This window comes from Pseudophryne corroboree, chromosome 4, assembly GCF_028390025.1.
Source record: "Pseudophryne corroboree isolate aPseCor3 chromosome 4, aPseCor3.hap2, whole genome shotgun sequence".
Lineage (NCBI taxonomy): Eukaryota > Metazoa > Chordata > Amphibia > Anura > Myobatrachidae > Pseudophryne > Pseudophryne corroboree.
In genome coordinates this window covers 332,029,790-332,101,878 of record NC_086447.1, presented here as the reverse complement: position 1 = coordinate 332,101,878, position 72,089 = coordinate 332,029,790, and the positions used below count along the sequence as shown (strand labels likewise).

General features: G+C 45.7%; 1 protein-coding gene across 1 annotated transcript; it reads left to right on the top strand.

Moving 5' to 3' along the window:
• Positions 1-20,720: 20,720 nt before the first annotated feature.
• LOC134909491 (carboxypeptidase N subunit 2-like) lies at positions 20,721-40,929 on the top strand. Its single transcript, XM_063916415.1, has 2 exons — positions 20,721-20,812; positions 37,855-40,929. Exon 2 carries the CDS (start codon positions 37,862-37,864, stop codon positions 40,394-40,396), a length of 2,535 nt encoding a protein of 844 aa, XP_063772485.1. The 5' UTR covers positions 20,721-20,812; positions 37,855-37,861; the 3' UTR covers positions 40,397-40,929.
• Positions 40,930-72,089: the final 31,160 nt, after the last annotated feature.

Sequence of the window (72,089 nt, the reverse complement as noted above, 5' to 3'; positions counted from 1 at the left end):
ACATACCACATGATAAAGGAATATCTGTAGTTGATCACTATTTAAAACAAAGTGATCTTGCGGACTCTCTGCGTGTCTTTGTTCTAAGTTCAATTAAATTAATTTTATCACATAATTATTTCATGTTTGACACTCAATATTATTTACAGACACGGGGTGCGGCCATGGGGGCCAGATTCGCTCCGAGTCTCGCGAACCTATACATGGGCATGTTTGAGGAGGAACATGTGTGGGGTAGTGAGCTCGGGGCGGATCTGATCTACTATGGCCGATATATAGATGATTTGTTTATTGTTTGGGGAGGCACATTAGATTCACTTCACTTATTCACGAACAGTTTAAATAATAATGAATACGGATTAAAATTCACGTCTAATTATAGCAAAAGCAATATCAGTTTTCTTGATATAGAGCTAATAATTGAACAAGAGAAATTGGTCACAAGAACATTTATTAAAGAAGTAGATCATAATAAATATTTGAATTATAAAAGTTCCCACAAACAGTGTTGGAAGGATAATATCCCCAGGGGCCAATTTGTACGTCTAAGACGAAATTGCACCTCTATCACCACTTATAAAATGCAAGCTAACATACTTATGGAATCATTCTCTGAACAAGGATATCCTCAAGACTTATTAGAAAAAGCATACACAGAAGTTGAGAAAATGCAAAGAGAACAATTACTTATACCCAAGATTAAGAAAGGAAAAGAACACGTTTCAGATATTAATAAGAACGATAAAAGCATGGCATTCATTACACAATATAACAATTGTGCACACAAAATCAGTCAAGTAATAAGGAAAAATACTTCATTGTTACTCTTGGATGATGTATTAAAGCCACTTATAAATCCGAAGGGCTCCATGATCTTTAGGAAGGCGGATAATTTACGCAAAAAATTAGTACCCAGTCACTTTGTTAAGGAAAAGAAATTCAGTTCCAAAATACAGAACACATGGCTCCCTGTACGACCAATAGGATATCACAGGTGTGGCAAATGTAATTGTCAGTCCTGTATTAATATACCTAAAAAAAGTGTGAATTTTAAATCCCATACAACAGGGGAAATCTATCCTATTAAAGACTTCATTAATTGTACGTCCACATTTATTATATACTTAATTTCCTGTCAATGCGGAAAACAATATGTTGGGCGTACTACGAGAACCCTGCATGTTAGATACATGGAGCATAGGAGGAATATAATTAGAGGAGCGAAACATCCCCTGTCAGATCATGTGATACAGTGTCAAAAGGCAAGATGGGAGAACATGACCATGATAGGTATTGAACATATTAAAACAACAAGTAGAGGGGGTGATCGGTTCAATAGGCTCCGCAGGCGCGAAGCTTATTGGATCTTTCTGTTAGACACCATGGTTCCCTCGGGCCTGAATGACACTGTAGAATTAAATGGAGTATAGAAAGGATCAGGAAATTGTTTTGAGCAATTGTATACATATTCAACAATATGTCATTCAGTCCCTGAGTAAAATAGGGGTTAAATAATGTGGACATGCATTAAGTGCATGTACCACATGTGTATACATGCATGCACATATGTATGTGTGCATGCATGATACACCCATTGGGGAAATGTACACATTTAAATATTTTTGGGTTATATTAGAATCATAAGACTGAGTGTGGATATGTGTTGAATGGATATACATCTGTAAGAAAAAATTATTATTGATATATATTGTCCACTATAGTAGGTTAAGACAATGAATAAGAAGGGTATATAAATATTAATAATAGCAACAAAAGAATACAGTGGAGTTCGACAATAGAGGATTGCGTGTTACGCTTTTTATGATAATTAAACTACAATTATTGGAGAAATTGTTATATATATACATTTCTATTAAAAAAATAAAATAAAAAGGTAAACGAATGTAATTATCATAGGTATATATTAATACACGTCGTATTGGCAATATAAAATAAGGGTTTATTTTGTTTGCTTAGTAAAATATATATATTTTTTAAGCATTTTTAAATTGCACATTATTATTATTTTTTATATATACTATATATGCATATTTAAACTGTTTCCTAGGCAATATATAAAGTAATAATGAATGATATTAAGATAGGACTCATGCCTGTGGAGAGAGGGAATGATTAATAAATTGAATACACATGGATCGTTTAATTGAATGGCTATTTAAAAAGGAGCATTTAGTAAGGAAAGATCATGACACTGAGGAAGCCGCCGATACCTGCAAGTAGGCGGAGAAACGCGTCTGTCAGCATCTCCGGTCACACTGCATTGTAGACCGAGTTCACCAGTCAGCCAGCGGAGCACAGTCCTCGTGGAGAGGAGAAACTTTCACCATCACCTGCTCACAGACTCCGGATAAGGCCGAGGGGAGTGCTTACCGGCCGGGAGGAAAAACTGAGCACAGTCCTTGTGGAGAGGAGAAAACTCTCAAACATCACCCATTCACGGACTCCGGATAAGGCCGAGGATAGTGCTTACCGGCCGGGAGGAAAGAGAGAGTACACCGTGGATGAAAGCCGTTTAAACTCCAAACAAAGGCGTTTACGGGACAACAGCCAGGAGGAGCATCATAACCATTGTGGTTTAACAGAGACATCTGCACGGTACTTTCATTTATCATCCACACAGTGGTATAATCATTATCCATGCACTAACCTCATATATGAACTGCCTTTAAACACTTTTAAAACATACCCACTACAAGTTTGTCTGTGAATACATGCACTCCATTAATACAGGAGCCATGGACATCTGTATGGTCTAAATATTGTTACAAAGGCAAAGGATCAATATTTGTGTAGCTACAATAGTAACAATATACTCATGTGAGAAGATTACAAGGTTGTTACATTTTGTCATAGTATAGATAGACCATAAATTAAAGTCATTATACTTATAACATACAGGTGAAAGGATATATCCTGAATATTATTACTGAGTTTATTGTAATATACTAATATATCTATTTTTATTGTCTGTGCATTGCCGGCCGGCATTTGAATATATATAATGTGCTTTTAATGAAAATTGTTAATTAAGGAAAAATAAAAATCCACATCAAATGTGAATAGCGCTTTCTCTCCTTTTTTTTGGTTTTTCTGTTTCAATTTCAGGGGCGAAATACCAATTGCCCCTAAGAGAGCTGCTTACGCACTTGTTTAAATCATAGCGCCTGGAATTTTTTCAAGTAATAAAAGAGAGATACTGTATTAGCGGTATATAGACTATATGTTACAATGTCCACAAACTGTCAAAAATTATGATGTCAACATTGTTAAAATGAACTCTAACATGTTGACACCTGGGAAATAGACAGGATGGCATTGGTTCTGTTTCATACCACTATGTCATCCAACTAACAAAATGTAAATGTTACAGGTTACAGATAGGTGTCTGAATGATCCAGTTACTGTAATAAGTTCATTTAGAGCACAAATAGAAATATTATTATCCTTCTGCTTGTAGTTACTTTATGCTGAATGTATAACACACAACAGCATTTCCCTTATTCAAATCTAATCAAAAATCACGTGGGTCGTTATTTGCTAAATATTTACTACACTCACAAACAGACAGGGACCAGTGCAGAGTGACTGCCAGGCTGCCTGGGATACCTCACATGAAGCCAGGAGCAAATTGCACTTATGTTTTATACTTTTCATGCAAATTCTTAAAGATGCCAAATTCAATACTACAGTATCTCAGTATATAACTAATAACAAAATTATACTTTGGATTATTTATTTTTTCCACCAAGTTTACATATACACTACAGTAAAACTACTTGTTTTACTTGTGTGATAACCCACTCTTGGGGTATCTCTTCTTCTAGTTTACACCAGCTGCAGCCAGACACTAGAAAAGGGCTAAAACCCTTTTCATCTGGTTGCTAAGCAACAATGGCACCCGGGAGAAAATGTGTACAGCACTAGGACCCAGCAGGATCCCTGGCAGAGCAGAAAGCTGGGAGCGCTCTGATTGGCCGTGGTCGAGTGTGGGGAGAGGCAGGAAGGAGAGCTGCTGAGAGAGGAGGGTGATCCCTGGTAGAGAGAAGCCTGATGGTGGCAAGATGCAGTAAACCAGCAAGAGCTGGCCTGAGATGGGACATAGCCACACAGGATCAGCAGCATGTACCGCAGGAGGGGAAGACGCTGCACATCGGGAGGCTGTCACCCGGCAAAGCAGCAGTGAGGAGAAGTGACCGGCAGGAGCCGGCAACAGCAGCAGACAGTACAGATACTCTACCTCACCCCAGACAGCCCCCACCTATGGGCACCCAGGCCAACAGTGATCACCCTGCCAACTTTCCAAGTCACAGCCCCTCTTGGGACAGATCACAGCAGGGCTCTATTTACAAGGAGACGGACACATGTGATTTATTTGGGCCTGCCAGCAGTGGTGCCGAGAGTGGGGGGAGAGGGTACAAATTACCCGGGACCAGGTCTGATGGAGAGGCCCAGTGAGGGTCCAGTAGGGGCCCAGGCCACCTCCCCCTTACCTTGCAGCAGCAGATGCAGCTCTTTTCTTCAGCCCATCACACACCGCTGTGTACTGGTCTGCAGTGTGGCCATGGAGGTGCTTAAAATACTATTTTTTTCCCAGTATTTTTTTCTAAAAAAAATACACACCTCCTATAATTAGGCCATGCCCCTTGAAAAGTACCTGGGCCCATCCTGGCTCTTTTTTTTTTTATAATCTGTTTATTGAACAGCCAAAATTGTATATGAGAAAACAATCAGACATCTAGAGAATACATAGAGGCATAATATCAAAGGACAAATTAATAATATAATCCCAGAGATCAACAAAGCAATCATAATGGCTGAATTTTTTTTTTTTTTGTAATTATTTCAAAGAAAGAAAAAGATAGACCAGAAAAAGAAGAAAGGAGGCAGAGAGGGAGGGAATGAAAAAAAGAGACATGTGAGGAGGGAAGAGTAGGGAGCCGGAGTATCAATCAATATAAAGGGTTTAGATAATATATTGGTACATCTGAAATATGGTAAAAGCAGTCAGGCAATACTACTGTAAACCGACATAATGTTAAACGCAACCATTAAGGGAGGGAAGACGGCTGCCCACGCCTGAAAACCAGTTCAAAAAGCCTTTTCAGCTGCTCTCGGGTATGTGGAGACATATTACTTAGAGTTAAACCCCATTTTTTATAGAAAAGGCTAATACCACTAGTAGCATGTAAAGTAGCCATGCGGCGTTCATGATAGATAACTTCTAGCAAAGCAATTTCCCATTCCTAAATCGTTGGAGCCGTCGGGTATATCCAATGGGAAAGTATTACCTGTTTTGCCACAGTCACCATGACCGTCAAGGCCGGTACTATAGCTGAAATGTCTGAGATCCCCAACCAGCCTGAGAAATCAGCAAATAACAGTGCTTGAATATTTAATGGTAAGGCCAAAGCAAACAGTTTGTTTAAATAGGTACAAAGTTTGTGCCAAAATTTCTTAACCTTACAGCAAGACCAGAAATTATGGGTTAAATTAGCATTTAACATAGAACATTTGACACACAACCCTAATTCAGAAGTGTTGAAATGTTTCCTCTGAGCCGGAGAGACATACATTCTATTAATAGTCTTAAGATGAATCTCTTGTAGCCTAGCCGGTTTCAGGTGTTTAAGAGTCCGTTTTGTATTATCTAAGACATATGTGATGTCTGGGAAGTCAGGCACCTCCTTCTTCCAAGCTAATGAGAGCGAGTCCCATGAGGGAGTATTAGCTTCTACTAAGTCAGTATAGAGGTATTTAATTTTAAATGAATGAGAACGGCAGAGAGCTAGGACATTCAGTATTATGTAGGGTGAGGGAGACTGACTCACAGGGACTTTAAGAGCAGTAATATAGTGCCTAAGCTGAAGGTACATGAAGAATTGCCTCTGTGACAGGGAATATTTATCTTGTAATTGGGAAAAAGAGAGAATTTGGCCACCCGGGTCAAAAACATCTTTGATTGCGGTAATGCACTGTAATTTCCATGTGTAGAACAGTTTGTTTTGGAGTGATGGTATGAAATTGGGATTACCCCAAATAGGGATGTAAGGAGTAACTTAGGGGTCGGACTTAAGATTTTTATGGACCGAAACCCAAGCTCTATAGGTGTCATTAAATAAAATATTAGTTCTGATTTCTTTTGGGACATCTTTCAGGCGGGTGTGTAGAAGCGCAACCGGAGAGTACGGAGAGAAAAGTGCTTCCTCCAGGGAAAGGTTAACGTAAGATGTTTGGTTGAGAAGCCAATCCGAAGCATAACGGAAAAGGGCCGCCCTTGCAAACAATTGGACATTGGGAACGCTAAGTCCTCCTAGTGGTTTGGGCATGCACGGTTTTCCATTTTTCCAAATGAACTTGGAAAATATTCTGGAACAGACCAAAGTGTCCGGTCTTGAAATTATTACAGGCAGCATTTGAAGCAAGTACGATAATTTTGGAAAGGTCACTGATTTCACCACTATGGTTCTACCTAGGATGGAGAGGGGGAGATCAGCCCAGTTTTCCAACTGAAGTTTCATCTTCTGAATGATTGGCGTATAATTGCACGAATAGATTTGAGAGGTGTGTGGGGGGATGTTTATTCCCAGATATTTTAGCGTAGTTGTGCTAAGTTTAAGCCGAAGTGTGAGGTTTGTAAGATCCACAGGAGGTAAGTGAAGGCCTATAGGGAGCAAATCAGACTTACTGACATTAACTCTATACCCCGCGAATGATCCAAATTTAGTTATGGTATTAAAGATGGCCGGGATGGAAGTTAGGGGATCACGCACAAATAAGAGCATGTAATCTACGAACAGACTTAACTTAATTTGTACATTACCTACCGCAACACCAGTAAAAGAGTGAAGGTGTCTAAGGGCAATAGCCAGGGGTTCCAGAGCCAACGCAAACAGGAGGGGTGAAAGAGGGCAGTCTTGCCTAGTACCTCTTTGGGTGAAGAATGGGGCGGAAAGGAATTTATTAGTGAAGATTTGGGTAAGGGGTTCGTGATAGAGAGCTTGCAGTGTGGAAACAAACTCAGGAGGGAAACCAAACCTCCGAAGTGTCTCGAACAGGTGGTCCCACGTAACCAGATCAAAGGCCTTCTCGGCATCCAAAGACAGTAGGAAAGCAGGACCACCAGTCCGAGAGGACACCAAAGCCTGCATAACAGCGAAAATCTTACTGATATTAGTCACCGAGTGCCTTCCCCATACAAAGCCAGTTTGGTCTTCATGAATGAGACCCGGGAGCATTTTTTTCAGCCTTTCCGACAAAAGTTTAGTGAGGATTTTGTAGTCGACATTAAGTAGCGCTATGGGTCTATATGAGGAAGGCAGCAGCGGATCTCTTCCCGGTTTGGGGAGCACTCTAATTGAGGCTGAGTTAAAATATTGTGGGGCTCTGTGAAGGGAACAAATGGAGTTATATAAGGACGCCAAGGGTCCACTGATTTTTTTTTGTCAAGAATCTTATAGAACTCCGCAGACAACCCATCAGGGCCTGGAGTTTTAAGGTGCTTGAGAGAGTGAATAGTATCTAGGACCTCTTGTGTGGTAATGGGGGCTGTGAGTGATATTGAATGTTCGGGACTAAGACTTGGCAATGACATGCCATTCCAAAATTCATGCTTATTTACAGTGTCAATAGGGTCTTGAGAGTATAGATCTTTGTAAAATTTATGAAGGATGTCAGAGATCTTATTTCCTTGGAAATGACACTTCCCCTCGCCATCCCTCAAGGTCGCTATGTGGTGTGGACTAGAACCTGCCTTAAGAAGACTAGACAGTAATTTCCCAGATTTATTGCCAAAACTGAAAATATTATATTTGCCCGCACCTAAAAGTTTGTTAGAAAGTTGTGTCAGAACTTGTCAAAGTGTTGCTTAGCATTGGTGTATATGATTTTCCTATCCAATGTGGGAGAGGCCTTGAAAGGAGGAGGTGAGAGCAAATTGGGCTTCACGGTAAGTGGAGTTTAATTCTTTTTTGAATTTAGCTACAAATGCAATAATTTCTCCCCTCAGCACCGCCTTGGCTATCTGCCAAAACAAAGCTGGGTTCGATTCATGTGCGGAATTGTTGAGATGATAAGAATCCCAAGCAGCACGCAACATTTCTTGAAAGTTTTGGGATACCGCCAAGCGGGCAGGGAACTTCCACTGGGAGGAGGAACCCAATACAAATTTAGTTTGGAGAGTGATGGAAATGGGTGCATGATCTGAAATCAGTATGGATTCTATACTAGTATCCGTAATCTTATCGGATAAAACGTCAGAGACCAAAAAGTAATCTAAACGTGAAAATGAGTTGAAAGTGGCTGAGTAATATGTATACTCAAGTTCTACAGGGTTATGGAGTCTCCAAATATCAATAAGACCAAGCTGGGTGGATCAATATTTCAGGTTGGTCTTTGGAAGCTTGTATCTGTGTGAAGAAGCCGCCTTCCTATCTAACACCACAGATGAGACCAGGTTCAGGTCACCGCCTAAAATGATAGGGGCATCATTGTAGGGCCGAAGTAGATTGGTAATTTTTATGTAGAAAGATTTGTCATAAATAGTAGGGGCATAAACGTTGCATAGAATATACCTAGCGCCCTCCAAAGTGATATATAATATAACATATCTACCTTCTGAGTCAATGGTTTGGCTATGTATCTCATAGGAGATCCCCTTACGGATGAGAATAGCTACCCCTCTCGCTTTGGAAGAGTAAGAGGATGAAGCCACCAGCTTCTGGTGAAGCATGGAAAGCTTTAAGTGTTCGTCAGGTGTCAAATGTGTCTCTTGTAATAGGATAACGTCAGCTTTTACTTTGTTCATATAAGTGAGAATCCGTCTACGTTTGACAGTGGAATGAATGCCCCGCACGTTCCAGGAATAAAGTTTAAGTGAAGCAGCCATAGTCAATAAAGAGGAATAATAAGAGCGGTGTACCCACTACTGGCCTGAAGTTCCATAGCAATACAGTAATATAAGACATTTGCAAAAACATACTCACATGCACCAGTGGCGCTAGGCCAATGGGGACTGCTGTCCAGCTCCCTAGGGAAAAGGGGGAAATGAGAATAGAGGAAAAAAGGAAGAAATGGTAGGTAAAGCAAGAAACATAAAATAGTAGAAAGTAAACAAAACGGCCGTGACAGTCCACAACCATATTACACTGAACAGCAGCAACCGCGAACATCTCCCTGTAGATTAAACAAAAACAAGAAAACAAACAGTACCAACGCTGCCAGTTTCGCAATGTATTGAAAGGCTGGACATTCAAAAATAGTACTAGAAAGAGGCAAATATACAAGAAGTCCAGACCGGAACAACACATGAAAACAAAGCATCAAGGTTTCAACCCGAATTAACATGTATCAAAGAAACCGTAAACAGTAGCGTCAGGAGCATATTAACCATAAATCAACATATACTATCAGAGAATAGAATTTCAACTATCAAGATGAGGGATGAAAACATTGAAACCGTCTGCGAATTCATCCATTCTGGTCCATTGCAGTAAATTCCGGGGGTGTCGTCATACGTAGCAGGAACGCTTTGGCATCTTCCACATTTGTAAAGTCCTTGGGACTTTGGGGCAAGAAAATGCGCAGGCGGGCCGGGTACAGCAACGCAAACTTAGTTCCCGACTGCACCAGTTGGGAGCAAACAGCCGACATGTCCCTCCGAGCTCTGGACACCTCCGCTGAATAATCTTGAAAGAGAAATATTCTTTGATCATCCCATTTCAATGCTCCTTTAGCCCTGGCTGTGGTCCAGATCAGTTCCTTATGTCTGAAATTTAAGCAACGGAATATAACTGGACGAGGACGGCCTGATTAGAGTCCCTTGGTGGACCCAAGCGATGTGCCCGTTCAATTTCAAGGGATAATAATTCTTTGGGAATCCCAAGCAGGTCAGGTAACTCCGAAAGCAAAAATCTGAGCAAATCAGGGCCTTTAATGGATTCCTTAAAGCCAACTATTCTCAGATTGTTCAGTCTCGAACGATTTTCCAGGTCGTCTAGCTTGGACAGCAGCTGTTGCCGGGAGGATGACAATTGTGACACCTGTTGTTTCAGATCTTGAATCTCCTAAAAGTTAGCCCCTATGTGATTCTCATTGACGGAAATTTTGCGAGACATGGAATTCAACTCGGAGACCGCCGACATAAGCTTGTCAGCTTGTATTTGAAGTAGAGGTTTCACCGTTTCCTTTATAGCTTTTACAATTTCCACATATGAAGGAGGCGTAGGAGGTGCTTTTGGTGGCATGATGTCGAGGTCGCCGGGCAACAACTCAGGGAGTATACAAAGCTCCAGAGGGGGCAACGAGTCAGGAGAGGGTGCCGATCTCTTTCCACTTGCCCAAAGACGTTGGGGTTTAGGGGCCGTCACTGTAATGAATTTGTCCATAACACGTTTAAGAAGCCCTGTATATAATGGCCGGGTAGGGCAAAGTGTCGCTGGCACTGTAGACAACTGTGAGAGATAATCACGATCACCGCTGGGTGTAAAGCTTTACTCCATAAGTATTACATCGAAGTGAGAGAACAGATATATACTAAAGGCACCACTGTGTGCTTGGTAGGTTGAAAGAGCATTTATTTCCACAGGAATGAACAGGATTGCCCTGTATAGAGAAACATGAAAATCCCCTTCACTAGGGGGACCCGGCCAGCAGCGTCCCTCCAGGAGTGAGGAAACAAACACTTATTATCTGTGGATAGAAATGTAGCTCATAGAGGGTGCAGTCGGGGGTGAAAAGATGGTAAAAATCACAGTGAGTGGCTAGCACCAGTTAGAGCTGCATGTGAAAACTGAGAGCAATATAGAAACATGAGAGGTCATGAAACAGCTTGCATACCACAGTGGGGTCAGGCAAAGCTGCTATTAGTGTGGGAGATTGCACCATATGGAGGCACAGCTTGAGGGGAGAGTTCACAGCAGGCAGGCAGGCACACTGGAAACAGTAGGGAGAGAGAGGACACAGCTGAGGACCCTCCGGGAGACCCTCCAAGTCCCCTGCTTCCGGATAGACCGTTTTTGTGACAGTGCAGGGAGGGAAAATGGCTGCCGTCGCGGGCTACTCACAGCTGGAGAAGGTGATGTTGCGGCTCCCTCCGCACTCAGCCGCCAGACAAGGCACCGGACTGCACGGAGGATCAGGGCAGCAGGCTGCTATGAGCGGTCCGGCGGGGAGGATGATTCCCGACACATGCGCGCGGCTCCGTCCTCGATCCCGGGGATGATCCAAAATTGAGGCCCCGGCTTCACATGAGGGGGAGGGCCGCAATCTGCAAAGACAGCCTGAGCTGTCTCCCGACTCTGCAGCACACTGCCCCTGGAGCAGGAACACTTGGTGAGAGGGCAGAGGATAAAAGCAGGGCAAATTAAGGTACAGAAAGGGGGTATTTAGGGCTTTCTGCAAGCTTGCAGGCTGGAGCCCATGTAAAGAGCAGCTTCTCCTATTGCCAGCCAGGTCACGCCCCCGGGCCCATCCTGGCTCTTGGCTGCCCTGCCTGCCCGCCACTTTACCAGAAAGCCTTAAGCGATAGGCTTGTGTGAACCCCCTATTCCCCTTTACCACTTTAATTGCAAGGAAAACACAGACAGTGCCATTTATTTCTTGCCTGCTTGAACTGCAGCACTACGTGTGTACCAGGACTGTGTTATTTGCTCTGTGCTACCGCCAGTACAGTGCACTCATCCATATGTTACACAGCGCCTCCTATTGGAAGCATAAATTGTGCTAGAAGTACCTGCTCCACAGCGCCCTCTATTGGAAATTTGTGCTGTACCTTACAAGTAGCTGCTCCACAGCATCACCTATTGAATTACAAATACTGTGCACTGTGTGAACTCACTCTACAGCATAGGTCTGCAAACTCGGTCCTCATTACCCCACACCATGCATGTTTTGCAGGTTACCCAGCAGGTGCACAGGTGTATTAATTTACTCACAGACACATTTTAAAAGGTCCGCAGGTGGAGTTAATTATTTCACTTGCGATTCTGTGAGGAGACCTGCAAAACATGCACTGTGTGGGGTAATGAGGATCGAGTTTGCAGACCTACAGTATGCTCTACAGCAGGCCTGGCCAACCTGTGGCTCTCCAGATGTTGTGAAACTACACATCCCAGCATGCCCTGCCACAGTTTTAGCATTCCCTAATGGCAAAACTGTGGCAAAGCATGATGGGACATGTAGTTTTACAACAGCTGGAGAGCCACAGGTTGACCAGGCCTGCTCTACAGCATCCCCATGTAAAGAGCAGCTTCTCCTATTGCCAGCCAGGTCACGCCCCCGGGCCCATCCTGGCTCTTGACTGCCCTGCCTGCCCGCCACTTTACCAGAAAGCCTTAAGCGATAGGCTTGTGTGAACCCCCTATTCCCCTTTACCACTTTAATTGCAAGGAAAACACAGACAGTGCCATTTATCCCTTGCGTGCTTGAACTGCAGCACTACGTGTGTGCCAGGACTGTGTTATTTGCTCTGTGCTACCGCTAGTACAGTGCACTCATCCATGTTACACAGCGCCCCCTATTGGAAGCATAAATTGTGCTAGAAGTACCTGCTCCACAGTGCCTTCTATTGGAAATTTGTGCTATACCTTACAAGTAGCTGCTCCACAGCATCACCTATTGAATTACAAATACTGTGCACAGTGTGAACTCACTCTACAGCATAGGTCTGCAATCTCGGTCCTCATTACCCCACACCATGCATGTTTTGCAGGTAACCCAGCAGGTGCACAGGTGTATTAATTTACTCACAGACACATTTTAAAAGGTCCGCAGGTGGAGTTAATTATTTCACTTGCGATTCTGTGAGGAGACCTGCAAAACATGCACTGTGTGGGGTAATGAGGATCGAGTTTGCAGACCTACAGTATGCTCTACAGCAGGCCTGGCCAACCTGTGGCTCTCCAGATGTTGTGAAACTACACATCCCAGCATGCCCTGCCACAGTTTTAGCATTCCCTAATGGCAAAACTGTGGCAAAGCATGATGGGACATGTAGTTTTACAACAGCTGGAGAGCCACAGGTTGGCCAGGCCTGCTCTACAGCATCCCCTGTAAGACACTGATATAGCTGGAACATTTTGTCATCAGCATAAACTGAACATATCCAAACTAGCGCCATCCTGTGGGCACGCTAGTAATACATGGTTTAGGCAAGCTCATTCGGATACTGCTCCTTGGTTTGAGTAAATACTAAGTGGTACTACAGCATTATTTGTGGCTAATGTAGTTGATTACCAAAGTTATTCATGTTTCTTAATTGAAACGTTACAGATTTATGCTTGTGGTTAAAAGTTAATTTAATTTACAGATAGTGTTGTTATACATTATATTTGGTTCGTAATAACTCAATCTCATTAATAGTAGTGACCCACAAAAACCTGCAACAAAAAATCGTTGTCACCGTGCCTTTGTCTGCTATCTATCTGTGGGGCCCTCTTGGGGTGTTCATCCTTCTGCCACAGGCTTTCGTATCGGGGAAGACTTTAGAGCTGTCGAATCTACCAGTCGTTTAGAAGATACAGGTACGGCACTACACCAACACAGGGTCTGATATTACACTTGCTTAAATAAATGTTGCCAGCAACACCTTAGTTGTTACCTTGTTTAGTAACTTATAGTGCAGCATGTACTGTTTTTATTACTTATTTATGTGTTTCACTTACCTATAAAAAAGATTATTGAGATTGAGCACCTAGAAGAATGAAAGTAACCCTTCAATCTGATGCTCCTGCAGCGCCCTCACCGAACATTACACAAACAACAATCAGTGTCTTTTCCTGTACATATGTGAGATACAGACAATCAGTGCGTGATTCAGAGGTAGAAACTGAGCACTAGCAGTAGCGACTGGTGATGCAGCCAATGGGCTGTCTATTAAGGCACTCACCACATCTGCCATGGGTGCACAAATGTGCACCATCGGACTTTTGTGCTACCCTATGGTTGCTCAGACTGTCGACAGTATTTGAGTGCCAAAGTCACTGGAACCATGTATTCCATCGCAGACCCTCATCAGCTTGCCCACCGACTCGAGACAGCCCCCCCCTTTCACTGCCCAGAAATGCAATACCTGTCAGAACTGCATTGATCTCCATACAGTTCCAAACTTGCTCCTCAGCTGCATGCTCAGTGCGTTCCAGCAGATGCACAGAGAGCCACGCTGGCCCCCCGATAATGAACCTAAAAAGGGGGCATACCAACACCCCCTAATAAAAATAGTATAATGTATTTGCGGCCCCATGCGCTCCACAGGGGATGGAGGGGAGGGGGGGGGGGGGGGCTTCACGACGGGGGCACCAGCTTTCCTACCTTGCTTGTGACCAAATATGATCTCAAATTTCCCAATTCCGTAACTCTAACAAACATTGGGGGGGAGAGGTCTCCCCTTACTCCCTCTTAGCTACGCTTTCATTATTATGAAATCAAAGGCAACATAAAGGGTTTTGGGGAGTAAAGCATAGAGCGACTGTTAGAGCGGTAATGATGGCTCAAACAGGAATGGAATAGGATACGCATGTTTATATCCAGGACGTCAACATTCTGAAATTATCAGTCTAATGTCAGTGTTGAACATGTTGACATCCTCAATGTTGACATTCCATCCATGTTCACATTATGGTGTTGACATGATGACTGTTGACATTGCATACCACACCCCATGTAAATGTGTATTTGTGAGGGATTAGCTGACTAGATGGAGCAGGGCAATATCCTGCATATTTGTACAGTAATCATCCTCACAGTATCACATTATCAGAAGGATGAGAGGGAAAGTGCAGAACTGCTAGAATGTACATACACATAGGATCTCATGAAGAGGTAAAAAAAAGTAATTATAACCCAACAAAAACCTGTCAAAAAAGAAAAACATGCAAAATATAATCAGTAAAATAAGATTTTACTCACCGGTAAATCTATTTCTCGTAGTCCGTAGTGGATGCTGGGAACTCCGTAAGGACCATGGGGAATAGACGGGCTCCGCAGGAGACTGGGCACTCTAAAAGAAAGATTTGGTACTATCTGGTGTGCACTGGCTCCTCCCTCTATGCCCCTCCTCCAGACCTCAGTTAGGATACTGTGCCCGGAAGAGCTGACACAATAAGGAAGGATTTTGAATCCCGGGTAAGACTCATACCAGCCACACCAATCACACCGTATAACTCGTGATACTATACCCAGTTAACAGTATGAAATATAACTGAGCCTCTCAACAGATGGCTCAACAATAACCCTTTAGTTAGGCAATAACTATATACAAGTATTGCAGACAATCCGCACTTGGGATGGGCGCCCAGCATCCACTACGGACTACGAGAAATAGACTTACCGGTGAGTAAAATCTTATTTTCTCTGACGTCCTAGTGGATGCTGGGAACTCTGTAAGGACCATGGGGATTATACTAAAGCTCCCAAACGGGCGGGATAGTGCGGATGACTCTGCAGCACCGAATGAGAGAACTCAAGGTCCTCCTCTGCCAGGGTATCAAATTTGTAGAATTTAGCAAACGTGTTTGCTCCTGACCAAGTTGCAGCTCGGCAAAGTTGTAAAGCCGAGACCCCTCGGCCAGCCGCCCAAGATGAGCCCACCTTCCTTGTGGAATGGGCTTTTACTGATTTAGGATGCGGCAATCCAGCCGCAGAATGCGCCAGCTGAATTGTGCTACAAATCCAGCGAGCAATAGTCTGCTTAGAAGCAGGAGCACCCATTTTGTTGGGTGCATACAGGATAAAAAGCGAGTCAGTTTTCCTGACTCCAGCCGTCCTGGAAACATAAATTTTTAAGGCCCTGACTACGTCCAGTAACTTGGAATGTTCCAAGTCCCTAGTAGCCGCAGGCACTACAATAGGTTGGTTCAAGTGAAAAGCTGATACCACCTTAGGGAGAAACTGGGGACGAGTCCTCAATTCTGCCCTATCCATATGGAAAATCAGATAAGGGCTTTTACATGACAAAGCCGCCAATTCTGACACCCGCCTGGCCGAAGCCAAGGCCAATAACATGACCACTTTCCACGTGAGATATTTCAAATCCACAGTTTTAAGTGGCTCAAACCAATGTGATTTCAGGAAACTCAACACCACATTGAGATCCCAAGGTGCCACAGGAGGCACAAAAGGGGGCTGAATATGAAGCACTCCCTTTACAAAAGTCTGAACTTCAGGCAGTGAAGCCAGTTCTTTCTGGAAGAAAATCGATAGAGCCGAAATCTGGACCTTAATGGAACCCAATTTTAGGCCCATAGTCACTCCCGACTGTAGGAAGTGCAGAAAACGACCCAGCTGAAATTCCTCTGTAGGGGCCTTCCTGGCCTCACACCACGCAACATATCTCCGCCAAATACGGTGATAATGGTTTGCGGTTACTTCTTTCCTGGCTTTTATCAGCGTAGGAATGACTTCCTCCGGAATGCCCTTTTCCTTTAGGATCCGGAATTCAACCGCCATGCCGTCAAACGCAGCCGCGGTAAGTCTTGGAACAGACAGGGCCCCTGCTGTAGCAGATCCTGTCTGAGCGGTAGAGGCCATGGGTCCTCTGATATCATTTCTTGAAGTTCTGGGTACCAAGTTCTTCTTGGCCAATCCGGAACCACGAGTATCGTTCTTACTCCTCGCCTTCTTATTATTCTCAGTACCTTTGGTATGAGAGGCAGAGTAGGGAACACATAAACCGACTGGTACACCCACGGTGTCACTAGAGCGTCCACAGCTATCGCCTGAGGGTCCCTTGACCTGGCGCAATATCTCTTTAGCTTTTTGTTGAGGCGGGACGCCATCATGTCCACCTGTGGCCTTTCCCAACGGTTTACCAACAGTTGGAAGACTTCTGGATGAAGTCCCCACTCTCCCGGGTGTAGGTCGTGTCTGCTGAGGAAGTCTGCTTCCCAGTTGTCCACTCCCGGAATGAACACTGCTGACAGTGCTAGTACGTGATTTTCCGCCCATCGGAGAATCCTTGTGGCTTCTGCCATCGCCATCCTGCTTCTTGTGCCGCCCTGTCGGTTTACATGGGCGACTGCCGTGATGTTGTCTGATTGGATCAGTACCGGCTGGTTTTGAAGCAGGGGCCTTGCCTGACTTAGGGCATTGTAAATGGCCCTCAGTTCCAGAATATTTATGTGTAGGGACTACTCCTGACTTGACCAAAGTCCCTGGAAATTTCTTCCCTGTGTGACTGCCCCCCAGCCTCGAAGGCTGGCATCCGTGGTCACCAGGACCCGGTCCTGTATGCCGAATCTGCGGCCCTCTAGAAGATGAGCACTCTGCAGCCACCACAGTAGAGACACCCTGGTCCTTGGAGACAGGGTTATCATTCGATGCATCTGAAGATGCGATCCCGACCACTTGTCCAAGAGGTCCCACTGGAAGGTCCTTGCATGGAACCTGCCAAATGGAATTGCTTCGTATGAAGCCACCATTTTTCCCAGGACTCGTGTGCAGTGATGCACCGATACCCGTTTTGGTTTCAGGAGGTCCAGAACCATCCCCAGGAACAGTAGGCGTGTGGAAGGAACCAGCTGTGACTTTGGAATGTTTAGAATCCAGCCATGCTGTTCTAGCACTTCCCGAGATAGTGCTACTCCGACCAGCAACTGCTCCTTGGACCTCGCCTTTATTAGGAGATCGTCCAAGTACGGGATAATTAAAACTCCCTTTTTTCGAAGGAGTATCATCATTTCTGCCATTACCTTGGTAAACACCCTCGGTGCCGTGGACAGTCCAAACGGCAGTGTCTGGAATTGGTAATGGCAATCCTATACCACAAATCTGAGGTACTCCTGGTGAGGAAGGTAAATGGGGACATGCAGGTAAGCATCCTTGATGTCCAGGGATACCATGTAATCCCCCTCGTCCAGGCTTGCAATAACCGCCCTGAGCGATTCCATCTTGAACTTGAATCTTTTTATGTATGTGCTCAAGGATTTCAAATTTAAAATGGGTCTCACCGAACCGTCCGGTTTCGGTACCACAAACAGTTTGGAATAGTAACCCCGTCCTTGTTGAAGTAGGGGTACCTTGACTATCACCTGCTGGGAATACAGCTTGTGAATTGCCTCTAGCACAGCCTCCCTGCCCGAGGGAGTTGTCGGCAAGGCAGATTTGAGGAAACGGCGGGGGGGAGACGCCTCGAATTCCAGCTTGTACCCCTGAGATACTACTTGAAGGATCCAGGGATCCACCCGTGAGCGAACCCACTGATCGCTGAAATTTTTGAGGCGGCCCCCCACCGTACCTGGCTCCGCCTGTGGAGCCCCACCGTCATGCGGCGGATTTGGAAGAAGCGGGGGAGGACTTTTGTTCCTGGGAACCTGCTGTTTGTTGCAGCTTTTTCCCCTTCCTCTGCCTCTAGACAGAAAGGACCCGCCTTTTCCCCGCCTGTTTTTCTGGGGTCGAAAGGACTGTACCTGATAATACGGCGCTTTCTTAGGCTGTGAGGGGACATGGGGCAAAAATGCTGACTTCCCAGCTGTTGCTGTGGAAACAAGGTCTGAGAGACCATCCCCGAATAACTCCTCACCCTTATAAGGCAAAACTTCCATGTGCCTTTTTGAATCTGCATCCCCTGTCCACTGCCGAGTCCATAAGCCTCTCCTAGCAGAAATGGACAATGCACTTATTCTAGATGCCAGCCGGCAGATCTCCCTCTGTGCATCTCTCATGTATAAGACTGAGTCTTTTATATGCTCTACGGTTAGCAATATAGTGTCCCTGTCTAGGGTGTCAATATTTTCCGACAGGGAATCTGACCAAGCAGCAGCAGCACTGCACATCCATGCTGAAGCAATAGCTGGTCTCAGTATAACACCAGTGTGTGTGTATATAGACTTCAGGATAGCCTCCTGCTTTCTATCAGCAGGTTCCTTTAGGGCGGCCGTATCCGGAGACGGTAGTGCCACCTTTTTTGACAAACGTGTGAGCGCTTTATCCACCCTAGGGGGAGTTTCCCAACGTGACCTATCCTCTGGCGAGAAAGGGAACGCCATTAGTAATTTTTTTGAAATCACCAATTTTTTATCGGGGAAAGCCCACGCTTCTTCACATACTTCATTTAATTCTTCAGATGGGGGAAAAACTATTGGTAGTTTTTTCTCCCCAAACATAATACCCTTTTTTGAGGTACCTGGGTTTATATCAGAAATGTGTAATACCTCTTTCATTGCCTCAATCATGCAACGAATGGCCCTAGTGGACATTAAATTTGACTCATCGTCGACACTGGTATCAGTATCCGTGTCGACATCTGTGTCTGCCATCTGAGGTAGTGGGCGCTTTAGAGCCCCTGATGGCCTTTGAGTTGTCTGGGCAGGCACGAGCTGAGAAGCCGGCTGTGCCGCATTTGGCATGTCGTCAAATTTTTTATGTAAGGAGTCGACACTTGCACGTAATTCCTTCCATAAGTCCATCCACTCCGGTGTCTGCCCCGCAGGGGGTGACATCACATTTATAGGCATCTGCTCTGCCTCCACATAAGCCTCCTCATCAAACATGTCGACACAGCCGTACCGACACACCGCACACACACAGGGAATGCTCTTAAAGGAGACAGGACCCCACAAAAGCCCTTTGGGGAGACAGAGAGAGATTATGCCAGCACACACCAGAGCGCTATATAATGCAGGGACTAACTGAATTATGTCCCCTTATAGCTGCTATAAGTTAAACTGCGCCTAAATTTAGTGCCCCCCCTCTCTTTTTTACCCTTTCTGTAGTGTAGACTGCAGGGGAGAGCCAGGGAGCCTCCTTCCAGCGGAACTGTAAGGGAGAAATGGCGCCAGTGTGCTGAGGGAGATGGCTCCGCCCCTTTTTCGGCGGACTTTTCTCCCGCTTTTTTATGGATTCTGGCAGGGGTAATTACCACATATATAGCCTCTGGGGCTATATATTGTGGTTATTTTGCCAGCCAAGGTGTTTTTATTGCTGCTCAGGGCGTCCCCCCCCCCCAGCGCCCTGCACCCTCAGTGACCGGAGTGTGAAGTGTGTATGAGGAGCAATGGCGCACAGCTGCAGTGCTGTGCGCTACCTTGGTGAAGACTGAAGTCTTCTGCCGCCGATTTTCCGGACCATCTTCATGCTTCTGGCTCTGTAAGGGGGACGGCGGCGCGGCTCCGGGAACGAACACCAAGGATGGGTCCTGCGGTCGATCCCTCTGGAGCTAATGGTGTCCAGTAGCCTAAGAAGCCCAAGCTAGCTGCAAGCAGGTAGGTTCGCTTCTTCTCCCCTTAGTCCCTCGTTGCAGTGAGCCTGTTGCCAGCAGGTCTCACTGTAAAATAAAAAACCTAACATATACTTTCTTTCTAGGAGCTCAGGAGAGCCCCTAGTGTGCATCCAGCTCGGCCGGGCACAGAAATCTAACTGAGGTCTGGAGGAGGGGCATAGAGGGAGGAGCCAGTGCACACCAGATAGTACCAAATCTTTCTTATAGAGTTCCCAGTCTCCTGCGGAGCCCGTCTATTCCCCATGGTCCTTACAGAGTTCCCAGCATCCACTAGGACGTCAGAGAAAATATGGTGAAAATAAAATACCATGTGGTCCATCACAATGTAGTTTGCTTTTGGTAATACTGTATGTGAACTAAACATAATTTTAGCCTTTATCAGAAGTTATAAATACATAGAAAAGATTATCTGGGAAGACAGAACTTTATCTCTGTGTCACAGACGTTCTGGCCATTACAAGGTGATATACTGTAGTTGTGTAAAGGCTGTTAGGCTGTATCAGCAGTGCTTCATTTGCAGCACTGACAGAAGACTGGGTATTGTTTTCACCAGAACCAGAACAACCATTGCAGTGACTACAGGTACTTACAAAGATCTAACTCATTTCTATTTTCATACTAGGCGCTTCTAGATTCAGATATGCTAAAACTTGTCCAATTGTTGAATTTCTAACTAAAGGTCTGATTCAATTACAACACGTGTCTCGTTCTGCTTCCAGTCCCCAGAGATGTGTGCAGAAGTTAGTGTACAATTCCATACCGTCATTGCCGTTATGGGAGCAGGTCCATTGCCACAAAGCTCCTCCTGTCTTATTTAATCAGGCCCTTACTTTCTTAATTTAATTTTCTTTCTTTGGGAGAGATGTTTTAATTTTTTTAAACAGGACATGTGGAGAAGTTGCCCATAGCAACCAATCAGAATCTTGCTATCATTATATAGAATGCATTTGATAAATGATAGCTAATATTTTATTAGTTGTTATAGGCAACAACCTTTGAGATGACTGGATGAAACTACAGCTTATAAAGCAGGGATAACCCCTTTTTTCAAGTTCTCTTACCTGAAAAAGTAATTTACCAACAGGAATACCACAGAGAAATCAAAGAAAGCAGAAGTACCACTATCTCACTCGAGCTCAGAAAATGTGGGATTTGTGATATAATTCAGATTTGGGATATGAGAGACTCACCTGCAGTGCCACTGTTAGAACAGCTTGTAAGATATTTCCTTGTGTTGAGAGGAGGTGGAACTTGGTCCTCCCAAGACTCCTCATCAGGTGAGGACCAAAGTCTCCCTCCTGTGCGGATTCTTAAAAGTGTTGCACGGGTAGGGCAGCATGAGAGAGGATGCCATATATATATATATATATATATATATATATATAATGTGATGTCATGCCCTTCCATAGGAGTGAAACTGGAAACAATGGGCCTGATTCTGAGTTGGACACACAGTGCTATAATATGCAGATCTCTGTAGTATGTTCTTGTCTTTGCATTGCTGTGCCTATTGTTTCTCCAACCGCAGCTATCATCATTAATATCTGCAGATACCACCTGCCCCGTGCTGGGTGCTAAAGATCCATCTGCAACAAGTATCTCAACCCATGTACACATGCCTCAAACAGGCTCACGAGTTGGGCTACATGCTCAGGACACTCCCAGGAGACACATCTCTTCTGTGTGTTTGCCCTGTAACTTCCTAATTGTATGTAAAGGTATGGGGTGGGTTCTGAGTCAGAGGTAAAGTGGCAGTATTGGTGGGTATGTGTGGGATGTGAGACTCTTGTACAGCTATTGCAGGGGTCCATGTGTCTGCAGGAGAAAGCTATGCCACCCAGTGACCTTACACCAACTGCCATCATTAGTAACAGCACTTGCACCAGCCTCATCCGTCAGAAGCAGGCTTCCCTTCTTCATACACAGAACTCAGAATTAGAGATGTGCGGCGGGAACTTTTCGTGTTTTTATTCTAATTCCCTGCTCATGTTTTGGTTATGGGTTGGTTTTGCCAAAACCACCCTTTCGTGTTTTGGTTTTGAATCTGGATGATTTTTGAAAAACCCCCCCATAAAAACAGCTAAAATAACAGAATCTGGGGGTCATTTTGATCCTACGGTATTATTAACCTCAATAACATTAATTTCCACTCAGTTCCACTCTATCCTGAACACCTCACACTTCACAATATTGTTTTTAGGCCAAAAGGTTGCCCCGAGATGGCTGTATGACTAAGCTAAGCAACACAAGTGTGCGGCACAAACAGCTGGCCCATCTAGGAGTGGCACTGCAGTGGCAGACAGGATGGCACTTAAAAAAAACTATGCCCCAAACAGCACATGATGCAAAGAAGAAATAGAGGTGCAATGAGGTTGCTGTATGACTAAGCGAAGCGACACAAGTTTGCGGCACAAACACCTGGCCCATCTAGAAGTGGCACTGCAGTGGCAGACAGGATGGCACTTAAAAAAACTAGGCCCCAAACAGCACATGATGCAAAGAAGAAAAAGAGGTGCAAGATGGAATTGTCCTTGGGCCCTACCTCCCACCCTTATGTTGTATAAACAGGACATGCACACTTTATAAACACTCATAAAGAGCTCCTTTCCACTGTGGATGATGCATGCAACTCATATGAAGCTCCTTTCTACTTTGGACGCTGCATGCAACTCATATGAAGCTCCTTTCCACTGTGGATGCTGCATGCAACTCATGAAGCTCCTTTCCACTGTGGACATTGCATGCAACTCATACAGAGCTCCTGTCCACTCAGGATGCTCTATGCAACTCTACGGAACTCCTTTCCTCTGTAGACACTGCATGTAACTCATAAAGAGCTCCTTTCTACTGTGGGTGCTGCAAACAAAGCACACAGAGCTCCTTTTATACTGTAGATCAGGGGTGGCAAGACTTTTGGGATCTGGGATCTACTTATTGTTCACTTACTTACCGGTGATTTACCAGTGTCAAATAACACCAATAATAATGCTCACATTTAAAAATAGCATTAACAATGATGCCATCAAATAACAGCACCAATAATAATGCGCACATTTAAAAATAGCATTAAGAATGACAACATCAAATAATCCCCCTCTGTGCAAATTCCCCCCTTTGCAGACCCCCCCTTCCACACCCCTGCATAATAGCCCCCTGTACAATACCCTCCTTTGTGCAAATCCCCCACTTTTCAGATACCCCCATTCCAGTCGCCTGCATAATAACCCCCTGTAAAATCAGTGCCATAACTAGCTATGTGCGAGAGGGGCATTGCACACAGCGCAATGCGCTGTGAGGTGGAAAAGCTCTGCATGCACCCGCCGGGTGGAGAGAACTGCTATTTTGTTGGGTGATCACCCGCCGCCTGCTTCCCCCCCTGGCTGCGCCGCCGCTGCTCCGCTCACCAGCGTTGCTTGCTACTGTGGAGAACTGGAGGCATCACCCGGCAGCAGCTGATCTTGAGGGGAGGAGGCTGAGGCGCTGAACATGCTCTTCAGCAATTCCTTCTCCCCTCAGCAGCGCTACTCAACGCCGGGCGTGACGTCATCATGCGCGGCCAGGGCAGCCAGGAATCCTCTTCCTCTTAGCCAGCCAGCGTTCGGCACCTGACAGTCGGAGCTGCAGCAGCAGAAGAGCCGGGGGAAGACATGGAGCAGGGACCCTACACCAGCGCCTGTCAGCGCTGGATTCATCCATCCAGGAGTCGCATTTACACCAGCACACACCACCACCACCACAGGTTAGGGACTTATTAAAGCCCCCCTTCCACCCCTGGGGTGCCTCTCACCTTCTTCCTTCATAGCTCTCCCCTCCATAGCTCACCTCTATCCCAAGCCCTCCCCCCTACGTTCCTCTCACTCACTCTCTAAATGTCCCCCTGCGTTCCTCTCTCCCCCTAAACCTCCCTCTGCGTTCCTCTCTCCCCCTAAACCTCCCCCTGCGGTCCTCTCTCCCCTAAACCTCCCCCTGCATTCCTCTTACCCCCTAAATCTCCCCCGCATTCCTCTCACTCGCCCCCCCCATGTTCCTCTAACTCGCTCTCTCCCTAATCCTCCCCCCATGTTCCTCTCACCTGCTCTCTCCCTAATCCTCCCCCCGCGTTCCTCTCACTCACTCTCACCCTAATCCCCCCCACCCGCATTCCTCTCACTCTCTCCCTAATCCTCCCCCCGCGTTCCTCTCACTCGCTCTCTCCCTAATGCTCCCTCTGCGTTCCTCTCACTCGTTCTCTCCCTAATCCGCACCCTGCGTTCCTCTCACTCACTCTCTCCCTAATCCTCTTCCCGTGTTCCTCTCACCTGCTCTCTCCCTAATCCTCCCCCTGCGTTATTCTCACCCGCTCTCTCCCTAATCCTCCCCCTGCATTCCTCTCACTCGCTCTCTCCCTAATCCTCCCCCCATGTTCCTTTCACTTACTCTCTCCCTAATCCTCCCCCCACATTCCTCTCACTCGCTCTCTCCCTAATCCTCCCCTCCGCGTTCCTCTCACTCGCTCTCTCCCTAATCCTCCCCTCCGCGTTCCTCTCACTCGCTCTCTCCCTAATCCTCCCCTCCGCGTTCCTCTCACTCGCTCTCTCCCTAATCCTCCTCCCGCGTTCCTCTCACTCGCGCTCTCTCTCTAATCCTCCCTCCGCGTTCCTCACTCGCTCTCTCCCTAATCCTCCTCCCGCTTTCCTCTCACTCTCTCTCCCTAATCCTCCTCCTGCGTTCCTCTCACTCGCTCTCTCCCTAATCCTCCCCACACGTTCCTCTCACTCGCTCTCTCCCTAATCCTCCCCCGCGATCCTCTCACTCGCTCTCTCCCTAATCCTCCCCACGTTCCTCACTCGCTCTCTCCCTAATCCTCCTCCCACTTTCCTCTCACTCGCTCTCTCCCTAATCCTCCCCCCGCGTTCCTCTCACTCGCTCTCTCCCTAATCCTCCCCCCGCGTTCCTCTCACTCGCTCTCTCCCTAATCCTCCCCCCGCGTTCCTCTCACTCGCTCTCTCCCTAATCCTCCCCCCGCGTTCCTCTCACGAGCTCTCTCCCTAATCCTCCTGCCGCGTTCCTCTCACTCGCTCTCTCCCTAATCCTCCCCTCGTGTTCCTCTCATTCGCTCTCTCCCTAATCCTCCCCCCGCGTTCCTCTCACTTGCTCTCTCCCTAATCCTCCTCCCGCTTTCCTCTCACTCACTCTCTCCCTAATCCTCCTCCCGCATTCCTCTTACCTGCTCTATCCCTCGCTCTCCCCCCGCGTTCCTCTCACTCGCTCTCTCCCTAATTCTCCCCCTGCGTTCCTCTCACTCTCTCTCTCCCTAATCCTCCCCCGCGTTCCTCTCACTCTCTCTCTCCCTAATCCTCCTCCCGCTTTCCTCTCACTCGCTCTCTCCCTAATCCTCCCCCCGCTTTCCTCTCACTCGCTCTCTCCCTAATCCTTCCCCCGCGTTCCTCTCACGAGCTCTCTCCCTAATCCTCCTCCCGCTTTCCTCTCACGAGCTCTCTCCCTAATCCTCCTCCCGCTTTCCTCTCACGAGCTCTCTCCCTAATCCTCCTCCCGCTTTCCTCTCACGAGCTCTCTCCCTAATCCTCCCCCCGCGTTCCTCTCACTCGCTCTCTCCCTAATCCTCCTCCCGCTTTCCTCTCACTCGCTCTCTACCTAATCCTCCTCCCGCATTCCTCTTACCTGCTCTAACCCTAGCCCTCCCCCAGCGTGGTCCTCATCTGCTCTAACCCTCGCTCTCCCCCCACGTTCCTTTCACCTGCTCTAACCCTGCCAAATGTGTAAAAAGGGGGACTCTGCTTCTGTAATGTGTAAAAAAGGGGGACTGCCTGCCTAATGTGTAAAAAGGGGGACTCTGCTTCCGTTATGTGTAAAAAAAAAAAAAAGGGGGACTGCCTGCCTGATGTGAAAAAATGGGAATCTGACTGCTGTAATGTGTAAAAAGGAGGACTCTTTTGTTAGGTGTAAAAGGGGGCTCTGCCTGCTGTAATGTGTCAAAGGAAGCTCTGTGGCCACGCCCCTTTCACATGAAGCCACACCCCTATATATTTTGCATATGTAAGGAGAAGGGGTGCGCTGATGCTGTTTCTTGCACACAGCGCTAAAATTTCTAGGTACGGCACTGTAAAATATTTCCCTTTGTGCAGATCCTCCACCCTTTGCAGATCCCCCCTTGTGTAAAAAAAACAAAAAAACCTTTGTGGAGATACCACGTTCTGTGCAGCCCCCCCCCCCCCTTTGCAGATCGTCACTCCCCTTGTGAAGAAACCCCCCCTCTGCATAACTGACCTAACAAGTTGTCACGCTGCCTAGCTTCAGTCCTCCCTCTCCCGCAGTCATGGCTCCCGCTTTCACGCTGCATGGCCTCCCGCTGGATGCTTCTCCTATCGTTGCCACTGCCGGCTGGATCAAACTGGATCCAACTAGCGCCCAGGCACCTCACATAGCGGGTGACGTCATTACGTCACCCACGCACACTGCATCCCTGGGAACTGTGAAGAGAAACAGCGGCAGCAGGCTCCTTACAGTTATTTTCTGTTAAGTCTGTCGCGATCTACCGGTGGATGCTCTGCGATCTACCGGTAGATCGCTATCTACCTTTTGGTCACCTCTGCTGTAGATGCTGCATGCAACTCACACAGCTCTCCTTTCCAATGTGGATGCTGTATGGAACTCACAAAGCTCCTTTCCAATGTGGACGCTGTTTGGAACTCACACAGCTCCTTTCCAATGTGGACGCTGTTTGGAACTCATAAAGAGCTCCTTTTCACTGTGGATGATGCATGCAACTCATATAGAACTCCTTTCCACTGTGGGCACTGCATGCAGGGCCACCATCAGGGGGGTGCTGGGGGCACAGCTGTCCCGGGTCCAGCCTCTCTGCAGAGAAGATAGGGCCCAGGCTGCTCATGCCGCCATCCACCTGCCACTGCTGTTCCTGTCCTCCACCCACCACAGGCTATCTTGAAAATGTCCTTCCAAAATGGCCACTGCCTCAGAGGAGACAGTTATTAAAGATACTAGAGGAGCCTGCCTATTTTGTCAGTCCTGGGCCCCACAATTTTTGATGGCAGCCCTGACTGCACGCAAAGCATATGGAGCTCCTTTCCACTGTGGCTGCTGTATGGAATTCATAAAGAGCTCCTTTTTACTGTGACATTGCATGCAAAGCATATGGAGCTCCTTTCCACTGTGGCTGCTGTATGGAATTCATAAAGAGCTCCTTTTCACTGTGACATTGCATGCAAAGCATATGGAGCTCCTTTCCACTGTTGACGCTGCACGCAAGGCTTTTGCTCTTTTCGCTGCATGCGCAGTCTGCAGAACATGGTCAGATACATCTGCTTTTGAACTTGAACCTGAATCAGGCCCAATGAGTTCAGAAAATGTTATATTTAACCACTTGCCTGTCATGGTCGCATCAGATGCGACCACACCAGCAAGTGTCTTATCTGACCTGGTCGCCCAGGATGCAACCAGTCAGATAAACAGTGTTAGCAGCTGCAGGAAAGAGAAACCTTCCTCCGCTACTGCTAACAGAGGGACCGGAATAAGTATAAGTCCAGTCCATTGCAGTGGTGCTATGTTGTCCTGCATCAGTACTGTGGTAGGGTCTTGTGCTGCATCAGTCCAGTCACAGTGGTGGTGTCCTCTGCTGCCATATGTCCAGTGCTACTGTATAAGTCCAGTCCAGTGGTGCTGTGTTATCCTGCATCAGTCCAGTGGTGGTGTCCCTGTGCTGCCGAATATGTCCAGTGGTACTGCCGTATATGTCCAGTGATACTGCCGTATATGTCCAGTGATACTGCCGTATATGCAGTGGCGTCACAAGGCGGGTGCGGGGGGTGCGGCCCGCACCCGGGTGTGACACCAAATGTCAGCTCCTCCGCAGTGACAGGAGCCAGGTGCTGCAGTGTGAAATTCCGTTACAGCACCCGGCTCCTGTCATAGCAGAGGAGCCGACAGCACACTGAGACCGTCTCTGGGGGAAGCCCAGCATCTCCGGAGATGCTGGGCACGCCCCCAGAGTGACGACCCCGGTATCCCCGCGAAGCCACGCCCCCTAGCTGTAAGGCCACGCCCCCTTTTTTGCCGCGATCGCGGCAGTACATCAGGGGTGCGCACCGGGTGTCACCACACCTGGTGACGCCTCTGCGTATATGTCCAGTGATACTGCCGTATATGTCCAGCAGTACTGCCGTATAAATCCAGTGATACTGCTGCATATGTCCAGTGATACTGCCGTATATGTCCAGTGATACTGCCGTATATGTCCAGCAGTACTGCCGTATAAATCCAGTGATACTGCTGCATATGTCCAGTGATTCTGCCGTTTATGTCCAGTGATCCTGCTATATAATTCCAGTGGTACTGCCGTATAATTCCAGGGGTACTGCCATATAATTCCAGTGATACTGACATATAAATCCAATGGTACTGCGTATAAATCCAGTCCAGTGATACTGCCGTATATATGTCCAGTGATTCTGCCGTATATGTCCAGTGATACTGCCGTATATGTCCAGCGGTACTGCCGTATAAATCCAGTGATACTGCCGTATATGTCCAGTGATACTGACGTTTATGTCCAGTGATCCTGCCATATAATTCCAGTGGTACTGCCGTATAATTCCAGTGGTACTGCCGTATAATTCCAGTTGTACTGCCATATAATTCCAATGATTCTGCCATATAAATCCAGTGGTACTGCGTATAAATCCAGTCCAATGATACTGCCATATATATGTCCAGTGATTCTGCCGTATATGTCCAGTGGTACTGCCGTATAATTCCAGTGATACTGCCATATAATTCCAGTGGTACTGGCGTAGAAGTTCAGTGATATTGCCGTATAAATCCAGTCCAGTGGTACTGCCATATATGTCCAGTGGTACTGCCATATAATTCCAGTGATACTGCCGTATAATTCCAGTGGTACTGGCATATAAATTCAGTGCTACTGCCGTATAAATCCAGTCCAGTAGCACTGCCATATAAGTCCATTGGTACTGCTGTATAAGTCCAGTGATACTGCCGTATATTTCCAGTGATACTGCCGTATAATTCCAGTGATACTGCCGTATATGTCCAGTGGTACTGCCGTATAATTCCAGTGATACTGCCGTATATTTCCAGTGGTACTGCCATATAATTCCAGTGATACTGACGTATAATTCCAGTGAAACTGCTGTATATGTCCAGTGTTACTGCCATATATGTCCAGTGGTACTGCCGTATAAATCCAGTGATCCTGCCGTATAATTCCAGTGGTACTGTTGTATAATTCCAGTGGTACTGGCGTATAAATCCAGTAGTACTGGCATATAAGTCCAGTCCAGTGGTACTGCCGTATAAGTCCAGTGATACTGCCGTTTATGTCCAGTGGTACTGCCATATAATTCCAGTGATCCTGCCGTATATGTCCAGTGGTACTGCCATATAATTCCAGTGATACTGCCGTATATGTCCAGTGATACTGCCGTATAATTCCAGTGATACTGCCGTATAATTCCAGTGATACTGCTGTATATGTCTAGTGGTACTGCCGTATATGTCCAGTTGTACTGCCGTATAATTCCAGTGATACTGCCGTATATTCCAGTGGTACTGCAGTATAATTCCAGTGATGCTGCCATATAAATCCAGTGATATTGCCGTACATGTCCAGTGATACTGCCGTATATGTCCATTGATACTGCCGTATATGTACAGTGGTACTGCCGGATAATTCCAGTGATACTGCCGTATAATTCCAGTGGTACTGGTGTATATGTTCAGTGATACTGCCGTATAAGTCCAGTCCAGTGGTACTGCCATATAATTCCAGCAGTACTGCCGTATAAGTCCACTGATACTGCCGTATAATTCCAGTGGTACTGCCATATAATTCTAGTGATACTGGCGTATAAGTTCAGTGATACTGCCATATAAATCCAGTCCAGTGGTACTGCCGTATAAGTCCGGTGATACTGCTATATATGTCCAGTGGTACTGCCGTATAATTCCAGTGATATTGCCGTATATATACTCTGTTGCAAAGTGGATTACTGAGGCCATAACAACTATGCTGGTGTTAGACATGCGTCCAGTATCCACCATTAGTGCAGTGGGACTGCAGTGCCATTCCAAGATGGGCCAGGTGTTTGTGCTGCACACTTGTGTCGCTTAGCTTAGTCATACAGCTACCTCATTGCACCTCTTTTATTTATTTGCATGATGTGCTGTTTGGGGACTAGTTTTTTTAAGTGCCATCATGTCTGCCATTGCAGTGCGACTCCTAGATGGGCCAGGTGTTTGTGCAGCACACTTGTGTCGCTTAGCTTAGCCATCCAGCTACCTCATTGCACCTCTTTTTCTTCTTTGCATCATGTGCTGTTTGGGGCCTATTTTTTAAATCTGCCATCCTGTCTGCCACTACAGTGCTACTCCTAGATGGGCCAGGTGTTTGTGCCGCCCACTTGTATTGCTTAGCTTAGTCATACAGCCACCTCGAGGGAACCTTTTGGGTTAAAAACAATATTGTGAGGTGTGAGGTGCTCAGAATAGACTGGAAATGAGTGGAAATGAATGTTATTGAGGTTAATCATACCATAGGATCAAAATTACCCCCACATTCTGTTATTTTAGCTGTTTTTATGTTTTCTTCAAAAATCATCCAAATCCAAAACCAAAACACGAAAGGGTGGTTTTGGCAAAACCAATCCAGATCCAAAACATGAGCATGCAATCAGAACCAAAACCAAAACACAAAACACGAAAAAGTGCACGCCGCACATCTCTAGTTAAAATAAATGTATAGCTATTTACTGAGCTGTTTCATAGCTTTGCCCAGAATATGGTTTAGTAGCTTACTATGACCACAAGATGGTGCTATTGTACATCATAATGTATAACATGCTTTATTCAATGGAAGAGAATTTACACAAGGAGCTTCTGTGGGATACCTACCAGAATCAGAATCAGCTTTATTGGCCAGGTATACTTGCGTATACTAGGAATGTGTCTTCGGTTTGCTATACAACAGCCAAGTAGGTAACAGATAAGCAGGTGTGTGGGGGGGGGGGGGGGGGCGGGGGGGGGGGAGTAAAGTCACACAGATAAGTATACCATAGGGACACAAGTTAGTTACATGTACGTCTAGTCAGTCAATGTTCAGGAGTTCAGCAGGCGGACCGCTTGGGGAAAGAACTTTTGAGGCTTCTGGTGGACCTGGCGGGGACGGCCCTGTAACACCTGCCTGAAGGAAGCAAGTTAAACATGCTGTGGCCAGGGTGTAGCTGGTCCTTTACTATCTTCATTGCCCGCTTTTTAACTCTGGACAGGCACAGGTTCTGGACTGAGGGAAGGTCGGCCCCGATGATCTTCTCTGCGGTTCTGACCACCTTTTGGAGCCTGCATCTGTCCCTCGCGCTGGCGGAGCTGTACCATACCAGTATCGAGGAGCACAGTACCGACTCCACAATCGCGGAGTAGAAGAGGAGCAGAAGCTTCTGTGGGATGTTGGACTTCCTTAGTTGCATGAGGAAGAACAACCTCTGCTGCGCTATTCTGACAGTGGCGTCAGCGTTGGACCCCCATTTAAGGTCTTAAGGTCCCGGGGCGGGGGGGACTGTAGTTAAACTCTATAAGTGCAGTGATCATCCTATTTGGTGACACTGTGTCCCCTTATTTGTTCAGGCTTGTCTAAATTTTCAACAAAGCATATGGATTTGTGGAGCAATAATCTGCAATAGACAAGGAGTATGGGGATAGCATTCCGTGCTAAGTAGAAGGTAGGCACAAAGGTGTGCCTTGATTAGCAAAGAAGATCAAAAACCACAAGATTACTTCAATGAGATGGAGATGGTGCATTTATGTGGGCATACTATGCTTTTCAGAAGGGACCACAAAAATATTTGAATTTTACAACAGCTCTGAGCTAGCAGAAATCAGGGGTTATATTTACTAAATGTCGATTTTGATATTTAGAATCGACCATAATAGAACCAGCATCCTTGCAAAATTGGCTACAGTGTTTCAATTCCAATTAGCTCAATTACTAAAAGTCGATTTTGAGTTCCTTTTAAAAATTGCTTAGTGATGTGAGTTCTATTTGCAGTTCTAAATGTGTTCTATTCATCAAAATTGACCCTAAATTTATAAAAATTGACCCAAAGTAGACAAAATTATACAAAAATATTTCTATTGCCAAAACAGGTCACATGTACTGTATTATCCACAAACGCCTTCATTCCTGGGCTAATTTGCTGTGACTTTCAGTGTCATTATTTATTTTAGGGACGGCTATTAGTGTGGTCATCATTGATGGTTGTCATCGATGGCAATATTGTAAGTGGCCACCGATGGCAGCCCACTATTCAGTGGATGACCATTGATGGTTTCACCAACTGATGGTCATCCCATTTCTTTGACTGACTGGCTCATGGGCCAATCATAACCCCGGGGCAGGGCTTTGTGGGTGTCAGGGGAGGAGCTGTGCTCCATGTCCTGGCACCTTGGGGAGCGAGGGGGGGGGGGGGGAGATATTTGATTATGCTGTGCCTTCGATGGAGGGAAACCATCTGGTTCTCCCCATCGATTGAAAATGTATCCTGCATCAGCCGTAAGCCATCGATGATTGTGAATCATTGATGGTCAGTGACCATCCCTGATTTATGTAGCCACATGCTTCTCTCCCATGTATTTTCCATCATATTGAGGTTTCAGACAAATCTACATGATACAAAATTACATAGAACTATTTTTGATGGTTCTATTGAAAATGGTGATTCTTGGGTCGATTTTAAGTTGATTTTCAAATCGACTATTAGTAAATATGGGTTAGGAATGTTAAAATATTGAAGATTCTATTGTAGTTATATTTAAGTGTAAAGTTCTATTTCAGATGATTGGGTCCATTTTGAGTTGATTTCGAGTTTAGTAAATACCTGCCACAAAAAATTGACTGAAAACCAAAATCGACTTTTAGTAAATATACCCCTAGGTCTCACCATACACCTTCCATGGGGTGCATGTGGCACCTTGCAATTGAACTTTGTCAGACCTCAATCTTAATACCCAGCAAAATTGTCCTGTGCATATCAGAAACCATGCTTAAATTATGATTCCTGGTTCAAACAGAACAGCACACAATTGTACATGTACTATACTCTGACACAAATCAGCAGCGCTAATTAGTGACAGTTTTGTAAACTGATGGCAGTACCAGGGCTGGCATCATAAATTGTGTGGCCCAATACACTTGAAACAGACAGGGTTCCCCTCCTCCTGAAACCATCAACCCTCACCCTCAAACACATAGAAATATCACAGAGCCCTGGAGCCAAGAGCATGTGCATGCCAACATACCATACTTGCCTACTCTCCCAGAAAGTGTGGGAGACTACCGAATTTGCTGCCATTCCCCCAGACCTCCACAAGAGTAGGCTGACCTCCCACATCCTGAAAGTGGCCACAATGTGGACTGGATAATGCCGCAAATCACTGTAAAATGGGGAAGGGTCAATATGAAGTATTTATATGGAAAACACGTCAATTTGAGGCAATTCTAGTGAGGGAGTGGGTTTGGGCCCCCACTCCAGAGAGGTATTAAAAAAATGGGTGTAGAGTGGGCCCCCCTTGGACCCCGAGGCCCGTGTTCTCCGCATACACTGCACCCATTATAGATACGCCAATTATTCCAAGCATGAGGAAAGCCGTAACTAGACATTTTGGTTCCCGGTTCCAGAAAGAGAATTGGTGCCCCCTCATAATCAAAATAGAGACAGAATCAAAAATATAGGGGCATGGCTTCTTTGGGAAGGGGCGTGGCCACAGAATAGTACCAATTCAAATTATAATGCACAGTAGTGTCCATTAGTCACATTACACTACACAGTAGTGTCTGTTATTCACATTACAATGCAAGTTAGTTACATATCACCACACAGTAGAACCCCTTATACACGTTATGCCACAATAGAGCTGCTTATATGCGTCATGCCACAGTAGATTCCCTTATACAATTTATACCACAGAAGAGCCCCATATATTATTATTTATTCTTATCGTTTATTTATATGGCGCCACAAGGGCTCTTCAGCACCTAACAAAATACACAAACAAATGAGGAATACATAAACGGTTGAGGAGTTTGGAGGCAAAAGGGAGAAGAGAGATGGTTCGGTAGTTGGAGAGAGTATTAGGATCAAGGGTCAATTTTTTAGAATAGGTGAGACAAGGGCATGCTTGAAGGCAGAGATATGGCCAAAATGGGAACAGGCAGGAGAGATAGTGGAGGAGGCCGGAGGGGATAGGGTTAGTGGAGAGGTGGTTGGGAGGAGGCCCGGATGAATACCATTATTTCATCTCCAGATACAGGGGAAAAGGAAGTCAGAGTTGGTGATGTAGATGGGCAAGTGTGGTCAGGGAAAGGAAAGGGGAGGTTGTCGATGGTTGTGGGTGGTCAGGGATAGGAGGGGGAGGTTGTTGAGATGTCCTGACAAATGGAGTCAATTTTGGATGTAAAGTAGGTGGCAAAGTCAAGGGCAGAGAGTGAGGATGGGAGTCAAAGTGGAGGTGGGCAGAGGAAGGAGTTGACGGTGGCAAAGAGATGCCGGAGGTTTTAAGAGTGGGAGGAGATGAGGCAGAAGATTCTGTGGGGATATCAATTGGGATGTTGAAATTATCTAGGATAATAGACGGAATGTCTGAAGAGAGGAAGTGAGTGAGCCAGGAAACAAAGTGATTGAGGAATTTGGTGGGATTGCCAGGGGGATGGTAAATGACAGCTACGCGAGGGTGAAGAGGTTAGAACAGGTCCATAGCATGGACCTCAAATGTAGAGAATATAAGGGATGGTTCTGGAGTTGGTAGGAGTAACCAAGGACAGAAGGACCCCAACATCACCACCAGATCGACCTCCAGGCTGGGGGGGAAGAGGGTGTGTGAATGTGAGGCACCCAGTGGAGAGTGCATCTGGAGAAGTGTCAGAGGGGAGACACATTTTTCTGCATAGGCTAAAACAGGAGATCCAGGGAGTTGGAGATGAAAAGGTCCTGGGTGGGGACTAATTTGACAGAGCTGGCATTCCAAAGGGCACAGGAGAGAGGGATAGAGTTTGTGGGAGAGAATTAAATGAGATTGTCACGGTTGCTGTAGCGTTGAGGTGAGATTAACTTGGAGGGCAGGGATGATGTGAGAGTAGTGATAGTGTGGGTGCCTGAGCTAGGAAGAGAAACTGCATGTGCTGGGCAGGGACGGAGTTCAGCATGAGGCAGATGGAGGTGACGTGAGATGACAAAGAGAGGAGAGGAGGGAGGGAGGGAGCAGGGCTGAGTGGTTGGGTAGAAGGCCAATGTTGGGACAGAGGTGAATGAAAGTGGGGTAATAGGAGAGGAGGGGAAGGGAAGCAGAGGGGTGGATGGGAGACACGAGGGGAGAAAGTAGGAGGTGTAGGAGAGTAGGGGGGAAGGATAGAGGTGCGAACAGGGGGCAAGATACAGGATTAGGTAGACACTGGGTGATGGGAGGAGTTGAAGAAAACCTGGACATAGTGTGGAGTATGCAAATAGGGGGAGGATAGAATACTGGAAATAGGAGTGGAGGCTGTAAGAGAAACAGAGCAGTATATTTACAGAAATGCAGGTGAAAGTATGGTGTTGGTAACAGTGTAAGCTCAACGGCAGTAAATTTATTTTGAAGTCAGAAAAAGTGCAGAAGCTGATTTTGACTGTGTAAGAATTTGAAATGAGAGGATGTGAGTGTGGGAGGAAAAAAAGCAATGGTGATTCAGACAGGCCTTTAAAGGCAAATTGCATTGGTACAGTTATGCAATCACAAAACTGAAAGTACAAATAAAAGCATTTGCTGGTGAAATGGAACGTTTTTGCAATTTCCAAAACAGGAAGTTCAGTGCTGAGTATCCAGGTTAAACAACCAGGAGGTGAATTATGTGAAGTTTAAGTGAACTCACATTTGCTTGTTGAAAGTAGTCCTTCAGTATTTTTATAGAGCGGCCTCCTTCTGTTTCACTTCAGTTTAACAATGGTATAACACTGAAGTTATGCTTCAATTTTATCACAGTTTGATAAATATACACAAAGTCTTAACAGCACCAGCCTATACAATGATACTTAAATAGAAAGACAATGCATGTGTGCCCAATGATTGGAACCACTCCCCACCCCCTAGAATGGCAAGCAATAAATTACTTTAAACAAACAAGCAATACATACCAAATAGCTAACAAATGGGTCTATACATTTAGAAACGGAAGAAAATACATCAGACTGAGATACTATGCAACAAAGGTTGAATTTGGAATACCTATGAGTTTCAAAGTAGGCGTATAAAATAGAAGGCAGCAGTAGATGTTGGTAGCTGTAGTCAATTACCTGTGGCTTTCAAAGCAGGCCTATGAAAATACAAGGCAGCAGTAGATATTGGGAGCTGTACTCAATTACTTGAAGATGACAAGAAGAGAAGATGACAAGCTGAAGATAAGTTAATTCTGGTATAATGCCAAAGGAAGTTACATTGTAACAAGACCAAGCGCAAATAGAAAACACGAACACATCTCATTGAAGTAGAAATAAATGTAATAATAATAAATTTCAGAGGCATTTAGTGCGTAGCAAAAAGATTTTTTAATTAACGCACTCTTTGTTTCCTTCACATATCTTTATTTTATCCTATATTTCGCTGGTTTTTAACGTGAAATGATGAATTAATAAAAGTTATGTTTTAAATACCCAATAGTGCACCACTAAGGACAGTCAACCCTCTTTTCTCTCTTTATATTTGGTCTAACAATTTGCCTGTGGTAGCACCTCCCTTAATATTCTCTCAAAAGCGGGGATTTTCCCTATAGTAAATTTATTGGGGATCCTTCTAACAAATGGAAAATGAGTTGTGCGACTAATATCTCTGATATCCTCACCTGATTAAATAAATCTAGAAAACAGTAGATTGTAGATGAGAACTCCTCACTTAAGAAGATCATTTAGGCATCCAACCCCAAAAAATGCATCTCCAATAGTGCATATAGTAAATCCACACCCAAACAAATTCATGACCCCCAACCAGTGCCTTATACTTGCAAGAATTAGTGGCAAATATTATTGCCTGTGATTTGTGGGAGCTGGAGTGATTCCAGCAAGATCATTATATTTAAAGCATCAATTAGTTTAAAGACAAAGCCAAGTTAGTTTTGCCATTAAACTAATTGCCGTTTTAATCTAGTGACTATTTTGCTTGAATTGCATTGGCTTTTGAAAACCGTGGGTGATTACATTTATAACAGTAGGCCTGTGTAAGCATATTGGTAAGTTGACCAGAGGATACATGCAGAGATAAGTAGAGCTGATAATAACTAAACTAGTTTAGAGTCAAACATTTTACATCAATGACCAAGATTAATACAGGAAATAACGGCAAGACATACATTAGAGTAAGACCGATGTTGCTGGATTGCAGGAGTGAACAGAAAAAATAATGACAAAACATACATGCAAATGGAAAGACATCATATCTAAATGCAAATAGAGAGACAACATTATTTGTTTTCTTCCAGTGAAGTCTTTAATAAAAGCTGATGCATGATAATATATTGTACAATTGGATTTTAAATATAATCCTTTTAAATACATATATGTGTTCTGTTTTAGACATAAGATGTATATCTTTTTGCTCCTTCTACTTGGATTTGGGACAGGAGAATGCAGCTCTACAGCATCATGTACAAATAATTATGATTGCCCAAAGGACTACCAAGAAGTCTTCTCAAAGGAAACCATCATTGACATCCCTAAATCCATAAAGCAAAAAACCACTGAGATCTTCATGGTGCAAACAGGTATTTCATCCATCCAAAAAGATGCATTCAAATACATGACTAATCTGCAAAAGATATTCTTTATTAATAATAAAATTTCATTCATTGAAGTTGGTGCTTTTGATCATTTGCAAAATCTCACTGAACTTGAGATATCTGGCAACACGGAATTAAAGGAGCTAACAACTGGAATCTTCTCAAATCTTGGTAACCTGAAGAAGCTTGTTCTTAAAAATAATAATATAAGTACTGTGGAGGCAGGCATCTTCGACAGTCTACAGAACTTAGAAGAACTTTACTTAAACTACAATCAGTTGACTTCTCTTCCTCCAGATCTTTTCAACTCACTTGCAAATCTCACAACGTTGCATCTAGCAAAAAATAAATTGCCCATTTTAGCTGAGGACATATTTAGTAAATTGACCAAATTAAAAGTCCTCCGCATCTATGACAATGAGCTCAGTGAGCTGCCTCAAGGTTTGGTGGACAGCAATTCGGAACTGACTGAATTCAGCTTCTCGCAGAACAAGATAAAGGTGTGGCCCAAAAACTTTCTGTCTAAATCGAAAAACCTTGAAAAATTGTTCTTTGAAACAAATCTGATCGAAGATCTTCCAGATAAAATGCTCTTTGGTCTAAATAATATTACACAGCTCAAACTCAAAGGAAATAGACTCCACAAGTTTCCAGACCAAATAACTGATGGTGCTTTGATTAAAGAACTTGATTTAAGCAATAATAATTTAAGAAATATCCCTGCAGGCGCATTTAATAATTTCAATTCTTTATCAAAGTTGATTATTTCTTCAAATCAAATCGATAATGTGACAAAAGAAACATTTTCTGGCCTTGATAAACTAACAGAGCTTAATTTAGAAAATAACTTCCTTAGTAGCCTGCCGGATGATGTGTTCTCATACCTTGTAAAATTAAAAAAATTAAAGACACTTAAACTCACAAAAAACAAATTCACCAACTTCCCTGTTGATTTGATTAAATTAATTCCTAAAGTATATTTAAAAGATAATCCTTGGAACTGTGATTGCAATTTGAAAGATCTTTACAACTGGATAACCAATAATAAAAATGTTCAAGATTGGAATAAACTATTGTGTGAAATACCGACTCATTATAGTGGAAAGACCATCACCTCATTAAAAATAGATGAATTCATTTGTTTAACAACTCCAATGATTGCAACACAAACCACAAAGTTACCAACAACCACTGCAGCAGTCATCACAACACATCCAACTACCAAGCAACCCACACCTCAACAGGTTACTACACAACTTTTCACAACTCTAAAAACAACAGTTGCTCTCACAACCATTCTGCTACCTACAACTCAAGAAACTACAAATCAACCAATTACAACTATTATCCCAACCATCAAAATCACAGCAATGAAGCAAACTACTCCAGATTTAACAACTTTGAAGGTTTCAACACTCCAAGAAACAACTTTACAAACAACTACCATGACAACCACAGAAACAACAAACTCACAGCCTACAACTGCAAAAACAACACTCCAAGAAACAACTTTACAAACAACAACTACCATGACAACCACAGAAACAACAAACTCACAGCCTACAACTGCAAAAACAACAATGCCACAAGAAACTACTTTACAACCAACAACTCGAGTTCACACTAGTACTACAGAACCTACAACGCTCCAAATTATAACTACAGCCACAGAAACAACAAGTGCTGCTCACACAACAGTTAGCTTGACTACACCTCACGAAACAACGCGTGAAGAAGAGTCCACAGCAACGTCAATGATATCTGTACATACTAGTGAGAGCACAACACTGGCTGTCAGTACAATTATGCTGACGTCCACCCCACATGTTCCTACAACTACAATCACAAGCCCTACCGCTCCATGGAAGCGGACTACTTTATTTACTACCTTGGAGGCAACAACAGAGATGTCCTCTGCTAAACTGACATCTACATATACTTCAGCAAATAAGGAAACCAGCCAGTTACCCATGACTACAACAGAGCTAACTACCAGAGAGACCTCTACACCACAAGCAACTAATTCAGCTGAAACAACAGTGTTTGTGATGAAATTAAATGCACTGAGTACAGTCTCCTTAGCACCAACCACTCTGGTGATGAATGTGACATTCCTTCCATCAATGACATTGCAATTTAGAGCCAGTGATTTTTTTCTTGGATTACACCACTGCCAATTTTTATTTGTCTCCTATGTAACACTATTGTGCATTGAAATCTGTTCTACAATCTTTCTAATAACATTTTCTTACACACTACACAAATCTATACGCAGTGTAAAGGTACCAGTACGTCCTGTAAGGCTGGTATACATGTATAAGAAAAAAGATAGGTCTTAAGTGTACTCACACTTTACCCAACTACAATCTCAGTGTCTAAACCTCAGGACAATGCAGGATCAGTCAAAGAAAAGATAATAAGACAGGGTATATATATATATATATATATATAGATAGATAGATAGATAGATAGATAGATAGATAGATAGATAGATAGATAGATAGATATAGGTTAGGCTTATAATACCATTATATAATATTGTGTTACTATTATCACTGAAAATAAATGCTGTTGATAATGTACACAGTATTCTATTGTAAGGCATAACAGTCACCTGTGTAGAACTATGACTAATGGCAAAGCTTTGATTAAAGTCTTTATCACATAGTAACAGGCAGGGCTGTTTCTTGACAATATAGCTCCCTGTGCGAACAGTAAAATTGCGCCCACCCCTGAATATTTCATGTACATCCCGAGAAACATATGTGCGTGCCTTGTAGCGCTGCCTGCTTGCCACATGTATTGATATGAGCGGCACAGTGCACAGTACATATTTTAATACATAATAAAGTGTCATAAGTGTCATTAATGATATGCTGTATCTACTACACATTTTCTTATTAGCCAATGCCTGCAGGTGTCACATGTGCAGCTGCATTGTATGGCAAGCAAACACAGGTCTGCAGCAATATTAGATTGCAAGCTCTTGGGGACAGAGGGACAGTGATATACTTGCTCCTAGTTCTCACTGATAGGTATGGAAGGTAGACTGAGACATGCAGCCATCTACAGGCACATTCGTGCTGCCCCCCTCTGTGTGTAATCACTGAACCGGATCACCAAGTGCACTAGACCTGACCAGCTTCTGACTCCATGATTACAGTCCCTGGCTCTTGTTGCCCTTTAGCCACCTCCGATACAGGCCCTGGACATCCCTGGTATATCTGTCCATGGCTGAGCCTGACCCGTCCTGCAATGTCCCAGTTAGTTAAACCCCTTTCAGATCGCAATGCCAGGTCCCACCCAGGAATTGGTAACGGGTCCTTCCCGGGTTCGAACCGCCCATTGGACCCTTTCACAATGGCTTCCTGACCTGGCAATATGCCCGGTCGGGTTGCCATCGTGGGTGGGGTGTGGAACTGGCATTGGGGGTGGGTGCGGAGGCGGCGCTGGGAGATGATATCATCTCCACGCCGCCTTTGCCTATTCTGTGAATGGGTCCCGGGCCGCATCGACCCGGCGGGTTGTTCACACTGCACCTGACCCGGTAATAACCTGAGAATAATCCTTCTTTATTCCCAGGTCGAATTACCAGGTCAGGCGACCTGGGAATTCGGCAGTGACCCCTTTCACACCACACAGTGACCCGCGTCGACCCGGCAATATACCGGCTCGATACCAGGTTTTTTGTGTGGTGTGAAAGGGAAATTAAATGCCAGCCTCAGTTCTGCAGCCACAACACTTCCTGTACTGGTAAGTGACCTACTGTGCCACCTGGGTAAGGTGGGCCGATAGAAGCGGAACATGTTCCACCTCCAAATATAACTGATGGAAAGCAGTTCTGTCCCATTACCGCCCACTTTAACCCTTGCCTGTGTGACTGCACTGGCTGCAGGCGTCCCGTGAGCTTACACGTCTCGCCGGACCCTAGAAATGGCCCTGGTAACAGGTGAACTCAAATCACTCTTTTAGACTACTGTTCTTCTTGGACCTGTCATGGCATATGTTTAATGGAACACAACTTTATATAATGAAACACCACTCTATATAATAGTTTATTGTACTGTGGAGCCTATTATAATAATGTAGTTTGCTCAGAGGGAGGCAGGTGGGGAAATCACTGAATCTTGGATCCAACAAATTTGTTAAATTTTCTTGGATCCCTGGGAGGAGATCCACATACTGTTATATAGATTCTAGAGCCTATAAACGCATGATTTAAACATAGATTTTCAACTATGAACTAAAGGTCTGTAACAGCCATTCTCACCGACATGGAGACATACACTTTCGGGAATAGATGTACAATCATAGAATTACATCATGATTAAGCAGATCTGTCCAGGAAATTTTGAAAAGTGTGTTGTTGGTCTGCATGAAATATTTTGTTCCATGGCTTTAGTTAAAACTTTACACATCAAATAAAAAAAAAATACAAAAAACAATAGACAGACTAGTTGTTTTACACTGGTTGTAAGAAAACCAGGACCCGAACTTGCAGTTGGGGAAAAGGGGGTGAATGAAGGAAACTTGCTGTTTTGTAACATGATTGCTGAGATACTGACGGTTGTAGACATATCTACTGCGTATTCCCACGATCAAACTTTTGTTTTCTTTATATGCGTCAGGGGTGTGTGTTTTACTATAAACATCTTGCCTCTATGCTGCTACTTTTTAAAGTGGTTCAAAAAATGTTATGTAGAACATTCTGTTTTGGAACTCTGCAAAAAATATGTACTGTTCAGCTGTTTGCAATGTTCTGTATGACCACAGGATGGTGGCATTGTATATTCTATAACACTTGCTCAAACACAGTCCTGGTGGACCCATACCAAGTGCATAATTTCAAGGTATTCTCTGGAATAATTAAGACCACCTATAGATCTATTGTGTTAGTCAATTAACACACCTGTGTTCCAGCAAGATGATCTGGAAAACATTCCATGAGTGATGTGTTTGAGAAACACTGAGGCAGATGTATTAAGCCTGGAGAAGGGATAAAGAAGGGATAAAGCAGTGATAAGTGGAAGGTGATAACGCACCAGCCAATCAGCTCCTGTCATTTTTCAAATCTGTAATGATTGGCTGGTGCGTTATCACCTTCCACTTATCACTGCTTTATCACTTCTTTATCCCTTCTCCAGGTTAATACATCTGCCCCACTGTTCTATAAACAAGCTTTTCTCCATGGAAGTGTATTTTATTTAGATTTTTCTGTAAAAATATCACTTATTCCAATAATTTGCAAAGTGCTAAATAGTCTAGGTGCTTCCCCTGCTTAATAGAAGGGAGGGCCACTGGTGCGTCTAACTGTAAGATGCTTTGAAAAATCGGATTTCCTTTTATATAGCAAGATTCCTAAAAATGTCATAAAGGGGGGAGATTGTGTGTTTTTTAGGGGCATTTCTGACTTTTCAAAAGGGAGAACTCTGCTAAAAATATCAGAATTTTGGACCAGGATTCTCCACACATAGACAGTATATCATCATATGCCATCACAAGTATAAGGTTAGATATAAAACTGTTCAGTATAGCCTTCTATCGTTCCCCTTTCCACCCTGTGAGCTAGTGTACTTTCTCCTATTGTGCTAGAGAGGATCCCTGTCAGTCGCTCCTCACTTCTTCTGCTCTGATGTCACCCAGCTGCTCCTGTCTGTTTATTTAACAGCAGTGTATGGAAAATGTGGGAATAATGGGCAAGCTGCCTCACAGAAGACATTATTATTATTATTATTATTATTATTATTTTATCATCATCATCACCATCATCATTCTTTATTTATATGGAGCTATAATAAGTTTACCACACCTTATAGAGTACATACATAGAGATGTGGTCAGGATCCCAGCGGTGTAGATGCTGGCGGTCACCGGAATCCTGACACCACTACGAATCCTAGCGCCGGAACCCTGACCTCCGGCATCCAGAAGGTAAGTATTAGGGTGAAGGTTACCCGTCACCCCCCTGTGATTAGCCGTAGCCACCACCCTCCACTATCTTAGCCCTAGCCACCACCCCAGGTGGGTTAGGGTTAAGGTAGGGGGCAGGAGAAGGGTAAAATTAATTACCCCGTCTTCTGTCAGCATTTTAAAATTTGGAATGCCGCAGGCGGTCATGTGACCCGAATAAATAGAAACAGAACACACATAACAGGAAGAAAAGTGAAAAAGACTTACAGCATAAACGTATAACATGAGATACAATATATATAACCATCTGTGCATATACAGACCTATTACCCACAAAAAAAACGCTTGATGAACCCAAAGTATCAGTGCTGCTGTTTGCAGCGGGGAGGAGATGATGATAGTGACTAGTGAGCGCAGGAAAGAGATTACGGAAGAGGGCCCTGCTCATGAAAGCTAACAGTCTATGGGGTGATTCTGACTTGATCAATGCTGTGCGTTCTCGCACAACGGGCAAACATGGATAGACTGCGCATGCATATGCACCGCAATGCACATGTGTGTCAGCAAACAACAACAGGCATCGCAGAACAACGACAGGCTAGTGTGAAAATTTCGATCACGCAACCATTCACATGCTTATTTATAGGAAGAGGCCTTTGTGGGTGGTAACTGACCGTTTTCTGGGAGTGTCAGGGAAAACGCAGGCATTCCCAAGTGTTTTCAGGGAGGGTGTGTGACATTAGCTCTGGACCCGATCAGCCTGTTCTCCTAGCACTGTAGGAGTAAGACCTGGGCTGTGCACACACTGCACACAGCAAAAAAATCATTCAATGGTGAGTGTGGTGCGAACAGATTTGCAGCTGTCCGCTGACTGAGGGATTTTTGTAGCACTGCGTACACATGCGATCGCACACTCGCACGGCGAATATACACACCCCCTTGGGTGGCAGCTATCTAATTCTGAACGCAGCATAACAAATTTAGCAGCCCAGCGATAAGGTCTGAATCACCCCCTATATGCCAATATGCAAGCTGTGTCAACTAAAGAGCAGTAGAGCTCACATGAAAAGCTCTCTGATCACAGTAAGATCGCAAACATGAGGCATAATAGAATGTGATTTATAGCGCTAAGCAAAGATTGACAGGTCTACAATCTATATATACCCAGGGGTGTAGCAAGGGTGGCTCTGGTGGAGCGGGAGCTGTGAGCGCTGAAAAAGTGAGAGGGCCACTGTACTGGCAGCTGCGGAGCAGGAGAAGCAGAGGGGGTGAACACAGGGCCGGTGCTAGGGTGTTTGGCGCCCTCCTCCAAACTCTAAATTTTGCGCCCTCCTACTCTGCTCTCATCCTACCCACAAGCAGCCACATTGCGCTTGCGACTAGCTGCATCCAGTTAGTGGGAGTGCACACACCATGCGAACGTATGGATCACGGGTGTGTGAGAGAGAGGATAGCAGGAGAGAAAGGGTGACGGGTAGAGGGTGAGAGTAAGTGGGTAACAGAAATGTCAGTGGGTGACAGGGAGAGGGTAACTACAGTGAGAGATAGTGGGAGATGGGCACAGAGTGAAGCTAGGGAGAGGCAGTGGGCAACAGTGAGAACCGGAAGGTGACGATGAGAGAGTGACAAGCAGAGGGTGAAAAAAGAGAATGACGGGGAGAGGGGGAGCGTCAGTGGGAGACAGGAGAGAGAGGTGATGGGGAAAGGGTGAGCATCAGTGGGTGACAGGGATAGTTCGACAGGAGAGAGAGGTGATGCGGAGAGGGGTGGGTGACAGGGAGAGGGTGACAGGAGAGAGGGTTGGATGACAGGGAGAGAGTGACAGGAAAGAGATGTGACGGGAAGAGGGTTGGATGACAGGGAGAGGGTGGCAGGCGATAGAGGTGACGGGGAGAGGGTTTTATGACAGGGAGAGGGTGATAGGAGAGAGAGGTTATGGGAGGGGTGACGGAGAGAGTGACTGGAGAGAGAGGTGACGGTGAGAGGATGAGAGTGAGTGAGTGACAGGAGAGAGAGGTGATGGCTGTGGAGAGGCAGCGGGTGGCAGGCAGTGGAGAAACGGCATTTAACATAAATTAAAAAAATAGTAATATAACAAGTCCGGACTTAGAGTCCCATGAAGAGAAACACTTCCTATGCTACAGTAAGTCACTGCCACTGCTAGGCAGTCCCTGCGGGTGTCAGATTTTACTGGGGGATGCAGCCCTGTAGTCCATAAGTAAAATCTGTCAGTCCTAGTGAACTTTACACAACATATGGAGGTATCCTATTACCCACGGTCATTGATCGCGGGTAATTGTGTCTCCGGGGGGCTATTCAATTAGCCCTGATAAGCCTGTGCGAGACATGGCTTACAAGGGATTTTTTTTTTCATCTACCTCCCCACAACGACTAATTAAGCAATCAATCCACCCTCCCTACACACTACACCACAGCTACCCTGCAGCCCAGTCCCCGCACAAACTACACTACCACCACTACCCAGCACACATTATATGCCACTTTATCCACCCCCCACCCCAGTACACACTAATATTCCACTTTATCCCCCCCACCCCAAGCACACAGTAACATACCAGTTTATCCCCCCCCCCCCGACCCCAGTACACTACACAGTAATATTCCACTTTATCCCCCCAACCCCAGCACACAGTAATATTCCACTTTATCCCCCCAACCCCAGCACACAGTAACATACCAGCTTATCCCCCCCCTGACCCCAGTACACAGTTATATTTCAGTTTATCCCCCTCACCCCAGCACACAGTAATATTCCACTTTATCCCCCCAACCCCAGCACACAGTAACATACCAGCTTATCCCCCCCGACCCCAGTACACAGTAATATTCCACTTTATCTCCCCCAGCACACAGTAACATACAGTTTCACTTTATCTTCCCCCCCTACCCCAGCACACAGTAACATACCAGCCCCCCCAGCACACAGTAACATACCAGTCCCCACCCCAGTACACAGTAACATACCAGCCCCCCCAGTACACAGTTTCACTTTATCTTCCCCCCCTACCCTAGCACACAGTAAAATACCAGCCCCCCCAGCACACCGTAACATACCAGTCCCCACCCCAGTACACAGTAATATTTCACTTTATCTCCCCCAGCACACAGTAACATACCAGCCCCCCCCCCCCAGTACACAGTAATATTTCACTTTATCTCCTCCCCCCCCCTCCCCAGTACACAGTAACATACCACTGTACACACACACACACACACACACACACACACACACACACACACACACACACACATACACACTAATATGCCCTTTCTCCCTACCTGGTCTTGAATCCACCATTGATGAGAGGGGACTCAGGGGAGGGGCGGTGCTGAAGACTGCTGTGAGAGGGGAGGGAAGAGAGGAGGTGGGGATGCTGCTCCTGCCTCCCAGCTTGACATGTGCAGTGGGGAGGAGCAAGACGGACAGGGAAGGGGGAGGGCTCTGACACAGGAGGAGACCGAGGATCCTGTGTTCATGCTGCCGGCACCGCTTCTGCTTGTCACACAGTGTGACAGGTGCAGTCTGCGGCAGCTGGCACAAACACTGCGCATCAGCAAGGTACAGTAGCAGAGCAGGGAGAGCGCCTTTAGTGCCAGGCGCCTACCTGCTTTGCGGACCTTGCTGAGCGTCTAGCGCCGGCACTGGGCGCACACTGACTGGACTCAGAGACTAAGTAGGGTGGTCGCAGGCCAGAGGTGACAGCAGGAGACACTGACAGTCAGCACATGCCAGAGCTCTGCCCGTCCTCCTTATATGTCTCACTGTCTGCTTGTATCTATGCAGCAGGGTTACTTCTGTCCTGCAGCACCACCCTGCCCCTGCTGCTGCGGCACCTCTCTCTTTACTGGAAGCTGCAGCACATGTCTTTACTTCAGATGCTGCAGCAGCTCTCTCTGGCCTAGCTGCTGTAGCACCTTTTTCTGCCCTGGCATCTACAGACCTCTCTCTGCCCAGGCTGTAGCATCTATCTCTGGCCCAGCTGCTGCGGCACTTCTCACTACACTGATGCATACTTGCGTACTTTTGAAAACTAGTTTCAGGGAGATTCCAGTCGGCAGCAGAACATGCCGCACAAAGCGCGGCGCGGCGTTGAAGGGGGGGGTGTCATGCTTCGCCCAAAGTGTGCGTTGAGGACTACCTATAGGCGTATTTATTGCCACTCAGGGGTGTGTCCTGCAATGGCAGGTGAACATTAGTACTAAAAGCAGCACAAAAAAAAGGGTAATACTATAGGTACACTAGAGTAATAATACAGGTGAACTAAATTATGATACCTTGCACATTTCTGAGAAGAAACAGACAGTATATTACACATTACACCCAGTACACACAGCACCTTAATACATTATATTATACACAGCCCCCCCCTCCCCATATTGTACCCAGTACCACTTAACATTACATTATACATAGACCCAGTCAGTGCCTTAACTAGTTTAACTATATTTTAGCACTGTGTGCAAGAAACAGCATCGGTGCCCACGGCACGCGCACACCAAAAAGTTAGGGGCGTGGCTTCATGGGGAAGTGGCGTGGCCACAGAGCTCCCTTTTGCAGATTACGGCAGGCAGAACTCCATTTTACACATTACGGCAGCAGAGTCCTCCTTTTTTACACATTACAGCATTAGAGCCCCCCTTTTTCTTTTTTACACATTAGGCAGGCAGAGTTCCCCTTTTATTTGTACACATTACAGCAGCAGAGTCGCCTTTTTTACACATTACATGTTTTTTTGTTTTTTTTTACACATTATGGTAGGCAGTCCACCTTATTTACACATTATGGCAGGTGGGAGAGAGAGAGAGACTCACCTCTGACAAACCGGCATGCCTCTCCTCTTCCCACCCTACGCTGCACTCTTCGCAGCACAGGGCATGTGGGTGGGCTGGGGGCAGGCTGGGAGAGACGTCATCTCTCCCAGCACATAGGAAGGGAGCGGAGGGTGAGCTGCAGCGCTGCCTGGCTACCTAGGTGAGAGTAGCGGTGATGGCGGGGGGGGGGGGTAGGGCTGGACCCCACAGTGCGACGGAGCGGCCAGGTGATCCTGCGCCTCCAGTGGCACACAGCTCGTTACGGCCCTGGCCCCACTCCCTCATATTACAGCCAGTACACACAGTACCATATTACATTACATTATACATAGCCACAGTCCCCCATATTACAGCCAGTACACCCGGACCCCTATTATATTAAATTATACACAGCCTATACAGTCCCCCCAATATTACACAGAGTAGCACAGTACATTTCACACAGCCCTCCTCCCCCATATCACAGATAGTACACAGCCAGCACCATATTACATTATATTATATACAGCACAATCCCCCCCCCCCCCCCCCCCCCCAATATTACACCCGGTAGCACATTGAATATCACAGAGCCCCCCCCTCCCCCTTATTACAGATAGTACACAGCACCATATTACATTATATTATATACAGCACAATCCCCCCTCCCCCCCCAATATTACACCCGGTAGCACATTGAATATCACACAGCCCCCCCCTCCCCCTTATTACAGATAGTACACAGCACCATATTACGTTTTATTATACACAGCACAATCCCCCCCAATACTACAAGCAGTAGCACATTACATATCACACAGCCCCACCTACCCCTTATTACATAAAGTACCATATAACATCTTGCACAGCACACACCCCTCCCCCGACCACATTATACACATCCCCCCTTTCTCATACAACCCCAGCACATACAGCACCCACCTGGCTATGGCTGCTCCTTCCTGTGAAGAGCAGGGGCCGGGGCCGGGACAGTGTGGTGGAGGGAGGCAGCAGCACTGGGCAGGCACATGAGGAGTGTCAGGAAGAGATCAGACGGAGTGAGGTGGGCGGGGCCAGCAGCAGGGAAGCAGAGCACTGGCTGTCAGTAGGCCAGCTGCTCTGCTAATCATTCTCCTGCCTCCGCTCAGGCTGCCGGCTCTCTGTGCACAGCAGGAGGCAGGACGGCCACCGCGGCTGTGACCTCCTACGTGCAGGCCCCGCCCCCCGCATTTCCGGGCTTGCACATGCGCAGTCCGGATTTACAGGGGGCTAATTTAAAAACCGGGAGGGCAGGCAAGGTTTGCGGGGCAGCAGGAGGCTCATTGAAAAATCGTGAGCCTCCCGCATTCAAAGTCAAGTCTGCACTGATGCTGTAGCACCTCTGCATTAGAAGCTGCAGCACCTCACTCTGGCCATCATTCCGAGTTAATCGCTCACTAGCTACTTTTAGCAGCCGTGCAAACGCATAGTCACCGCCCACGGGGGAGTGTATATTCGCTTTGCAGGAATGCGAACGTCTGTGCAGCAGAGCGGCTGCAAACACATTTTGGGGGTAATTCCAAGTTGATCGCAGCAGGATTTTTGTTAGCAATTGGGCAAAACCATGTGCACTGCAGGGGGGCAGATATAACATGTGCAGAGAGAGTTAGATTTGGGTGTGGTGTGTTCAATCTGCAATCTAATTTGCAGTGTAAAAATAAAGCAGCCAGTATTTACCCTGCACAGAAACAAAATAACCTACCCAAATCTAACTCTTTCTGCACATGTTATATCTGCCTCCCCTGCAGTGCACATGGTTTTGCCCAATTGCTATCAAAAATCCTGCTGCGATCAACTTGGAATTACCCCCTTTGTGCAGAACAAGACCAGCCCTTTAGTTACTTATTCTGTGCGATGATTGCTGCGACGAATGACAAGGTAATGACGTCAGATACCCACCCAGCAAATGCCCGGCCACGCCTGCGTTTTTCCAAACACTCCCAGAAAACAGTCAGTTGACACCCAGAAACTCCCACTTCCTGTCAATCTCCTTGCGATTGGCTGTGCGACTGAAAGCGTTGCTAGAACCTGTGCAAAACCAAACCATGATGCTCTTTGCAGTTTTGGCATTTTTTTAACTGAACGCAACGCAGCGAACAACGACAGCTAGCGATCAACTCGGAATGAGGGCCTCTGTCTCTCTCTCTGCATTAGAAGCTGCAGCACCTGTCTCTACCCCTCAGGCTGCTGCGGTGCAGCTCTCTATGTCCCTCAGACACATGATCAGCATTTTGAGATGAAATATCATAAAGTGCAAGCATCAAATCATTGTTATCTATTTGTAATGTATCTATCAATTGATCTATGTAGCCAGCGTCGGACTGGGGCATGAAGGGCCCACCCGACCCTGTATGTAGCATTTAGATAATAAAAACAACTGACATTATATGACCAGAAGACATAAACAGATCCAGTTGATAAGAGACAACTATATAGCTAATTACATGGATAGTATATTGAGGTTATAAATCACATCCTACCTGCATTTCACTACTTCTATCTATTTATCATGTAGGTTAAAATAAGCTTACATTATACTGTGAAAAGGTATCAGGGCATACAGTTGATAACTGACAGTTTTATAGTAAGTCACATGATCAGCATATTGAGTTTACAAACAGTGGTGGTTATAGGTGTGGGCTAGCAGGGCAGCCACCTAGGGCACTGCGTCCTGTGTGCACTGTGCACCAGTGACGTGCGGTGGGTTGAGGCAGAGCCTTTTCTGTCATACTAACGTTTGTGCCAGAGTTTTGACTGTATAAAGTAGATGAAAGATATAAATAATTTGTTTGAAATATCTTCTTTGCATTATTCTAATAATTTTTCTAGCCAAAACTCTGGAGTAAAAAGTCTATGGCAGGTGAGGCAGTGCCTCCCCTGCTTATCTTTTCTGCACATCTCTGATCAAAACTCACCAAATTTCCAGGAATTTATACTGCTGCACCTGTGTATAATGCCCAGATGTACCCTTTGGTTCATATATTGCATGTAAATCTGGCTCTGGGGCTAGCCAGTGCCACCTGAGCCATTTAGCTCACCGCATGTCCCTGGTGTGCACGGCCACAGTCACCCTGCAGATGCCCGCACCCAGCACAATAACAATGGCTGCAGCAGGTGCCGCAGGCTGCGTGTGCACCCACCTGCAGCTGACACCAAGGAGGAGAGCAGGGAGACAGCCGCTAGAGGTCCTACTTGACATCTAGCATCTGACAGTGAACAGCGTAGACAACATTGCCCAGAAACAATGGAACCACTGGCATCGCCAGGAGAAGATGCAGAAATGCATCTTCTCCCATGGATACCCCTGACAGTGAGTAATAAAACCCCTGGCAACAAGCATGAAACCCCTGGCAATCAGCATGGAACCCAGAATATGAAACACTTAGCAACGAGCAGGAAACCTCTGGCAGTGAGCATGAGACCACTGGCAATGAGCATGGATCCCAGAGCATGAAACCCTTGGCAACAAGCATCAGGACACAGAGACATGTGAGTTCATTGCTGTGCTGCTTTATTCCATCACCAACTACAGGCACACTGCACACTGGACCACCCACTTCCCAACATCCCCCTGTTCCTAGGGACCATCACTGAAGATTCAGGCTTACACATGTTAGTAAGGGTGTGTCTACAAATATTAAGCATTCTAATACACTAATATCACATCTTCTTTTCTTTAAAGATAAGCCCTGTACGCTTCAATGCAACAATTAACAACGTCATATTAGGAACATCATCTAACACGTTTCAATGAGTCTCTCAGGTCTGCGTATTTCCCTTTTGGGTCTTTCATACACAGTCTGTGTTTCATCGACCATGTTGGACCTTTCTAGAATCGTGGTTTGTTCACCATTATGAGGATCATCATACATGTCAGATGTTGTCTTCATTATGGTTAGGTTGAGATCTTAAATCCACCCGATTTCTTCTTACTTCCGTTCCATGCTCTGTACGTATAGTATAAGATCTTGGTGCTACTTGTGCTTGCACAATACCTTTCTGCACCCAAATACCTTTCTCATGATCTCTGAGACGGACTTGGTCACCCGATTTTAGATCAGATAAGCTTTTTGCTCGCCTGTCATGGAACAGTTTCTGTTTCGCCTGTTGACGTTCCTTACTCAGTCTGACCAACGCTGAGTTATGTGTATTAAGCAGTTCATCATGTATCGGGAGATTTGCTCTAATCCTCCTTCCCATCAGCATTTGTGCAGGAGAAAGTCCATTCTGTAAAGGTGTACTGCGGTAGATTAAAAGACTTTTGTAGAAATCTTCTTTACATTCTTGAGCTTTTTTCATGAGACTCTTTACAGTTTTTACTGAACTTTCCACCAACCCATTTGAGCGTGAATAGTGGGGACTTGATGTAGTATGAACAAATTCCCACTCATCAGCAAATTGTCTAAATTCAGCACTGGAAAACTGAGGACCATTGTCAGTGAACACTTCCATAGGAACACCATGCCTTGCAAAGATTGACTTCATGCAATTGATTACGGCTTTACTAGTAGTTGTATGTAGTGTCTTCACCTCAGGGTAGTCATGACAATGTATGTTTTCCCATTACAATCAAACAAATCTGCGCCAACTTTCTGGTATGGTCTCTCTGGCACTGCGTGAGGACTCAGTGGCTCGACTTGTTGTTTCGGTCTATACGTAAGACATAATTCACATGTAGCTGTAGTCTGTGCTATGTCTTGGTTCATTCTTGGCCAATGCATAACTTCATGCGCTCTCCGCTTACATTTTTCTTCTCCTAAGTGGCCTTCATGTATCTTGCACAGCATAGTTTTTCTTAGTCGTGCAGGTATGACAAACCTATTGCCTTTGTAAATAATACCATCGACAACTGTAAGGTCACTGCGGTACATCCAATAATCATGAATAGACAGCGGGCACGCATGTTTTTCTGCTGGTCAACCTTTCAGAATGATATCTTTCAACACTTTCATTGTGTCATCTGTCTCAGTTTCTTTCCTAATCTGTTCTTGTCTTGCAAGAGACACTGGTAGAGAAGCTACGATCAAATTAACATAGGCTTCTATCTCTTCATCCATCAGACTTTTGGAACCTTCACTTTTGTCCACAGCATGAGAAAGTGTATCAGCAATGTACATGTATTTGCCGGGACAGTACAGCAAGTGTACATCATATTTCTGTAGTCTGATAAGCATTCGTTGAATTCTCATGGGACAGTCATGTAATGATTTAGTCATGATAGCTACCAATGGCTTGTGGTCAGTTTCTACTGTAAATGTTTGACCATACACAAACTGATGAAATTGCTCACATGCATATATGATCGCTAGAAGTTATTTTTCTATCTGAGCATACCTTGTTTCAGCACTTGTCAGTGCTCTTGATGCATAGATTACTGGTTGCCATGTATCCTCATGTTCTTGTAACAGCACTGAGCCTAGGCCAAATTGCGAAGCATCTGCTGAAATTCTTATTCTTTTCGCAGGATCAAAGAATTTTAGCACTGGTTGCTCTGTAATGATCTGTTTCAAGTTTTGCCAACTTTCTTCTTGTTCATGTGACCACATCCACTCGTTATCTTTGTCCAACAACCATCATGGAGACGCTGTTCATTCAGAGAGTTGAGAAATAAACTTTCCTAAGTAAGTAATCATTCCTAGGAATCTTCTGACGTCGTCTTTGTTGTTAGGACGTTCCATGTTCACTATGGCTGATATTTTCCTTGGGTCTGGTTTTACACCTTGATCCGAGACCACGTCGCCCATAAAGGTAAGTGTATTCAAGCCAAATTCACATTTGTCCTTGTTTAGCTTTAGATTCACTTTCTTGACAAGTTCCATTACTTGTCTCAATCTAGAATCATGTTCTTCCTTTGTAGATCCCCAGACAATAATGTCATCCATCATTGTTTCAACACCTGGAATATGTTCAAAAATCATGTGTATCTTTTTGTGATATACTTCTGGAGCAGACAATATTCCATATGGTAGTCGAAGAAATCTGTATCAACCTTCTGGTGTATTAAATGTACAAAGCTTAGAGCTGGCCTCATCTAGCTTCATTTGCCAGAATCCTGAAGATGCGTCCAATTTACTGAACCATTTTGCTCCTGCAAATTGCGACATGATTTCATCTCTGGTTGGTAGTTTGAAATGTTCTCGGTTAATAGCTTTGTTTAAATCTCTGGGGTCTAGACATATTCTGAGTTGTCTAGACATATTCTGAGTTGTCTTTTCAACAATTACTAAGGAGCTTACCCATTCAGTAGTCTCATCAACTTTCTGTATCACACCCAAGGCTTCCATGTGATTTAACTCTTGTTTCAGTTTTTCTCTCAGCGCAAACGCCACTTTTCTACAGGGGTGTATCACTGAAGAAACTTGCATGTCTATATTTATTTTATGCTCTCCAGGCAAACAACCTAGAACTTCAAACAAGTCTCTGTATTCTGTAAACATCGATTTGCAGTCATCTTCTACTTGTGATGTCACCATAAAAACTTTCTTTAGCAAGCTTAGTTTCTCACAGGAACTTAATCCTAGAATCGGTTGCACATTTTTATCCACAATCAGTAGAGATGTTTTAAACTGTTGTCCCTTATATTTCAGTGTCACTAAGCATGTACCTTTCACAGGAATTTCCTCCCCAGTGTACCCTGTAACTTTCACTTTGGCTGGATGAATTTTAGGTTTTACTCTAAAAGTCTTATAGTCTTGAAACGATATTAAATTCACCTGCACGCCAGTATCAAGCTTAAAGGGAATGACAATCTCATTCACAGTTAAAGGGACAATCCATTCTTTCTTATCTGCACTGCAAAGTTCAATGCAATCCACAAAGAATTCCTCTGTTTAACAGCATGCACATTGCTTGTTTCACTTTTAATTTTACAGCATTTGGCAAAGTGATTAAGTCTACCACATTTCATGCAGGTTTTACCATAAGCCGGGCACATTTTAGGATTGTGAGCATTTCCACATCTACTACACATTTCCTTATTAGACTGTGGCTTAGACTGCTTCATTCTTGAGAATGGAGGTTTGCTTAGCTCTGTGTTCTGCACTACATGGACAGCAGCATCAACTTCCTTGTGTAACTTTTTGGCTTGAAATCTAGTTATTTCTGCAGATCTACACACAGTCACTGCCTTGTCTAGTGTTAGGTCTTGCTCTCTCAGCAGTCTCTCTCTGAGTCCATTATCAGGTATTCCACAGACAATACGATCTCTAATCAGTGAATCCTTTAAATCATCAAACTCACAGGTTTTACTGAGTGATTGCACCTCTGTAACATACTGATCAAATCCATCTACAGGCTTCTGATCACATGTGAAAAACTTATATCTTTCATATGTCACATTTTTCCTTGGCACAAAGTAATCTTCAAACTTTTGCATTATAGAAGTTAGCACCATATTCTGCCCCTCATCAAACTGAAAACTATTATAAATGTCCAGCACATCCTCTCCTATCACATGGAGAAAAATGGATGCCTTCGTTTTGTCAGCCTCTGTATAAAGCTCCACATGCAGCAAGATATATATTAAACCTTTGCTTAAATCTTTTCCAGTTTTCAGACAAGTTAGAGACATCAGCATGCCTGTTGGAGGAGCTAGTTTATCCATGGTTACTCACTGTTTGAAGAGAGGAGCACACGGCAGGTTTTGCAGACACTGAGTATCACAGCCTTACAGACTATTGCAGGATTCTGTCACACTCTGAGAGCACTAGCAGTCCAAGTTAAACTTCTTCTGACACCATGTTTTGTTCATATGTTTGTAAATCCAGTCATCAGGACACAGAGACATGTGAGTTCACTGCTGTGCTGCTTTATTCCATCACCAACTACAGGCACACTGCACACTGGACCACCCACTTCCCAGCATCCCCCTGGTCCTAGGGACCATCACTGAAGATTCGGGCTTACACATGTTAGTAAGGGAGTGTCTACAAATATTAAGCATTCTAATACACTAATATCACAGATCCCAGAGCATGAAACCCTTGGCAATGAGCATGAGACCCCTGGCACCAAGCATGAGACCCCTGGCAATGAGCACGAGACCCCTGGCAATGAGCATGAAACCCCTGGCATAGAGCATGAGACACTGGGCAGCGAGCAGGAAACTCCAAGCAGCGAGCATGGAACCCAGAGCATGAGATCCCCTGACAACGACCAGGTAATTTAAAAGTACATAGAAGCCTTACCGTGGGGCATAATTTGTAAGGGACATTTTTGTGTGTGGAGCATAATATGGTGTCAGGGCATAGCTGTATGTGGCATAATGTGTAATGAGCATTACGGTGTGTGGCATAACATGTAAAGGGCATTACAGTGTGTGGCATAATGTGTAAAGGGCATTGCGGTGTGTGGCATAACGTGTAAAGGGCATTACAATCTGTAGCATAACATGTAATGGGCATTGCGGTGTGTGGCATAATGTGTAATGGCCATTACTATAAGAAGGAAAAATGACAAACAATGTAACGGGCATGAATCAGGTTTTTCTTCCGTGTTTTTGTTTTTCCTCTGTTGCATAAGGAAATGCCCTAGGCGGCACAACGTCTAGAACCGGCCCTGGTTATAAATCATATCCTACATGCATTTTATCACTAATATCTATTATGAATCTCATCTATCTTTCTGTATTCATCTAACATGTAAGTAAGTGTAAATAAGACTCTTTTGCACTGTTAAATGTCATTTAAGCAGTTACAGGTAGAGATGAGCGGGTTCAGTTCTCCGAGATCCTAACCCCCCCGAACTTCACCTATTTTACATGGGTCCGAGGCAGCCTTGGATCTTCCCGCCTTGCTCGGTTAACCTGAACGCGCCCGAAAGTCATCATCCCGCTGTAGGATTCTCGCGAGATTCGTATTCTATATAAAGAGCCGCGCGTCGCCGCCATTTTCACTCGTGCATTGGAGATTGAACGGAGAGGACGTGGCTGCATTCTCTCCCTGAAAAGCTCCGTATCTGTGCTCAGTGTGCTGCAAATATCTGTGCTCAGTGTGCTGCAAATATCGGTGCTCAGTGTGCTGAAAATATCTACGTTCTCTGCCTGAAAATGCTCCATATCTGTACTCAGTGTGCTGCAAATATCTGTGCTCAGTGTGCTGCATTGTGGGGACCACCAGTATATAATTATAGTAGTACAGTAAAGTAGGCCATTGCTGTATCTTGCAGCTCTGTGTCAAGTATACTATCCATATCTGTGCTGCATTATTGTGAGCAGTATATAGTAGGACAGTGCAGCATTTTGGTGACCAACAATATACATATAGTACAGTACAGTACAGTAGGCCATTGCTGTATCTTGCAGCTCTGTGTCAAGTATACTATCCATATCTGTGCTGCATTATTGTGAGCAGTATATAGTAGGACAGTGCTGCATTTTGGTGACCAGCAGTATACATATAGTATAGTACAGTAGGCCATTGCTATTGATATATTACTGGCATATAATTCCACACATTAAAAAATGGAGAACAAAAATGTGGAGGGTAAAATAGGGAAAGATCAAGATCCACTTCCACCTCGTGCTGAAGCTGCTGCCAGTAGTCATGGCCGAGACGATGAAATGCCATCAACGTCGTCTACCAAGGCCGATGCCCAATGTCATAGTAGAGAGCATGTAAAATCCAAAAAACTAAAGTTCAGTAAAATGACCCAAAAATCTAAATTAAAAGCGTCTGAGGAGAAGCGTAAACTTTCCAATATGCCATTTATAACACGAAGTGGCAAGGAACGGCTGAGGCCCTGGCCTATGTTCATGCCTAGTGGTTCAGCTTCACATGAGGATGGAAGCACTCATCCTCCCGCTAGAAAAATGAAAAGACTTAAGCTGGCTAAAGCACAGCAAAGAACTGTGCGTTCTTCTAAATCACAAATTCCCAAGGAGAGTCCAATTGTGTCGGTTGCGATGCCTGACCTTCCCAACACTGGACGGGAAGAGGTGGTGCCTTCCACCATTTGCACGCCCCCTGCAAGTTCTGGAAGGAGCACCCACAGTCCAGTTCCTGATAGTCAAATTGAAGATGTCACTGTTGAAGTACACCAGGATGAGGATATGGGTGTTACTGGCGCTGAGGAGGAAATTGACAAGGAGGATTCTGATGGTGAGGTGGTTTGTTTAAGTCAGGCACCCGGGGAGACACCTGTTGTCATTGGGTTAATTATGGCCATTGACATGCCTGGTCAAATTACAAAAAAAATCACCTCTTCGGTGTGGAATTATTTTAACACAAATGCGGACAACAGGTGTCAAGCCGTGTGTTGCCTTTGTCAAGCTGTAATAAGTAGGGGTAAGGACGTTAACCACCTAGGAACATCCTCCCTTATACGTCACCTGGAGCGCATTCATCAGAAGTCATTGACAAGTTCAAAAACTTTGGGTGACAGCGGAAGCAGTCCACTGACAACTAAATCCCTTACTCTTGTACCCAAGCTCCTGCAAGCCACCCCACCAACTCCCTCAGTGTCAATTTCCTCCTTAGACAGGAACGCCAATAGCCCTGCAGGCCATGTGACTGGCAAGTCTGACGAATCCTCTCCAGACTGGGATTCCTCCGATGCATCCTTGAGTGTAACGTCTACTGCTGCTGGCGCTGCTGTTGTTGCTGTTGTTGCTGCTGGGAGTCGATCATCATCCCAGAGGGGAAGTCGGAAGACCACTTGTACTACTTCCAGTAAGCAATTGACTGTCCAACAGTCCTTTGCGAGGAAGATGAAATATCACAGCAGTCATCCTGCTGCAAAGCGGATAACTCAGGCCTTGGCAGCTGTGTTGGTGTTAAACGTGTGTCCGGTATCCTCCGTTAGTTCACAGGGACTTAGAGAGTTGCTTGAGGTATTGTGTACCTGGTACCAAATACCATCTAGGTTCCACTTCTCTAGGCAGGCGATACCGAGAATGTACACAGACGTCAGAAAAAGACTCACCAGTGTCCTAAAAAATGCAGTTGTACCCAATGTCCACTTAACCACGGACATGTGGACAAGATGAGCAGGGCAGACTCAGGACTATATGACTGTGACAGCCCACTGGGTAGGTGTATTGCCTCCCGCAGCAAGAACAGCAGCGGCGGCACCAGTAGCAGCATCTCGCAAATGCCAACTCGTTCCTAGGCAGGCTACGCTTTGTATCACCGCTTTCCATAAGAGGCACACAGCTGACAACCTCTTACGGAAACTGAGGAACATCATCGCAGAATGGCTTACCCCAATTGGACTCTTCTGGGGATTTGTGACATCGGACAACGCCACCAATATTGTGCGTACATTACATGTGGGAAAATTCCAACACGTCCCATGTTTTGCACATACATTGAATTTGGTGGTGCAGAATTTAATAAAAAACGACAGGGGCATGCAAGAACTGCTGTTGGTGTCCCGAAGAATTGCGGGCCACTTCGGTATTCAGCCACCGCGTGCCAAAGTCTGGAGCACCAGCAAACACTCCTGAACCTGCCCCGCCATCATCTTAAGCAAGAGGTGGTAACGAGGTGGAATTCAACCCTCTATATGCTTCAGAGGATGGAGGAGCAGCAAAAGGCCTTTCGAGCCTATACATCTGCCTACGATATAGGCAAAGGAGGGGGAATGCACCTGACTCAAGCGCAGTGGAGAATGATTTCAACGTTGTGCAAGGTTCTGCAACCCTTTGAACTTGCCACACGTGAAGTCAGTTCAGACACTGCCAGCCTGAGTCAGGTCATTCCCCTCATCAGGCTTTTGCAGAAGCAGCTGGAGAGATTGAAGGAGGAGCTAAAACGGAGCGATTCCGCTAGGCATGTGCTACTTGTGGATGGAGCCCTTAATTCGCTTAACCAGGATTCAAGGGGGGTCAATCTGTTGAAATTAGAGCACTACATTTTGTCCACCGTGCTCGATACTAGGTTTAAAGCCTACGTTGTATCTCTTTTTCCGGCAGACACAAGTCTGCACATGTTCAAAGACCTGCTGGTGAGACACTTGTCAACTCAAGCGGAACGTGACCTGTCAACAGCTCCTCCTTCACATTCTCCCGCAACTGGGGCTGCGAGGAAAAGGCTAAGAATTCCGAGCCCACCCGCTGGCGGTGATGCAGGGCAGTCTGGAGCGAGTCCTGACATCTAGTCTGGACTGAAGGACCTGCCAACGATTACTGACATGTCGTCTACTGTCACTGCATATGATTCTCTCACCATTGAAAGAATGGTGGAGGATTATATGAGTGACTGCATCCAAGTAGGCACGTCAGACAGTCTGTACATATACTGACAGGAAAAAGAGGCAATTTGGAGGCCCTTGCACAAACTGGCTTTATTTTACCTAAGTTGCCCCCCCTCCAGTGTGTACTCCGAAAGAGTGTTTAGTGCAGCCGGTCACCTTGTCAGTGATCGGCGTACGAGGTTACGAGAAGATAATGTTCATCAAAATGAATTATAATCAATTCCTCCGTGGACACATTCACCATCAATTGCCTCCAGAAAGTACACAGGGACCTGAGATGGTGGAATCCAGTGGGGACGAATTAATACTCTGTGAGGAGAGGGATGTACACAGTGAAAGGGGTGAGGAATCAGAGGATGATGATGAGGTGGACATCTTGCCTCTGTAGAGCCAGTTTGAGCAAGGAGAGATTGATTGCTTCTTTTTTTGGTGGGGGCCCAAACCAACCAGTCATTTCAGCCACAGTCGTGTGGCAGACCCTGTGGCTGAAATGATGGGTTTGTTAAAGTGTGCATGTCCTGTTTATACAACATAAGGGTGGGTGGGAGGGCCCAAGGACAATTCCATCTTGCACCTCTTTTTTTATTTTTATTTATCTTTGCATCATGTGATGTTTGGGGCCAATTTTTTTAAGTGCCATCCTGTCTGACACTGCAGTGCCACTCCTAGGTGGGCCAGGTGTTTGTGCTGCCCACTTGGGTCGCTTAGCTTAGTCATCAAGCGACCTCGGTGCAAATTTTAGGACTAAAAATAATATTGTGAGGTGTGAGGTGTTCTGAATAGGCTGGAAATGAGTGGAAATGATGGTTATTGAGGTTAATAATACTATAGGATCAAAATTACCCCCAAATTCTGATTTAAGCTGTTTTTGAGGGGTTTTTGAAAAAAAAAACACCCGAATCCAAAACACATACGAATCCAACAAAAAATTTTCAGGGAGGTTTTGGCAAAACGCGTCCGAATCCAAAACACGGCCGCGGAACCGAATCCAAAACCAAAACACAAAATCCGCAAAAATTTCCGGTGCACATCTCTAGTTACAGGTGATATCTGACAGTTTTCTACAAAGCAGTATCATGCCTGCGTTTTACCATTGCTTTCTACTTGTAATCTATATCTTTCAATCAATCAATCAATCAATCAATCAATCAATGTAACAGTTAGGTTCAAATAAAATTACATTATAAAACACAACGGACAAAATAATAAGACAAGTGGTATAAGTTCAACGATGTGGGATGTGAACTTGCATGTAAATGGTGACAATAAAACCAGAGCCGGCCCTAACGAATATGATGCCCTAGGCAAGATTTTGGCTGGTGCCCTCTAGCACCACAGCTGGATCTGCCTCTGACCTTGTACCAACTATATTTTAAATAGGAACAGTTCGCACATTTGGCGCACAGCTCAAAAAGTGGTGTGTTTTTGCTGGCAAGGGGCATGGCCACACAATAACCCCAATTCCAATTAGTACTGCAACTTTATTCACATATGATCATGAGATAATGTCCATAATTCACATTACATCCCACAGTAGTATCACTTTACCTTATAAACGTTACTCCTCCTAGTAGAGCCCCTTATTCACATTACATCACACTGAATTGCTCCTTATTCACATTACACCACACCCTATTGCTCTTTATTCACATTAGACGACACAGTAGTGCCCTTTCTATACGCAATGCCACATAGTAGAGCACCTTATACACATAATGCCACACATTAGTAATGCATTTACACACATTCCACACAGTAATGCCCCTTACACATATGAGACACCTTATTAATGTCCTTATAAACATAATGCGCCTTACACATTATGACAACCTTTATAAATGCCTTTTACACATAATGTCCCTTACACATATGCCGCACATTATTAATGCCCTTATACACATAATGACACACATAGTGCCCCCTACACATTTGCTGCACATTATTAGTGCCTCTATACACATAATGACACACATACAGTAGTACCCTGTTACACATATGCCACACATTATTAATGCCCTTATACACATAATGACACACATAGTGCCCCTTACACATATGTTGCACATTATTAATGCATTTTTACATGACACACATAATGCTCCTTACACATATTCTGAACACTACTGCACAACCAACCCACTCACATGCACACAGCACTCACACTGCCACTCACACTGTGACCTCTGCCTCTGGTTGGATACAGATGTGTCCTCATAAATATTGCCTCAATGCTAATGTCGGGCACAACTTTTTTTTAATGACAATGCATCTAATTTGCATTGCTATATGGCTCGGGTACACAAGCAGCTTCTGCTGATTAAAATGATATGCAGCATGCCTATATACTGTGTGAGATTGTGGCTGTATCTGCATATGAAATGCTACACACAGAATATAGGCATGCCGCATATCATTTTAATCAGCAGAAGCTGCCGATGCCCCTAGGCATATCAAATGCCCTAGGCATTTGCCTAGTTTGCCTATGCCTATGGCCGTCTCTGAATAAAACTATTGGGTGATTAGGAAGAGATTCAGGAAGGTCTTATACTGACGTACAAACAGGCAATTTATTTTAGCAGTATTATTATTATTATTATTACCACCAGTTATTTATATAGCGCACACATATTCCACAGCGCTGTACAGAGAATATTTGGCCTTTCACATCAGTCCCTGCTCCAGTGGAGCTGCTTACAATTTATTTTCCCTACCACATGTACACGCTCACACATTCACACTAGGGTTCATTTTGTTAGGATTCAATTAACCTACCAGTATATTTTTGGATTGTGGGAGGAAACCAGAGTACCTGGAGGAAACCCACGCAAGTACGGGGAGAATATACAAACTCCACACAGTTAGGGCAATGGTGGGAATTGAATCCATGACCTCAGTGCTGTGAGGCAGTAATGCTAACCATTCTACCATCCGTACTGCCTCGTACAATGATTTGAGATCAGTACAGTAAAGTAGCTGTTTTGAAATTCTGAACATGCTAAGAACAATTTACTGAATCTACCAATTATAATCGCAGGTATGCCATGTTCATGATTTTGTCTTGCTTTCCTCACTCTGGATTCCAAATGAAATGCTACACAGGAAATGCGCCCAGGAAATACTACATGTAGCACAAGATTATTAAACATGTTGCCTGTAGCGCATCTGCTGTTCACATGAGTCAGACCAAGATGCCGCAAAATAATTCATGCACCATTTTCTGCTGTATCGCTCTAACCCATAGTTTACACGGGATCCCATACCTCCCAACTGTCCTGATTTTCGCGGGACAGTCCTGTTTTTTGGGGACTGTCCCGCTGTCCCACCCGCCCTGCTTAGCAGAGCAGCGGTGAATAGACGCTGTGCGCATGCGCACAGCGTCTGTTCATTGGAGACAGAGGGAGAGGGGGCATGCCAGCGGCTCACAGAGCGCTGGGCATGCCCCCTCACTGATGAAAACGAGGCGTGGCTCGCGATCTCGGGTCCTCTGTGAAGCCACGCCCCCTTTTATTAGACCACACCCCTTTTCCGGGAGCGCACGCAGCTTCGCCGTGCTTGTGTCCCTCCTTCTAGAAGTGCAAAGTTGGGAGGTATGGGATCCGTTCAGGAACTCAGCAGTCGGGATCCCGGAGGTCAAAATGCCAAAGCCAGAATCCCATCTTGGGACACATTCCGGACACCAGAATCCCGCCCACCAGGATATTACACTGCTGTCCATGTGTACAGCAGATGTTTGCAGGTACTAGGATCAAAGACCAAGGTAACATTGCTAGTTGCTACAGCGTTTTTCTTATTCCTCATGCTAAAAGAATCACATTATGAGAGAATGCTTATATTATCATCTGAATGAGCCCTAAAATCATACTTGCCTACGCTCCCGGAAGCTGCGGGAGGCTCCCATTTTTTGGGGTAGCCCCCCACACCCCCGGAAGAGAAGGCAAGTCTCCCTCATCCTGCTCGCATTCTAGTGGTGCAGGCAGGATGGAGAGATATTCTCCTGAGTTCACGGGTCCGTGGAGTGGGGAAGGGGTTAATATGACGCGAACCAAGTTATTTTAGACCCGCCTCATTCCCGCGGACCCACGAATCGCTGCATTTTCCGATGTGGGGGCGGGCATGATGATGTCACAGCCCGGCCCCGCCCCCTGAAGTCTCCTGCAGTGCCTCCTCTCCGGGCTTCTCCCGGAGAGGAGACATTAAAAGTAGGTAAGTATGCCTAAAATAGGCTGACCATACTAGCCCTTTAAACTGGGACGCTCATGAATTATACAGGTTCTTTGGCTGATTAAAACAAGATGACATGCAGGCTTGAAGTCAGCCAGCCACAGAACCTGTGTAATTCATAAGTGTCCCTGTTAAAGGGCTAGTATGGTCAGCCTACTTAAAAGTATATCAGGCAAGCATGTACTATACCAGCAACCTCAAGTTACAGAAACAGGTGCTCATTCTGTGCCTACAGGGGGTCATTCCGAGTTGATCGCTCTCTGACGTTTTTTGCAGCGCAGCGATCAGGTGAAAAAACTGCATTTCTGCACATGCGTATGCCCCGCAATACGCACGCGCGACGTACGGGTACAAAGCTCTTTGTGATTGTGCTCAGGTTCTAGCGAAGTTTTCCTTCGCACTGGCGGCCGCAAGAAGATTGACAGGAACGGGGCGTTACTGGGTGTCAACTGACCGTTTTCAGGGAGTGTTTGCAAAAACGCAGGCGTGGCTGTGCGTTCACTGAGCGGGTGTGTGACGTCAAATCCGGACACGAATAGGCTGAAGTGATCACAAGCGCTGAGTAGGTTCAGAGCTACTGTGAAACTGCACAAACTGTTTTTGAAGAGATCGGCTGCACATGCGTTCGCACTTCTGCTAAGCTAAAATACACTCCCCAGTGGGCGGCGGCATAGCGTTTGCACGGCTGCTAAAACTATCTAGCGAGCGATCAATTCGGAATGACCCCCATAATCCTATAGGTTCCAGGATGCTACATGAGAACTTCAGCACAATCATTTTGTACATATGCCGTATAAGTCTGGAAAGACTTAACATTATGCTAATTTATTTTTATCACTTGTATTCTTAAAGAAAAAGGAAACAATTTAATTGGTCTTATATAAATAAGCACCAGATGTTGCCCATGAATACCGCAGACACAGGCCTCCAGGATGTATGCAAACAGGGAGGTGATGGCCAGAGACAGCACATGGGCAGCAGGGTATAGAGGATACTGGGAAGTTACAAGCAGCATATTTATGTGGCCGATCTCCAAATGATACTAACATAATAATACTAACATAGCCTTTATGCTTGAGGGGCCTACAAAGTCATGTACTTTACCAGGGTGTTCAAACAAGTCATAAAAAGCAGAACAAGCAAGTGGGAAAGAAGAAAATCGGTAATTGTGGTTTGTTTACTTCCTAATCTCCTCCTTCACCTGCAGCCCTTGTGCTGTCAGAGCAGGATTTCCCTCTGCATACATCCTGGAGAAATTGTATGCTTCATCTGCTGCTATGCAGGAGCGCCAAACACCACACTTTCAAAGAGATCACGCCACGTCTGAACAGTCACGTACATGACTGTTAGATTTCTTTCTACATTATTAACAGATATATTTAAATCAATGAAAATGGCAGCCTGATGAACTCATGCATAGTTGCCTACCCTCCCTCATTCTGCAGGAGACTCCCTGAAATAGCAGCAATCTCCTTCACTCCATGAATAGTCCAGCAATCTCCCCATTATGTAGCTGATACATTCTTGGGGGCAAAATAAATCATATATATATATATATATATACACACTGCTCAAAAAAATAAAGGGAACACTTAAACAACACAATGTAACTCCAAGTCAATCACACTTCTGTGAACTCAAACTGTCCACTTAGGAAGCAACACTGATTGACAATCAATTTCACATGCTGTTGTGCAAATGGAATAGACAACAGGTGGAAATTATAGGCAATTAGCAAGACACCCCCAATAAAGGAGTTGTTCTGCAGGTGGTGACCACAGACCACTTCTCAGCTCCTATGCTTTCTGGCTGATGTTTTGGTCACTTTTGAAAGCTGGCGGTGCTTTCACTCTAGTAATAGCATGAGACGGAGTCTACAACCCACACAAGTGGCTCAGGTAGTCATAGGCGTGCGCAGCACATTTTATTAGGGGGTGCACCGTCGGAGGGGTGTGTCTAGCAAAGCCTTTTGGGCGTGTCTAGCACCATCTATTGACGTCAACACAATATAAAATATCCACCCTTGTGCCAATCCTAATAAAGCAGATGCATTGTCAGATGTTGTGGTGTGCACCAAACAAACACCCCTGATGGCACTCACTGCAATTACACTGCTCCTCCTAAGCCTGGACTGGCTCCCCCTCTCTTTCCCCTGCAAGCTGCAGCATCTTACTTACAAGTCAATCACTCACTGACACTGACAGTAGCAGACTACTTACTGCTGCTGCTGGAAAAACGAGTGACGTGTCAATGATGCTGCCGGCCGCCTGCCAGTATTGAATTTGTCTTCCTAAGAGGAATGCTGGCTGCATGCTGCTCCTCATCAATGGCTGGCGTTGGCATAGCATAGAAGGAGAGATGTGGGCATGTGACGGGTGGGCGGTGGCATCCTTTATTAACCCAGGCGTCCGGTCAGTAATGCAGGATGCTGACAGGGTGCAGCGCAGAGGGGACAGTAATCTGCCTGCTTGGTGATCGCTCCATCAGGCATGTGAGATCGGGGTGCCAGACATTAGGGGGTGTCTGTGCGCACCAGGAACCCCCCCTGCGCACACCTATGCAGGTAGTGCAGCTCATCCAGGATGGCACATCAATGCGAGCTGTGGCAAGAAGGTTTGCTGTGTCTGTCAGCGTAGTGTCCAGAGCATGGAGGCGCTACCAGGAGACAGGCCAGTACATCAGGAGACGTGGAGGAGGCCGTAGGAGGGCAACAACTCAGCAGCAGGACCGCTACCTCCACCTTTGTGCAAGGAGGAACAGGAGGAGCACTGCCAGAGCCCTGCAAAATGACCTCCAACAAGCCACAAATGTGCATGTGTCTACTCAAATGATCAGAAACAGACTCCATGAGGGTGGTATGAGGGCCCGACATCCACAGGTGGGGGTTGTGCTTACAGCCCAACACCGTGCAGGACGTTTGGCATTTGCCAGAGAACACCAAGATTTCACAGATGAAAGCAGGTTCTCACTGAGCACATGTGACAGACGTGACAGAGTCTGGAGACGCCAAGGAGAACGTTCTGCTACCTGCAGCATCCTCCAGCATGACCGGTTTGGCAGTGGGTCAGTAATGGTGTGGGGTGGCATTTCTTTGGGGGGGCCACACAGCCCTCCATGTGCTCGCCAGAGGTAGACTGACTGCCATCAGGTACCGAGATGAGATCCTCAGACCCCTTGTGAGACCATATGCTGGTGCGGTTGGCCCTTGGTTCCTCCTAATGCAAGACAATGCTAGACCTCATGTGGCTGGAGTGTGTCAGCAGTTCCTGCAAGACGAAGGCATTGATGCTATGGACTGACCCGCCCGTTCCCCAGACCTGAATCCAATTGAGTACATCTGGGACATCATGTCTCGCTCCATCCACCAACGCCACGTTGCACCACAGACTGTCCAGGAGTTGGCGGATGCTTTAGTCCAGGTCTGGGAGGAGATCCCTCAGGAGACCATCCGCCACCTCATCAGGAGCATGCCCAGGCGTTGTAGAGAGGTCATACAGGCACGAGGAGGCCACAGACACTACTGAGCCTAATTTTGACTTGTGTTAAGGACATTACATCAAAGTTGGATCAGCCTGTAGTGTGTTTTTCCACTTTAATTTTGAGTGTGACTACAAATCCAGACCTCCATGGGTTAATAAATTTAATTTCCGTTGATCATTTTTGTGTGATTTTGTTGTCAGCACATTCAACTATGTAATGAACAAAGTATTTAATAAGAATATTTCATTCATTCAGATCTAGGATGTGTTATTTTAGTGTTCCCTTTATTTTTTTGAGCAGTGTATATATATATATATATATATATATATATATATTTTTTTTTTTTTTTTTTCAAATGGATCATCAGTGCCATTTCCCTGCATTGGTGATAAGACACAATGACCCCTATGGCTACATACATTTTAAATAAGGTTTCTCATGGCCACTTACAGTATATGGAACCTCTTGTAAAACACAATACACAAACAAATCCTGCAAAGTATCAGTGTCTTTTCTTCAACAAGTAGATCTTACTATCTCCCACTCTTTTCACCTTCTCGCCATCACTGAAACCTGGCTCTCCTCCTCTGACACCACCTCCCCTGCTGCCCTCTCCTACGGAGGCCTCTCGTTCACCCACACGGTCAGACCTGATGGTCGCCAGGGTGGAGGCGTGGGCATCCTTCTCTCCTCTAACTGCACCTTTCGTGTCATCCCACCTGAGCCCTCCCTCACCGTCTCCACCTTTGAGGTCCACACTATCCGCCTCTTCTACCCCATTCACCTCCTTGTGGCAGTGATTTACCGCCCCCCTGGCCACTTTTCACCTTTCCTTGACAACTTTGCTGCCTGGCTTCCCCACTTTCTCTCCTCTGACCTCCCCTCTGTCATCCTCGGAGACTTTAACATCCCTATTGACATCACTAATGCCGCTTCCACTAATCTTCTCGCCCTTTCCACCTCCTTTGGACTTTCTCAATGGACCTCCACCGCTACTCACAATCTCGGCCACTCCCTCGACCTTGTCTTCACCCACCGATGTGATCTCTCTGATTTCTCAAACTCTCCCTTCCCTCTCTCTGACCACCATCTGCTTTCTTTCACCCTCTCATCCTCCCTCCTCCTCTCCACGCCCAGACCCACCACCACCAGACACAATCTTGGGTCTCTCAACCCCACTTTCATGTCCTCCCTCGAGACTTTCCTCTCTCCTCTTTCCACTATGACTTGTCCCAACCAGGCAGCCACCTTCTATAACTCTTCCCTAACCGCTGCTCTCGACTCTGTGGCCCCCCTCTCCTCTGTCCCCCTCCGCCGCTCCAAACCCCAACCCTGGCACACCAAACTAACACGTTTCTTACAAAAATGCTCACGCTCCGCTGAACGCTCCTGGAGGAAATCTCACTCTCTGCCGGACTTCCTCCATTTCAAGTTTATTCTCTCCTCCTACAGCTCTGCTCTTTCCCTCGCCAAGCAATCCTTTTTCCAAGCACTCATCTCTTCTCAGTCCTCCTGTCCACGCCGTCTCTTTGAAACTTTCAACACTTTCCTTCGCCCCCCTCCTCCTCCCCTCCCATTCTCCCTCACTGCCACTGACTTTGCCTCCTTCTTCATCTCCAAAATTGAGGATATCCGACACGACATCTCCCGCCGTCACCCCTCTGCTACCCCCCTGCCCTCTCTATCCCTCCCCTCCATCTATCCCACCCTGTCCTCCTTCCATCCGACTTCAGAAAAGGAAGTCCACTCCCTCATCTTATCCTCCCCCTCACCACCTGCCCCCTGGACCCCCTCCCCTCCCGTCTTCTCCGCTCCCTCTCCCCCACTGCCTGCTCCCACCTTGCTCACCTCTTTAACCTGTCCCTCTCCACCGGCATCTTCCCCTTACCATTCAAACATGCTCTGGTCTCACCTATTCTCAAAAAACCCAACCTCGACCCCTCATCACCCACTAACTACCGCCCCATCTCTCTTCTCCCTTTCGCCTCCAAATTATTTGAACGACTAGTCTACAGCCGTCTCACAAGCTACCTCTCTGACAACTCCATCCTCGATCCACTACAATCTGGCTTTCGCCCACTCCACTCAACTGAGACTGCCCTGGTGAAAGTCACCAATGACCTGCTTTCGGCCAAATCCAGGGGCCACTTCTCTCTGCTCATCCTTCTGGACCTCTCTGCTGCCTTTGACACCGTAGATCATCCTCTCCTCCTTGGCACACTCCAAAACGCTGGCCTCTCTAGCACTGTCCTTGACTGGTTTTCTTCTTACCTCACTAACCGCTCCTTCTCTGTGTCTGCCTCAAGCACCACCTCACACCCTTCCATCCTTCCTGTTGGTGTCCCTCAGGGTTCTGTCCTTGGACCACTTCTGTTCTCCCTGTATACCTCTTCCCTGGGTGCGCTCATTAACTCATTTGGCCTTCAATACCACCTCTATGCTGATGACACACAACTCTACCTCTCATCTCCTGATCTGTCCCCCTCTGTCCTCTCTCAGGTTTCCAGCTGCCTCTCTGCAATCTCCTCCTGGATGTCTGAACGCTCTCTAAAGCTCAACATGGACAAAACGGAACTCATCATCTTCCCCCCATCCAGAGCAACACCCCCAACCAATATCTCCATCATTGTTGACAACACCACCATCTCCCCCGTTCCCCAACTCCGCTGCCTGGGCGTCACTCTTGACTCCTCCCTCTCCTTTGCACCCCACATCCAAGCTCTGGCACAATCCTGTCGTTTCCAGCTACGCAACATTGCTCGTATCAGGCCAAATCTCTCCCAGAGTGCAACTAAACTCATCATCCACTCACTGGTCATCTCACGACTTGATTACTGCAATGTCCTCCTCACTGGCCTCGCTTGCTCCCATCTTGCTCCCCTCCAATCTGTCCTGAACTCCGCAGCTAGGCTTATCTTCCTCTCCCGCCGCACCACATCTGCCACTCCCCTTCAACAAAATCTACACTGGCTCCCATTCCCCTACAGAATCCTCTTCAAACTCCTCACCCTCACATACAAGGCCATCTCTAATTCCACTGCTCCCTACATCTCCAACCTCCTTTCCCTTCATACTCCCTCCCGCCCCCTACGGTCGACTAATGACCGTCGCCTCTCCACCGCCCTGGTCACTGCTTCCCATGCACGAGTTCAGGATTTTGTACTTGCTGCACCCCTTCAGTGGAATGCACTCCCCCGCTCCATTAGACTCTCCCCAACCTTGCAAAGCTTCAAACGGGCTCTAAAAACCCACCGATTCATCAAAGCGTACCCTTCTAATGCATAACCCAGAGCTGAAGCCGCGCCTCCACCCCCTGCCTCATGCCGTGAACATCTCAGCTTTGCTTGCATACTGCCATCAGGCTACCTCCCGCTTGCC

Bases quoted from the DNA above. Each gene is read 5' to 3' on its own strand.
- LOC134909491 (XM_063916415.1), top strand. From the start codon at position 37,862: ATGTATATCTTTTTGCTCCTTCTACTTGGATTTGGGACAGGAGAATGC.